The sequence below is a fragment of the Apteryx rowi genome, unplaced genomic scaffold (assembly GCF_003343035.1).
Source record: "Apteryx rowi isolate R43461 unplaced genomic scaffold, aptRow1 scaffold_632, whole genome shotgun sequence".
Lineage (NCBI taxonomy): Eukaryota > Metazoa > Chordata > Aves > Apterygiformes > Apterygidae > Apteryx > Apteryx rowi.
This window is the reverse complement of record NW_020450908.1, coordinates 325543-395589: the sequence shown is the minus strand read 5'-3', so window position 1 is coordinate 395589 and position 70047 is coordinate 325543. Positions and strand designations below refer to the sequence as shown.

Sequence of the window (70047 nt, the reverse complement as noted above, 5' to 3'; positions counted from 1 at the left end):
TGGCCGCGCTGCGCCTGCGGCTCGCCCTCTCGGTGCTGTGGCAGCTGGCGGCGGCGGGCCGCGGCCTGGAGATCGGCGCCTACGACGCGGAGCGCGGCCGGGCGGCGCGGTGCCAGCCCATCGACATCCCCATGTGCCAGGGCATCGGCTACAACCTCACCCGCATGCCCAACTTCATGGGCCACGAGAACCAGCGCGAGGCCGCCCTCAAGCTGCACGAGTTCGCCCCGCTGGTGGAGTACGGCTGCCACGTCCACCTGCGCTTCTTCCTCTGCTCCCTCTACGCGCCCATGTGCACCGACCAGGTGAGCACCAGCATCCCCGCCTGCCGCCCCATGTGCGAGCAGGCCCGCCACAAGTGCGTCCCCATTATGGAGCAGTTCAACTTCGGCTGGCCGGAGTCACTCGACTGCAGCAAGCTGCCCACCAAGAATGACCCCAACGCTCTGTGCATGGAGGCCCCTGAGAATGCCTCTGCCAGCGAGCCCCACAAGGGCCAGGGCATGCTGCCCGTGGCCCCCCGGCCCTGGCCGGCGGGCACTGCTGAGGGTCGGGGACCCAATGGCCTGGGGGCCTGCGACAACCCCGAGAAGTTTCAGTACGTGGAGAAGAGCCTCTCCTGTGCCCCCAAGTGCTCCCCTGGGGTGGACGTCTACTGGTCCCGGGAAGACAAAGACTTTGCCTTCATCTGGATGGCTGTGTGGTCGACCCTGTGCTTCGTTTCCACCGCCTTCACGGTGCTCACCTTCCTGCTCGACCCGCATCGCTTCCAGTACCCTGAGAGACCCATCATTTTCCTCTCCATGTGCTACAACGTATACTCTGTGGCCTTCATCATCCGCTCGGTAGCAGGGGCCGAGAACATTGCCTGTGACCGGGAGAACGGGGAGTTGTATATCATCCAGGAGGGGCTGGAGAGCACGGGCTGCACCATCGTGTTCCTCATCCTCTACTACTTTGGCATGGCCAGCTCGCTCTGGTGGGTTATCCTGACTCTCACTTGGTTCCTAGCTGCTGGGAAGAAGTGGGGACATGAGGCTATTGAAGCCCACAGCAGCTACTTCCACATGGCTGCCTGGGGCATCCCAGCCATGAAAACCATTGTTATCCTCACCATGAGGAAGGTGGCAGGGGACGAGCTCACGGGGCTGTGCTATGTGGGGAGCATGGATGTCAGTGCCCTGACTGGCTTCGTCCTCATCCCGCTCTCCTGCTACCTGGTCATCGGCACCTCCTTCATCCTTACGGGCTTTGTTGCCCTCTTCCACATCCGGAAGATCATGAAGACAGGAGGCACCAATACAGAGAAGCTGGAGAAGCTGATGGTGAAGATCGGGGTCTTCTCTATTCTCTACACTGTCCCAGCTACCTGTGTGATTGTCTGCTACTTCTACGAGCGGCTGAACATGGATTACTGGAACCTCAGGGCCCTGGAGCGTGGCTGTGTGCCCCTACCTGGCAGGCGCGCCACCAACTGCTCCTTGGAGGCCTCAGTGCCCACTGTGGCTGTCTTTATGCTAAAGATTTTCATGTCCCTGGTGGTGGGTATCACCAGCGGAGTGTGGGTATGGAGCTCCAAGACGCTGCAGACCTGGCAGAGCTTGTGCAACAGAAAGCTGGGCATGAGGACTAGGGGGAAGCCGTGCAGTGGGGTCAGCTGCAGCGGGGTGCACTGTCACTACAAAGCCCCGACGGTCATGCTGCATATGACCAAAACAGACCCTTATCTGGACAACCCAACGCACGTCTAGAGTGGGGTCTGCCTCTCCCTGGGGACGACGCACCAGGAGAGCAAGTGTCACGGGTAAGGGACTGGGAGAGCATGGCGAGAGCCTCCTGGGACTGGAGCAACCCCAGCGACTGGGGTCTGCTCTGGAGCAGGGCTGGCCCGTGGCAAGGGGCTGCCGCGAGGTGCAGGGAAGGGGCAAGAGCAGAGACTGACCGGCAGGAGGGTGAATGCACACTGGTTTGGGGGTTACGAGCCCTGCGGGACCCGAAGGGAACTCCCCCGGCACCGCTCGACCCTGACAAGTAGCTGCTTTTTCCTAGAGATTGTTTTGTTGTTGTTGCTGTTGCCAAATTCAGTGACTGTTCTAATGCTTTTTTTTGGGGATGGTGGGGGGGATGGAGGGGGATGGGGCAGGAAGGGGAATAAGCCAGTTCGTGTTTATTTAATTCTGTAATTTATTTTAGATTTTTTTTTTAATCATTAGCTGCAAGGAATGGAAAAAACAATAAACCCTGGATGTGTTATTTCAACTGAGCCTCGTGCTGTTTGGAGGAATTTGAGGGGGTTGAGAGCAGCCGTGCAGGTGCCCCCCCAACTCAAAGGGTGCTGCACTGGGGGGAGCAAGGCAGATGGGTTCGGGACTGTGCCAGCCGTGGTCTCTAGGAAGGGCGGCAGTAAGGGGCACGCACCAGTCAGTCTCTTCCCCGTTTGGGGTGTTTTCATGCCAGTGCAGAACGCAGAGGGGGCCGGGGGAGTGTGTCCCCTCTGCTGGGTGTCGGGACTGGCTGTGCTGTGCTGTCCTCCTCTTCCAGGGTCTCCGGTTTGTGCTCTGCACCCTAAGCAGAGCTGAGCCAGCAGAGGAAAAACCTGGGGGATTCCCTTTGCCCCACATCTTGTGTGCCCAGAGTGGTTTTCCCCTCGCGCCCAGCTGTGAGCAGGCTGGGGCCCTTCCCTAGAAGCGCTGCTGGCTTCTTGCAGCGGGCGCTGGTGCCAGTGGCACGTGCTCCCAGGAGGGTTCCTGCAGCTGCCGGCCGACATGGGCCCCGGGGCCGTGTAGCTGCTGGGGCCTGCCAACTCAAGCGCTCGTCCGCGAGGCGCTTGGTGCCCAGGAGCCAGCCTCAGCCCTGGGCTCCCTGGGTGCTCCCTCCCCATCAGCTTGGCCCATTCAGCTCTGTGGCTTCCCCAGTGCTAGTTTTGGCACCTGGCTCACCACCCCGCCTCCCCCAGCCGCAGGAGGCAGGTTTTTCATGCTGAGTGTCAAGCTAATGAATAATCTTTTCCACTCTGCTCTCTGTAGGTGATTTGTGTTGCTACCTTGTGTTGCTGGGGCCTTGGTGCCCCCCGCCAGACGGGAGAGATCGGCACTCGGACACCAAACGGGGAGTGAATAGGATGGTCCCAGTGGGGCCATGGGCCGGGGGGGCAGTGTCCAGGGAGCATGCCACAGGCCAGGAGCTGGGGTGACGGGCTGAACGGTGCTGGACCTTGACAGAGAGAGAGGGCTCGGCTCTCGGCTTTGATGTCTCAAACAGAGGCCTGAGGTGCCGGTAATGGAAACTTTTGGGCAGCTTTATTTATCCCCTGCTCCGGTTACAATCCCATCTCGCCTTCCCCATTGTCCAGAGGGAAACTCAAGCCTCAGCTGGTGCTTCCTGGGGGCTGGCAGGGAGGGAGCCGGGGCCGTCCTTGCTGCAGGCAGGGCACGCGGGCCAAGGGTGCGGTGTGTGGTCCCCAGGGCTTCTGCGTGCCCTCAGGCTGGCACTGCCAGTGCACCCAGCGAGCACATCACTGCCTGCACTCTCTGGGTGCTGCCGCCCATCTAGGGGCTCTCCTGGTGTCCTTGCGTGGCTGCTCTGCAGGGAGTTCAGTGACACCAGCCACTGCCCCCAATCTTAGCCAAAAAACTGGGGGGAGAAAGCTTGTCTCTGCAAAGGGTATAGCGTTGTTCCAGGTCTGCTTTGCTGTTTTGTCTGGTCTTCCCTTGGGAGCTGTCTGTAATGGGCTTCCCGGTGCTGGTGGGGAGAATGGGTCCTGGGCCCCGTGTTGGGCCAGGGGCTGTGGCCGGGCGAGCTGGCAGGCCTGGGCCCCTGCAGGCAAGGGCAAGGCCCGCGTAGGTCCAAGAGCTGCCAGCAGGCTCTGGGGTCTGGCTTTGTGACTCTGTCTGGAGCTGAGGCCCTGGCATGGAAGGGTCCAAACTGATGGGGTCGGTGGCCTGCAGTGCTGGAGCAGGCATGGCAGACAAATATCCAGGCGTGTCCATCATCTTAATTGCCTGTTAATTAGCCAGTGTGTGGGCTGGGGTGGTGCTGGTCCCCCAGCCAGGGCGGCTGGGGCCTCCTGTCCCTTGCCCCTGGGAAGAGGCAGGGGAGTAATAAGCCACTGAGAGACCCTTGTTACACCACCTGAATTAGCAGCCTCTGTCAATCTACACCAGACAAACCTGCTGTTAGCATCAGCCGCTGGTGAAGTCCTCCCTGAGCAGACACCAGATGGCTGTGGGCACAGAGTGACCGCAGCCTCCTTTCGGGGCCATGGGGATGGGCGCCATAGGCATGGCACAGCTCAGGGCTCGCTTGTGTGGCCAGCTGTGTCCCCTCCAAACTCAGAGCCCCCTGTCTGGGGGTGGTGCCCTCCACCCCAGACATGGCCCCCCCAAGTGCAGGGCAGGGCATGCCTGTCCCATGCCGCCCTGTGGCTGCTGCTTCTGGCCTTGCCCGCAGGAAAGCTGAGGGTTCGGTTTGCATGGCAGCCAGGTTTGTATGCACCTTCAGCTTCAACCTGGCCCTCGTACCCTTGAATCAGTCGCTTGTGCTGCATGAACTGGCCCAGTTTGAAGTGGAAGGTCTAACTGGCCCCCTGCTCCCTCAGCCCACCAGCCTCTGAGCACCCTTGGGCACAATGGCAGTGGCCGAGGCAGGCTCCAGGGCATGCTGATCTATCCATCCCTGCTCGCTGCCATCCAGTAGCCTTGTGGCTAGCAACCGCAGGGCTGGAGAGCTGCTGGACCTTCCTCAGCTTGGCCGATGGAGCTGAGAGCGCCATTGAGTCGTGACTCCTGCTGGTATCCTGGGACAGGCAAGTGCCGTGGGGCCCACGGTGTGGTGCAGATTGCCGGCTGCCACCCCCAGCCCCACTGAGCTCCCTGGCCACCTGTGACCTGGCCTGGTGCCAGCATGGAGTCTACTGGGGACATGGCAGGCAGGAAGGGCTGAAGGAGCGAGGCTGTGGCAGGGGAAGGGTTAAGCTGCCTTGCGCGGGCCGCAGAGCTGAGCACGGCTTTGTGCACCAGCTTCGCTCTGCTGTGATTGATGTTGCAAAGTGCCTTTAATCCGCCCCCCCCCCCGCCGCCCTCGGGGGTGCTGGGACGCTGGGAAAAGTTGAGTGACTGATCTGAGAAAACATCCGCCTCCCCTGGGAGTCCGCGCTTTCAAACCGAGCGGGAGCTGCACTCTGCAGAGAGCTGGTCTCGCGACACTAACCTGGCTGCCACCCGCCGGGGCCCCATGCTCAAGGGCCCAGAAATGGGGGGGCCGTGCACAGCGAGGCGTTCGAGCCTGTGAGCCTCACTCTGCCAGCTGGGAGGGGGCACCTGCATGGGTGCGTGTTGGTGCGTGAGCCCAGGTGGTGCTTGGATATCTGGTGGTATCGGCTGGTGGGGACAGCAAGGCGAGCGTACCAGGGCAGGCACGGGGGACCGTGCATTTGCTGGGCCAGCGATGCTGCCCCCAGTGCTAGGCTGGTCCCCACGTGCGGGATATGACCCCCTCAGCCTTTGCCAAAACCCAATGTGCTCACAGTGTCCTCTGCAGAGAGGACAAATGGTGCTGGGCATTTACCTTGCCCTGGCGGGGTGTATGGCAAGGGTATCAGCACCCTCTGGCCCCTCGGGGGCTGGGAAAGGCACTGCCCAGGGCCTGCAGGTGGACACCCAGCTACCTGTCCCCGTGACTGAGAGTGGCGGGTGCCAGGGCAGGGACCCACCTGGCAGGTGGCTCTTGTAGCCAGTGCCACCCTCCTGCCAAGCAGCACCCACTTGCCCAATGTCTCGCACGCCACTGGCGATATCTGGGCACTGCCTGAGCATGGCTCTGCTCGAGGGCCAGCCCCAGTGACACTGTCTGGGGACTGGCCAGGTTGGGTGGCCAGGTGGCTTTGTCCTTGTTGGCTGAGCATGAGGGTCCCCCTGCTCCGGTGCTGGGGGTTGTAGGGAGTCCTTCACAGGCTCCTCCTGGCCTGCCATGGGGAGGTTTATTTGGGAAGATAAAAGGGGCACGACCTGGGGCAGGAGAGTCAATATTGGCTCCGGGGACAGGCTCCAAAGTTCAGTGCGTGTGGACAGGTTGTCCCGGGGAACTCTGCGTGGCACAAGGCAGGGGGACATGGTGGGGAGGGGACGGAGTGGAAGGCACCCTGTAATCATGTTTATAATGCCATAATACTGCTCTCGTGCATTGCCCGAGAGTCAGGGTGCTGCATATTGGCCTTCTTCTGGGTTCCCCGCATGGCTGGCTCCCACCTCTGCCAGGCAGGGCCCACCCTGTGCCCACGGGCCCAGATCGCACAGCGCCGCTGACACAGGAGGGACAGGGCACTGCTGGGGCCAGCCCAGCAGCAAGGATAGTAGAGGCAGTGCTGTGCCAGGCATGCACCCTGTGAACTGGCCACCTTGTGCCCCATGGGCCCTGCCAGGCCCCCCCACCCAGGGCTGCTCGGGGCCTGGTACTGGGGAACCATGTGGTGCTAAGCCCTGAGGTAACTCGGTGTGCCTTTGCCCTCCCTCCACCCCCTGGAATGAAGGTGATGCTGGGGGAGCCCAGGGTGGGGGTGGCGGTGGCCAGTTGTCTTGGCTCCCCAGGCGGCTGGTGGAGTCCAACAGGGACGGCCTGCCCTTGAGCACCCCTTGCATGTGCCAAGTAACTTGCTGCCTCTCAAGCATTCACCCAGATAAGCGGGTCCCGCTGGGCCCCAGCTATCGGGCAGCGCTGGGGCCCACTGGCGTCCTACCACCTTGCACTATCAGCCCCGGCAGCCCTGCTGGCTCCGCTGGAGGAAGCCAGCTCTCACAGCCCTGCAATGCCGGGCCATGGAGGGCCCAGAGGGACTTGGGGCAGGCAGCCCCGCTGTGAACACAGAGCCTTTCAGCAAAGCCATCCCCAGACCGGAGGTGCCCCTCTGTCCTGCCCTGTGCCAAGGGCACCTCCTGTCCCAGCATCACAGCAGCTTTCAGCACTTCATGGGCCACTCCAGTTGGTACTGCCCCTCTCAAAGTGCCAGCAGGTTCTGCCACATCTGTACCCCTGGAGCCCAGCATGCCCTGGGGAGGGCCAGCCTTTCTCTGCTACACTCGTGCCACCGAGCTCGTCCCAGACCCTGCATAACATCCCCCCTCCATCCTACTTGGAGCAATCCTCAAATACGCAGCCAAAATCCAGCAGCTGATACTGCTGGCCTGGCTGCTGCAGCGCAGACCACCCATGCATGGCACACGCAGCCACTGCCAGTCCCCAGAGCCCTGGCTGCTCTGAGCAGCCCTCCTGCAGGGCTTGCCCTAGCTTGCCCCCACCAAGGCCAGGAGAAGCACTCTGCCCAGGCAGAATTTGGGCCCAGTGACCCAGAGGCCTGTTTTTAAAGGGAGAACAGGCTAGCTGAGCAGGCCTTGACACAGCCGTGCTGCTGCCGAGGTGGCCTTCCTGGGTGGTCACAGCCTCCGTGGACACCCATCCCCAGTGCAATAAAACCAATGACAAGGAGGCCAGAACGTTAACGTTATTCATTAAGCCGTGAGGAAGCCGGGGGGGGGGGGGGTACCCAGCCACAGAAGCAGTGGTTCCTGGTGTCTGGTCCCTGGCAGTCTTATTGCCCTCCTCCTCAGATCAGATTGGAGGGCCAGAAAATAGTGGGATCCAGCTGCACTTGCCACTTTGGCGGGGCTGACATATGACAAACCCATGCTGGGAGCACCTCTATCACCTGCTGGCCTGCAGTGCCAACAGTCTGGGCTTGCAAGCAGCAAGGCCACTGCTGCCAGCCAGCCCTGCGTACTTGCCTGCAAGAAGTGGGGATAGCTATTTATAGCCCTTGCACAGGACACCAATGCCAGGCAGGGGCTGCTATAAAAAGCAAGTCTCAGAAAAGGTCTTGTAGCAGATGCTGGTGTGAGGGCTCCACACTGAAGGCTGGAAACATCCCAGCTTGAGTCACGCTCTGATTCACCCAGGTCCTATTGCATGCCCAGCAAGCAAAAACTCAGTTGTGGCAAGAGGATGAGGCTACTCTGGGAGAAGGAGTGTTTGTCCATGGTGTTTCAGGGGCTGTGACACCAACACAGGGCTGACACCATGCATGCCAGGCATCCCGGGAGACTGAGACCAGCAAACACTCTGGAACCATCCTCCCACTTTGTAGGCAGTTAAGCTTTGCCCTGCTATACAGAGATTTTCATCACAGGATGCAAATGCAGTCAGAGGTTGGTAGGAACTGTTAGACCCACAGGAACACATGCACCTTGGGCCAGCTCCAGGAGCACTGCCTAGCTTGGTTTCTGCACCAGGACTATAAAGACACCTGGGTAAGTATCACAGTCCTGGCAATGTTAAAAATGCAGACATTAAACTTTGGCCAATACATTAGTTCCATCAGTGACTGGTTGCACATCACTATCAGTCTGTCCCTCCCAAATCAGTACTGCCTTGGTCTGGCTCTGGAGCTTGGTGTGCTAGTGTCCCTGTTACACTGTTGGAGACCAGCACAGTTTGGGAGTTGCGCTCTTTGGAGACACAGTGCGACCATTCCTCGCTGCTCTCTGAACTGAAGCAAACAAGTCTGCGATTGCAAAATACACATTGACAAAACTAGGGTGGAAGTTTTGATGCTCATCCAGCCAAGCGACACTGAGGTGAAAGAGCAAAGATGTTTCAACTGCCCCCATCACTCCTTCATATTCCCATCAGGAGAGCAACCCATGGCACCACCCTGCAGTTGAGAAGTGGTACATGTTGTGGCAGGAGGACAAGTGTCACGCTGGGAGTCCAAGGGAGGCAAGGGATCAAGAAGGGTGGCCAGCTCAAGGGTTGCTCCCTCACGCTGGTCAACTTCTGCTGTCCAGGAGCAGGAAGAGCAGAGCCCTTTTGCCTCTTGGGGAAATAATCCACAGGGCCAGCTTGGAGCACAGAACACGCATGCCCATGTCAGCAGTCACCTTCCACCCAATAAGGTTTGGGAGAGGTGTTGTGTGAAAGCAGCCTTGCTGCAGAGCTAATTACAGCAGCGCAACCCAGCTGCCCAAGCATGCTCAGTGAGTAGGCCGTGCTACCTGGCACCATGAGCAGCATGCCCCAGGGGCTGGTATAACCAGCCTAGAGCAGAGTTTGGCTTAGAAGAGGGTTCTTCACAGAGCTGTAAAATGACTGAACCCAGACTCACTGTTCCTTTGATCCCTTGCTTTGTGGCCCCGTTTTTCCTCAAGAAATCAGGCAGTGACATCACTGACAGAGGGTCTGAGGAAGGGAGAGCTCTGCAAGTGGCAAGGTATCCCAGACAGTCCTGCACAAACAGAGCGCACTGCAAAGGATTTGCTGTAAGCTAATTTTACAAACACAGGTACATAATGTTTATTTTTAAGTTTCCAATTTATTACAAGTACAGCCCTTAGCAGAAACCCCCTCCCCCCACAAATGACATTTATTTTTAAAAAATGTACAGTTCCAAAGGTTTCACCATGTAGGACCTGCAGAAAATGTTCTATATTAACGGGACAAAACAAAGCCTCTGAAGGGGACGTGCGAAATACAAACGTCAGTGCTATTTTGTGGGGCAGGGTGTTGGGGCTGGGGAGAGAAGGAGGAAATGGCTGGAAACCTGTCATAGTCTTTGCAGCCACCGACAGTCCAGAACTGAAACAAATGCCTGGAATCGTTAAACAATTAAAAAGTCCACAAAACTATGCTGCAATTTAATTGATGATTTTTTTATTCTTAAATCACAGGAGCTGCAACAGCGGTTTTTGTATTTTCTGTTAAAAAAAGAATCGGTATGGAACAGCCTTGTTATCCTTTTGTTCCAAATTAAGGATCTATATAATAAAAAGTTCAAACCCTGATTGTATGATCAAAACCTGTCATGACAGAGGGAGAAGTGATTAAAAAACATCCTTTTCTTAGAGAAAAGTCAGTATCTCGAGTGGCAGAACCCACTTCTGGGGCCACAACAGAGCAGCTTCATACTCTTCCCAGCAAGATCGGGCTTCTCTGCTGGTTGGCCAGTGTGAGATGGTCCTTGCTGTGCTGAAGGAGGGCGAGGGAGGTGAGTTAGGGAAGGTAAGTTAGGGAAGGTATTACTATAAAAGGAGATAAGAGCATGGCTAGAGAGGGACTGGGAGACCCCCACCAAATCCCCCTGTGTAACTCCAGCTACTGAGAGGAAAATGAGTGTTTGAGAGGGGGAAAATATAAAGCAAACACGATTTCATATAAACTGTACATGTGCCAAAGCAAGACAATGGTATCTTACAGGTGTTCTTTATACAGGATCACTGCTAGAAACAAGCCACTTTCAATAACTAGAAAATTAATTTAAAAAGTTACACAGAGCATGTTTCTGCTGCTCCCTTTGCCCTGGACTTCCCTACAGGGCGTGCAGAAAACCATGCCTTCAATATGCCTCTGGCACTTGGTTCATCCACTCAAAGGGCTACATGATCATGTGCTGTTAAAGGTGAGCAGTAAAACCAACTGTCTGCTCTTTGCCATGTACACGTGAAGTGCTGAGCTCAGAAGAACTCTCTCTTCAGAGCACAACCTCCAGAGATCGCTCCCCCAGAAGAGAGAGAGGGAAAAAGCAAGAGCACCTTGAAGCCAATTGTATTATGATGCTGGTGAAAGCTTTATCTCCATAAATGTAAGTGCTTGCTCGCCCTACGCAGCCCCTCATTGGGGGCTCAAAATTAACACCATATAAATATATACATACAAGAACTAGCAGCCCATTGGCCTGATCACACCCAGTCCTTCTGTGAAGCAATATGATCCCTCCCCACGCCAGCTCAAGGCTGGTTTCACATCACAGGCAGCAGACAGCAGAGGTCCCACCATGCTCCAGCGCTGGCTGTTCACAGAGACGGGAGGAAGCGGCTCGTTTCGAGGAAGCCAACAGTGCCCAAACTGGAGTAGGCTTCATGCTCCCTGCCCAGCCAGGCTTTGGCCAGGCCTTCCCCTTGCCCTCCCACCTTCTCCTCCTAGCAGGACAGTCTCATAAGAGCTTTGTCTATTTTGCAGGAAGCAGCAAGTCATCTCTGCTCACTCAATGGATGTCCAAATACTTCAGGAAATTGCAGAAAAATTAGAACTAGGATGGGCCAAAGGAAAGGCTGGATTAATAGAGAAGTGCCTGCTGCTTCCTAACTCCCTCCAGACAGCCCATCCTGCTGCCCAGCAGCACCAGAAGACCTGCTCCAGCTCTGACTCTCCCCCTAACCTCCCCATCCCTCATTTCTTCCTCTTCCGCCCCCGGGAATGTTCAAGGGACTCTGGCTCACTGTCCCCTTCCTGTTCCTCCAGTCCCTGGCACCTGGCAGAGAGCTTCTTGCGTTTCCTGCGTGCATATGTGTGGCCAGGCAGATGTTTGTGCACCATGTCAATCAAACACTGTTCTGTCTTCTCAAGGCAGGACAGTACGTGACTCCCGTTCTGGTTGTAGCGCTCAGCATTGGAGAACACCTGTTTGATGTCAGAGAGGAACTCTTGCACTGAGCGGTAATTGCCACAAGAGCACTTGCTCTGCATAGTCTGGAAGTCCATAGGGTTGCTGATGACCTCAAAGTAATCTTCGGCTTCCTCCGTGGTCACTGGCTCCCTGCCGAAGGAAGGGCCACAAAGATAGGAAGAAAATGACAGTCAGGACCTGCCAACTACACAGTTCAGAGCTGTAGAGAAGTGTGAATCACATGCCCCTCCGCACCGTCCCTTTGCACAAGCAGTAGCCCTAGCCTGCTCATCCCAGCAGTGCTGTAATAAAATCAAGTATCCTGACAATGCATAAGATGGGTTAAGCCCAGAGGTGGCCAGCAGCACCGATGGCAGGAAGGCCAGCACCCTGTCCTTCTGCCCAGAAAGGTGGTATGAGGACAAGGACTGGCACCAGCAGGTCAGAGCTATGTTCTTTCAGTCATGCAGCCCGGAGAGCATTCTGCACACGCTGAAGGCTGCAGAAAGCACTGATCCCATCCTCCTCTCTTCAGCCCACGGCCCACCACCCTTGCTGTTACGCTACCTCAAAAGAGCCCCACTTCCTATGCTCAGCAGAGAACTGAGAGCATGGTGGTTTCTATTGAACCAGATTTGCTCCCTTCCTTCCCTTCTGTAACTTGCTTTTGAAGCCCAGGTCCCACAGCCAGCAAGTGGATCCAGCGGGCCCACAGCATGGCCAGTCCACCTCCACCCACAGTCTGGGGACAGCCCAGCACACACAGAGAAGGAGGCTGATCTGCCCTCACCTGAAGGGCCAGCTAAAGCGATACTTGATCAATTTGCTGAGGATTTCCTCACATTTCTGCAATTCGAGGCTTTGGCGACGTGCCGTCTTCTTCGTTTGAAGGACCTGGCCACACAAAGGAGAGATGCTGTTAAAAGGAGGGGAACCACTATAGGGCTTAGTGTTCAGCAAACAGTTTCTAGGCCAAAGAAGCTGGTTCCTAGCAGAGTTTTCTTTTTCAATCCTCTCACTTACAAGCTAGTGTCTCAAGGGGTGGGGAGAAGTAGTACTGCTGCAAAAACAAAGTTTAAGTCTTTCAAATGCAGCCCTCCCTCCCCGTAATCAAGAGGCAAACTGCTGCGGGACCTTTGATGGTAACAGCCAAGGCATGCCGTGGCAGCTTGAGTTACAGAATGGGAACCCCATTCAGAAGCTCTGACGGGAATAGTTTACATGCAGCCTGTCTTTTCTCTAGGGGCAGCAAGCTTTTTCAAGATAGGTTCAAAGGCAACACGGTCAAAACAAGCAGCCAAAGAATAAATGACAGCAAATGGAGTGTGTAAATTCCCTCTCCCTTCTCTGAGCCCCTGGCGGACAGCATGCGAGAGGCAGAGGGAGAAAGCACTTGTGTTGCTGTATTAACAGGCCCACTGCAGAGACTACCATGCCTTTTTAAATACCAAACAGCTGCTGATGCCTTGAGTGCTGCTGTCCTGAAGAAGTACAAAAGCAGAACACAAGGTCAGCCACTTGCCTAGGGATCTGCCTAGGGTCAGCCCCCACTAGAGGGGCATCTATCCCAGCTCTGACCACACAGCTTGAGAGGTATCGCTGCTTATGATACGTCAGATGACAGCAAGGCTCCACAACACAGGGCACTTACTCCTGAGCCAGCTGTTTTTTCCCAGAACAAAGAGTAAGTGGAAGAGCTCTAGCAGAGCCCTCTTTCCCATGTCAGTGTTTTGTCAAAGGTCCTGAGCCAGCTGCTCCAGGAAGACTGTTCCCACTTGAATATCCCTCTAAGTTGGCTGTGGCAGCCCATGCTGGACTTGCTCATTTGGTTGGCCTCCAATATGTAACACAGACCAGCTAAAAGAACACTGCAGAACCACTAACCAGCCCACATACCCTACACAAGAAGCAAAGACTGTGATCAAGGGCAACCAAGAAAAGTGACAGGATACACCAGCAGCACTATTAGTGCTGACCAGCAGACACATGGCACATCTAGCAGAAGCTTGTGACGTCACCCATGGGGCTAGAGTATCCTCACGTATCCCCTGTGGTGTGTCCCTCTCCAGGACAAATAGCACAGAATGCTGCAGCTCCACCCCGCCTAGCACGCACGCACAAGATTGCTCTGTTCATGAGCATAAGGTTTTATTCTTTAAATATCAAGTGAAACCTAAACCAGCTGAATTATGTCCTGGAGGTTGGAGAGTGAGTGTACGGACAACTGTCAGAAAATGGCCAAGGCTGGGGAGCAATGGTCCTGCATCGCTGGCATTCTCTGACTGTCCAGGACCCCGTCAGCCCCCCCCCTCTCTGCAGAGACATATGGATACTATTTAAAACCCTTTAACAAGCTGCAGGCTGCCTGCTAATCAAGCAGGACAATGTGTGAAAGCGGCTGGGGAAAGATGCCTAGCATATCTGTGCTCCATTTGTGCTGGGCCCTTAAGGATATGCCTCCTTTGTTAACCCGACCTCAGCCCAGCATGGGTTTCACAATACAATTCAGGGTATTTCTCTGCGAAGGGGAGGGAGGAAGTGTGACACCTGTTTCGTTTATAACTCATGATGTGAGCAGCCTCCTGGGAGCAATTTGGCTCTTACCAGCTCATCAATGTCTGCTCCGTTGACAGGTGCAGCCCGCTGCCGGGGTCCCCTGGTGGAGTGCAGTGACTGCTTCTTCCTTTGGTGCCTTCCCTGCCTCAAGGAGTACATGGTTGTGCTCTGCTTGCCCCGGGCTGGCTTTCTGGGTCTCACTGAAACATATAAGCCATGGGCTTAGAGGAATGGGTTAACTTGGAAGGGAAGTGGAGGCACATTTCTCAACTGCACAAATCAAATCAAAGACAGAGCAAGTAGGTAGTATTAACTTCACCTCTTCTCACCTGGTTGTGGGAAGCTGACTCAAGCAACGCTACCTCTCTGAGGCAGGGAGCACTGTCTGCGCGCACACACACACACACACAAACAGACCCACGTTCAAAGAGTCAAATACAAAGCACAGCCATTCTAGATCCAATACGTGAAGCAGAGATCACCAGTCCTTTGCCCAGCCATGCACACCAGACTCTCACTCACAGCACAGAAGAGCTAGTAAACCCGAAGATGACTGGAATGACCCAGCTTCTTGTCAGTCCCTCCTCACTCAGCACATGCTCATGTCAGCTGTGCTCTTGATACTCTCTCCAGATGAGATACGTGGGTAAACACCTCCTGTCCAAAAAAAGGCCATTGCTGTCTGGCAACAGCCTTCTGTTCAAGAGTGATCACACATACCAGCCTACAGTGCTTGCAGATCCTCTAGTTTTGGAGAGATCTGGGGGCTTTTGGCTACTCTGCCACAGTTAAGGCTTGCTTGCTCTCTCAGTGTTATAATAGAAAGCCCCTCAGCCTGCAGAATAAAGTGCTGAAATCCAGACACATCAAGACTTGAGGGAGGGTGGGGAAAGTAATGTGGGGACATAATCAAGTCTTGAACATAACTGCAACATCCTTTCTGAAAGCACTGGAAGCAGCAACCTGCACAAGTACTCTTGTTTCCTGCTGTCCACTTGCTCCTCACCAGTTCATGGATGGGTGCTCTTCCAAGCGTTTACAAGTGGCCCACACAGTGGGATAAGCCAGTTGTTAAGCCCCCCTGAAAAGCAAACTGTGTGCAGAGGGAGTGTCGAGTTACTGCAGCAGGGAGCTGCTCCATGTGCTGCAAGTGGAAAACAATGGAATTTTATTTGCCAGGACTGGGGCTGCTGCATTATGTTCTGCAGAAATGCTTTTGCCCGTTTGTCAGTATCCTGTCAGGCTTTTAAACTGATGGAAATGCAAGTATGCTGATGAACTCTCTTGTCTTACGTTTCTCCCATGACCCCTCTGTACTGGGAGAATGCACTGGTCTTCTGCCCCAGCCAAGCTCCTTCCACCTGGTCACAAGCACTTAAGCAAGCCGCATCCAGCGAGCTGTAGCACTTTCATTTGTGGCCTCTAATCCAGCCCTGTCCAATAAATCATCTTGCCAGGCCCCCCTGCAGGAGGAGCGTGTCAGGGCAGTGCGACGTCTGTCTGCTGTCACTCCTGCTTGTGTGTCAAGCGGGTGGCATGTGTTGAATGTTTGACAATCCAACATTCTAGGTTATATCCCTCAGGATAAACGCCACAAGGATTAATGGGACTTCTCTACTAAAACAAAAGTTTTCCACAATGACCTTTCCACACTAATGCTCTTTAAAACCAGGGGTTGCATTTAGTGCTTTATTTTTAGTGACTGCAACCCTCTTTTGCTATTGTTTGGAAACCTTGGCTTTGCTCCTGACTTGGCCACACAATATGGGCTGAACACACTCCAAGTGTGGACATGGATACGCTGCAGAACAACAAGCAGCATATATAGCCAGGGTATCAGTGAACATCCCTGAAACTAGAAAAAAGTAGGGGAATCGAGACTGACAGACCTGGATGGAAACCCTTGAAAGAACACGGGGAAAAACCTTTGGGTCTCAGTCTCTGAATTCCACCATCTGCCCTGGTAAAGACAGTCTAGAGCTAATTTAATGTCAATCAAGGACATTTTGACAGAAAGCAAATGCTGCCTGTGTGCAATTTCAAGATTGATCTTTTCAGTGCATTAAGCTACCCCAAATGAGACAGTCAAATTCCCCTAAAAAAAGTGGATACACATACCAGAAAGTGATAGGTAGTTATACTCTATCTTGGGGTGGAGAAATATCCATTTTTAGTCTAGAAAATGCTGTTTTATTCCATTCAGCTGCCCAGGAATGAGTCAGCTATGTATTCCGAGTGGTCTCTGTATGCAGACAAAGGGTGCTGGCAGTCCAGGTCACGTTACACCTTGAGTACTGTGCCTTCTCACAGAAATGGAAAGAGGAAGTCCTAGTTCTACTAATTGCAAATGCCACTTTGCCAAATCACTAGAAACCCTCCATTTAAGAGGTTATGAGCTGGTGGGTAGGGAAAGAGTGAGGAGAGGGGGTAGTGGTTAAAGCTTCAGAAGGATCTATTAACAGTGCCCAGTTTACCAACAAACTCTGAAGGCACAGAGACTACCAATACCAATAACTAGTAATGCTGTTCCCTAACCCCTCCTTGCTGCAGCCTCTGCTGACTGCCTGGCAGCAGTCTTAATGGTCTCAGCAGCAGCCCAAGGGTAGTGACTGGTCAGTGAGCAGGAGCTGACTGCAGTTTCAATCTTTACTAGTGCTGTCTCAGTCACAGAAGAAAGATATGAAGACAATTCATTCCAGCTACCCAGATATGTATCACGCGGCCACAGCATTCCCTTGTGAAATCTCCCACTGATTCAAAGTAAGAACCTGTTCTGTGTGAGGAAAAGCACAAGCCTGAAATTGGATCAGTACTTTGGACAGTGAAGGCAGAGCCTTTATATTTTCTATTACTTTTCTGCATGGTCAAAGGCTTACATTTCAGTCCAGCAACTTCATAATCTTCCTCCTCCTCTTCTTCCTCCTCAGCATCTTGTTCATCAGAAGCTTCCTCACCTTCTTCAGCTTCATCTTCAGCAGAATCCTCTGTATAGTTCCTAGAGCAAGGCATGTAAACACATATGCTGTACCAGAGCCTGGGTGTCAGAGGCCCTGGGAGTTTCTCTGTTCTGTTTGTTCACAGAGACTTGCTGACCACCTCACTGTAAAATAAACATCGAGTTTCAAACTGAAGCAATCTAATGTATTCCAGAGAGTATCATGTTGTGGCTATGTCTAAAAGGGCACTTCCCACACTATCATCTGGAATATCTGGGTTGAAATTCCCGACAGCTGAACTTGTGCAATAGAAGAGCATTTTTTGCTGCTCTAGATGCCCAGGCCATGTGATAATGGTGACTGCTGTGCAATAATTCCTCACTGAAAGGAGGGGCTGTTGTTTTAGCTAGGTCTAAAGGCCTGGCCCAAGGAGTTTCAGAAGAGGGACTTCTCTGTTTCTGCTGAAATGCTTCCCCATTCATCCCCTTCCACTGTCATGCCACTTGTGTGTGTGCTGTAGGAAACAGAGCTCATTTAGTGTTGTTCGAAACTAAGCTTCTACTTATTACTGAGCAGAGCATCACTTCAGGCTTCTTATGTACAGATGTCAGAAACCCCAAAGATTGCCAGCCCAGGACAGTTCCAATTTTCTGCATGTGTCTGTTAAAGTATTCAAAATATAACAGAAACAGGAAAATAAAGTAGCATGTATAGGCAGAAGGGGACAAAGGCAAAGTTGTTGTGGCTATCCCAATCCTCTGCCCTGGAGAAAGACAATCTTGAGCACTAAATGGAATAAGCACAGCACAGAGGGCAAAAGAGTTCCAAGACCAACACCTTTTTCCTGCCTCAGCTAGGAAGACAAGAGCACAAGGCAGATAACAAGACAGGTGTTACCCCACCTGATGGCTCTCATCCAGGAGCCAAGCAGCTTGCAGGTGACTCTGCCACATCAAAGCAACTATGATCTCAGGCTAGAACAGCTGCGTTAAAGCCCTGTCATTTTTGTACAAGCCTCATGAACTCTTTTAGACAGTGCCCAGTGAGTAACTAATACTTTTAAGGCCACACACCACCTGCATATTACAAGCCAGTATACCTCTTATTGTGCTGCCACTCTAGAAGGGAGGATCTGTTGACTGCTTATGCTTCAGATGCCATTTGATAGCCTCACCTTGCTGACAAGCAGGTAGATGCAGCACTGAGTTGCAATTAGCAGAGGACATACATTACCCATTGTGAGCAGAAAAATATATTTTGTATACATTTAACTTCCATCCTGCAGTTCACAATGCAGCTCAACCCTCTTGCTGTCAGAATGCAAATACTGAATTCGACTGAATTCTGCTGCAACTTTCATTCCTCCTCAAATCATGTTCTCTCTGTGTCTTTATAAAGGTTGCTGCCTTGTTAAGGTGCCAATGCCTATCAGGTCCGGACAACTGCCAGAGTGGCATTTCATAGCCTGCTTTTTTGTAGCAGAGCTGGGACTAAGCAACAGCCTGGAGTAATATCTGCTTTAGCCTGACAAGGACACAACAGTAACTTAACTCAGTGGAATACAGCAAGAGCTGCAGTGCTACCAACTACATTCCTATGAAAAAGCAACCCAACTCACTGCTCAGTCAAACAAAACAGCAGCCCTTAGCACACAGGACTTCGGTTGATGTTTTGTGTGTGTTTTCACTGCTGCACTGAAGTTATTTATTAAAGCCCCTGAAGTTGTCATGGGTCAGTACAACACAGGTGTGTTAAACTTACAGCCTGAAAAAATTGCTTTTCTATTGTTCAGGTGCCATTGAGTTAACTTGGCTATTTCAATTCTGTAAAAGCGGCTCTATTTAAGGTTTTTTTGTCTCATTGTGAAAGTATGGCTAGAACTCTGCATCTGCAATAGCTCAAAAGGAACGGAGGGTCACTCACCTGCCCCGTGAGCTGCGTCTGGCAGTAGAAGGCTGACAAGCTGGGCACTGCCATTCACCATCTGGTATCTCATAGAGCGCTGGTCTCAGACAAAACAGGTGGAAGGCTTTGTTACACTCGTCACACAGGATCAGCTTGTCATCCTCACCTAAGAGAGGGCAACTTATTTGTAACTGAGTGTCTCAGCCTTGCTCAATCTGAGAAGCAGAAGCTGCCGCAGCACTGGAGGTCAGGACAAAGGAAGAAAATGGTGCAAAGTGCCCTCTGATAGCAGGGACTCTTCCTTCTCAGTCCTACTACTGCAGTGGAAACCAGCAGCATTTTAAAACCCCACACAGCAAAATGCCCAATCCCCAAAGCAAAGCGAAGTCCACAGCCCTGCAGGGATTTCCTTTGAGACAGAAACCTGTGAAATTGGTTTCACTCAGGCTAAATCCCAAACGACACACAGGACAAGAGATGTTTGCTGCAGAGATGCCCAGGAGCCTAGCAAGAAGTTACAAATGTAGCTGTTCTGATTCTAGCCTCAAGTTGGTCAATCTGCACAGCATCCCCCTTCTACTCAAAGTAGCAAGCCCACAGAAAACCAGTATGCAGCAGAGCTAGTCTCTCTATGCTCTTCACTGATGAAGGGGAAAAAGGAAATAGTTCTGAGCCAGCTATTTCATCTATTAAAATAAAGTGCAGAGAGTTTCCCAGCATGTCTCTTTCTTTGACATCCCAGTTTGCTAGTTCTGTGAAACTACAATCCATTAGTCGCAGGTGAACCCCCTCTTACATTTCCCTGGATTACCCTCTTGACAGCATACAAGGAAGTTTTTGCACTGCTTTGGAAGATCTCTGAGGCTCTACAGTGAAGAAAGATGTTGCACCAATTCAGCCCTCATTTCTTTAAAGAAGTGAACAGCATAGCCTTTCCGTAAACAGAAGTGGCCCAGCATTTCCCCGGAGGTCTGTCTGTCCTCACTTCCCACTAGTGTTTCCACAAATGGAAAATGAGACAAAAAACACATGATGAGGAAGTTCGTGCTACCAAGCTCTCCTCTCCGTGCTTTCATCCGGAGGGAGATGTTATGATAGAACAATTACTAGAAATCTATTACTGGTTGCTTCTACTTCCCCCTCCACCTAAAAGCCTTCATCATATAGTGCATACAAGTGCAGAAGAATTTGCTTCTTCCAGCTCATCAAGCAGTTCTGCTCCCACTCTTGCCTCAAACTGGCATCATCCCACCTTGCTCTCTCCCCTTCAGTCACAGAGTATTAACCTCTCCCAACTCTTCTTGTTCGTTCCTTTTGTAAGAGATGGGCTCTCTGAGCCTTGTGAATTAATCCTAAGACAATTCCAACTCAAAAATGCAACCAGGAAGGGGATAGTGGCACAAATGTTTCCAGAAGGATTTGAAGATGACTTGTGTCCAAGTACTCTAAATATTCAGGGAACAGCAGCTCTGCAATGTTCTGCAAGACTGTGAACTGGTTTCTTAAGAATGGTTCACTGCAGTCAGGGCCAAATGCTTCTGTGAGATCAGTGCTTCTGACTGTGTAAATCCTGATGCTCAAACCTCAAAATATAGTCAAAGACAGAGTGACAGACTACAAGGGCATGTTGCCTAAGCAGGGCATGGAGAGGTGACAGTGTCCGACTGTTACGTAGGCTTGGGGCAGGAATGCATACCTTTCTTGCGACACACTTTGCATCTTGCATTCTCTGCCGACATATCCCACTTGATACAGGCATCCAGCATCCCGAGCAGCACATGCATACGGGAGAAGGTCTGGGCCTCACGGATTGCTGTCTTCCACTTCTCCATGGCTGAAGCAACCTGCAGACAGACCTAACAGCTTACAACGAAGCATACAGACACAGCTCGCCACAGTCTGAAGATGTTTTTATACCATTTAACTGGGCCCTTAATGACCAAAATTCAACTGCTGTACTTCTTTCCTTCTATATAGCCTCAGTCTTATTTGTGGTTTACCCTATAATCAGCCTCACCGGTCCAGACAGCTTGTTCATAACACTACAGCTCTTTTGCACTTCATGGCCCGGCTGAAACAACCTATGAGAACTCCACTACATTCTTTACTCGGAAAGTCTAACCCAAATAGTTGTCAGTCTAAGAAAATAAAAGGCAGAAATTTAGCACCGTAAAATGTAAGATGAAAGTTAGGAGACAGCTGGCAACACCATTTGACTGTGGTTGGTTAAAGCAGCCTGTACTGCCCTCCAGTGGGTACTGGAAACACACTCAAGTCCATCAGCAAGATCTGCCACACACTTGGTCCTCCAAGCTGTTCAGCTGGCAAAGGGGGTTGTGACTAGATTTGACAAGCAAAGCATTCTGAGCCCCAAATATGAAATTAGCCCCCTTCCTGAGACATGATGACCTCAACGCATGTGAAATCCCAAAATTAGCTGTAAGTGAGGATGAAAAGCATTAAACCTGAGATTTGCACGAAGGCAACTGCTGGAGTCTGCACATATTAAGCTACACGTGAAATCTCCAGCTCAGCTCTGGAGGTGTAGAAACAAAGTTATGGGAAATCGGAAATGCACCAGAACAGAGAAGTAATCCAGGGCCACTGCATGTTCAATGAAAACATTAATCCTTTGCTTTACAACAATGAGGTGATGGCCTAGACATGACAGGGACATAATAGGACTCAAGTCAATGTTCTTCTACCCCAGGAGAGTGAAAAAACAAACAGTGAAGTGTCAGATGGGAAAAACTAAACTCTGCAGCTGACAGCAATTTGGGAGCCAGACAAAACCCAGGATTTTTGCAGAGTTGCACATTCCCCTCCCACTGAATTTGAGGAATCACAGTGTATATTAGATGCTTGGAAAAACACACAAAGTGTTCTATATCCTTGCTATCAATATCCTTGCTGTCATTGCTAGTGTGGAACCTGGAGCTGGAGACATCCAAGACAAATGGAAACCTGCACAGCATGTTGTGGTAGATTACATGGCGCTGTGCTATTTTTTTGCAGAACATTGTTGAGGTGCTTCACATACTGTGTAATTGATTTTCCAAGTAACTGTTCCATGGTTTTTGCTGTTAACATACTGGATAACTGCTGGGCCAAGATAAATCTGCAAAAGCTGTTGGCAAGTTTTGCTTAGATTTTTCTCCCCAAGTCTGTGGAATTTAACAGATTTTTAGCCTTGCTTCTCAAGCATCCTGAGACTATGGCATTTTAGCAATACCATTATCAAGGGAGTTCAGATTGCCAACCAGGCAAAACAGGAGATTGAAAAAGCTACTTGAATACTCTCCTGACTGGAGAGGAGCAATCTAGCAGGGAAAACAAAACAAAGAAACAAAAACATACCAAAGGTGGAAGTCCCAGTCACATTACATCTCCAATGTGACAGAAAATGCCTGCTTTGGTAAGGAGGGACAAAACTCGAGCTAGGAAGCCTCTCATCTGGTATCCTAAGACTACAGAAATTGCTCTGAACCACTGAAACTCTAAACGCTTGGCTGTGAAACTGTGCTTTGAAACGTTGTCTGCAATCAGGGACTGGTGCAGTCCAGTGCTAGAAGTGAAAACTGGGCCCTCAGCCTTTTCCCTTGCAAACACCTCTGACCAGCAACAGGGATGAACAACCTGCCCACGCTCTCTCACTGTGCTCAGGCAGTTGCGCTACATATCACACTGCAGAGGGCATATAGCTAATTCCCCGTCCTGTTCTGGGATATTCCAGAGTTTTAATACCACAAGGAAACATTTTCATAAAAACAGAGGCAAAAGAATGGTTTTCAGAAACAGCCATACACCAGGTCTGCAACACAATCTTTTGCCACTCAGCAGTGTGATCTCCAACTATGTAGCTGAGCCAGCAGAAACCCTTAGTATAGACAATTATGTCAGCATATGGGTGCCTACTAAGCCATAACTTGTTTCTCCCCAGGAGAATGAGACAACCATACTGCAAGACTGCAGTTTTGCTGGTATAGTCTGCAAGCACACTTAGTGTGTTTTTCCAATATGGCTATGCTATATTTTATCTGCTATGCACTCTCAGTGCACGTCTGTCTCTAAAAGACTTCATAATTCTTGGCCTATGCAGATTTGTTTTTAAAAGCCGAACAGTCAGGTTTTCTCATCAGATAAATATATCTAAGATTTGGGCTGCTCTTTCAAGGTCATCTGAAAAGATTTCCCCCTTTGGCAAAAAGAAAGCATATTCTAGATAAACTTAGGTTAAAAAAAATATATGTGAATTTAAACACTCCTTGTACTACCATGTATGTCTAGGAAACTCTGAGCCAGATAAAGAAGGCACTGCACTGCATTAAAAAATGCTCCAGAGACACAAAAGCCATCGCTCTGTAAGAAGATCTGCAACACCACATAGTCAATGCCGTGCTCTGTCAATGCTGAAATCTATGTCCATATCCCTATAAGCCTGAGTTGTATATCAAAGTTTTCTAATATTACCTAGTTTGTCTAATGTGACTACAAAGAATTTCAAAAACACTTATGATTACATGTCCAGCAACATTCAGAAACCCTACTGCCCCAGCTGATTTTCAGAGGAAGAAAGTACAAATTAAGATGATCCAGTCACAACGAACACTTTCAACTACATTAACCTGGTTTGAAAACAGGATGTCCAAATCTCTCATTTCCAGTTCTGATGAGATCAGGGTCAGCCAAGTTCAACACATGCTGGAGTGAAGTGTGTTAGACAAACCTGGCTTTGCTATAATGAATTATGCTCTGTAACCATGCCCCTCTGTAGGAGGGCAATGCTCTAAGGTGGAATGGAGAAACTAATCAAACACTCATGATCAAAAGTGGCTCACATTTCAGGCAGATAAAAGCTTAGTTCTGAAATCTGAGATAGCTTTAGCATTAGTAGGGAAGTAACTAGTGCTCAAATACAGAGTTTGTATTGCTAAATTGCTATCCATTTAGTTATTGTAGTAAAGCCGATATTACTTTCAAGTGTGAACAGTTATACCCATAAGACATACTTTTGAAAGCAAGGTAAGATCTGGTGTTGCTGTAGATATATGAAATGTAATGATCCAGAGAAATGTGATTCTGTCCCAGACAAAACTGATTTTTATAGTTTTATTTTCTGCTGATAACTCTTAGGATAAGGTAGCTTCCCATTCCCACTGGGCTATGGACTGGAAGATTCAACACCTATTTTTAAAAGAGCTCATACAATTAAGTACAGCAGGACAAATGGGGAATGTGAAAATTTCAAGTGCCTCTAATTATCCTGCTAACATGGGAATGTCACAACCTAACAAAGAGTTGATGCTCAAATGACAAGGGTCCAGCATATGCTGACAAGAGCCTAACACCCGCCCCCCCTAAGTCCCCTAAACAAAAAAACCCAAACCCACATCAATCAAGCATCTACTCTTTCTTTTCAAAGTTGGGACTTGCAAATGCATCTGTTGATCCAATTCTGGTCTTGCTACTTTTACTGAAGTCAGTGGTCAATCAGGGCAGGGCACTTTGAAGGAGAAGGAAAAAAAAAGAATCATATCATGGGTCACTAACATCCTATTCAACTTGGTACATAGAAACTACCCTAAGCATCAGTGTTCCTCTTGGGATGAAATAGTGGTGCAACTCAACGGCCTGCAGGACCCTACCAAAACCTCTGCAGCTCTTCTCCATGCCTTCTGAGCTTTGATTTGGGAGGCTATGTCTGTATCCCCACAACAAAGCTTTTCTACTGCAGGAACATACAGCTCAGATGTCCAGACTAGCTGTATGCAACCCACAGCTTAGCATCCTCTGTGGGTGTCACTATCCAGATGATTTGTGTCCTCTTGCACATCACCTGTCTTTATCTGAACCTTACTCCCTCGCAGTCCCCCAAACCTCTACATGTCTCTCTTCTTCTTTATGGATAAAAGGCATTAAGAATAATTTGTCACTGATTTTACTAGTCAGTCCTCTCTCATGGATACAATTTCTTCTGTTAAGTTCTCTAAAAATATTTCCTATGAAAAGCTTTTATTCAAGTATCCAACTTGTGTAAGGAACTGCACAAAATGAAATACACCACCTCATTTCCTGTGTATAGAAAGAAAATTAACCATAACTCCACAGCATGATTTTTATTTTGATACTATCTTTCCTCTTCAAAATAACTGGGGAACATCCGGCCCCATATCTCCAAATCGATTGCATTCAAAACCTGGAATGGGGAGAAGCTATGTAGGATTTAGTACTAGATGAAATGTACTATCCCTGCCCAAATAAGAGTTATATTATAGGACTAAAATGGAGCCCTGAAGACCAATACCTTAGCTTCTTCTGCCATTTTCTTTTCTTCATCTATCTCCTCAGCCTTGGCAATGCAGTCTTCTCCTTGATGTTTCCTTCTCTTCTGCTTGGGGGCCATGAAGCCTTGCAGAAACTTCTTAATAACACCAGCCTGGAGTGCAACCACACACTCTCCAAAATCCTTCAAGCTCTCCAGTGAGTATATCTGTTAGGAAGAGCATATGACCATGTAACAATTGAACATTACCTTCCACTCTGTTTTTAGGTAAGTCTGTCCTGCAAATGGATACATCTGATGCTTAATGCATTATTGCTATCCACCATATTCCACATATAGTTACGGATTCAGCGTATTGCTGCTGTTTCTGCTAGAGCTAATACACTGCTGATGATCATGCATAGCACTTTAATGTTAATGTCAGTTCAGAAAAAAAAACATGATGCGTTAAAAAAAGAAATCCATGATGACCAAGCAGTAAGCAATTGTTCCTTTAATCACTTCACTTTTCCTCTCCTTCTCTTAAAACTTATGGTCTCATCTACATGGGGAAGTCACCGCAGTGACTGAGATGGAGATTAACAGAACATGAACCACTCCAAACCAGAAAACGTGGCTCTTTGGTAAGAGGAGCATACACTAAACAAAGGAGTGTACGCTCTACCTGTACCCTGTAGGTTTATCCCCTCTTAAAGGATTCAGTGCACCAGGACTGTTCAGGTGAATTAGGCTGAAGTAGCTAGAACACTGAAAATTCATACTGTAGTTCACTGCACAACAGCTTCCTTGGGCTGACAAAACCATGAACAGAACACCCTTTAGCTCCTGGAAGTGGAGCACAATCATTACCCCAAGCCTAAAGTGGTTTGAATTTATTGAAACCCTCAAAATGGAAAACTGCTGTCTCATTACAAAACATGCTGGCTCTGACACAGAAGCTAAAAGTCAGCTACAAAGAGCTCTGCTAAAGCACATTGAAGAAGTCTGCCATCAGATGTGGGAAACAGGACGTGCAGGACACCTAGCTTCAAAGTTATGACCCACCGATACCAAAAGGATCTTAAGCCAGCAGCTACGTAATCTTGAAATACCAGTTTGGAAAGAGGACATGCACAGGAAAACTCTACTGATTTTCCCGATCCTCTCATTTGAGGAGAACCAAAGACTCAAGAGCTTCCACAAAAGGTATCAACTCATGTTTTGTCTTTCTTGGTACTACTTTGCCTCTTCACTCACTCTGGCTTCAAATTCTGGTGTCACATCAACATATCCCAGCCCTCCTTTCTGCAGCCGGGTTGCAACCTCAATTAGATCACTTCGGAGGTAGTTCAGCAGTTCCTGGTTACCATCACAGGATTTAAGGCCCAGGTTCTGTTTCCGAGCCAAATGGATAGAATGTGTGATGTCCTGATACCTGCAAAATCAAGAACAACCTTTGAACACGTGCAGGCCAGTGCCTTGTGTGTTGTGAGGGCACTGGGGCAACGACAGCATCCTGTGTGATCTGCATGCTCCACTAGGGCAGAATATTCTTTGAAAACACTCAAGAAAGTACATGGTAGTCCTGCCTCTGTGGATGAAACAACATTGCCTTTGCTTCCAGTTGCAAGGAGCAATTAAAAAACTGACAGAACCTCTTCACAGTTTAGACCATTACCGATCAAAAACTTGCAGTTATTGTCTAAAAAGAGTAATTTCTCATTCTAAATAGCCTCTCCTCTCCAGCACATGCACAAAGCAAAGCATGGAACATGTGCCCCAGGAATGGAAAGGCTTGCTATGAAGTGGATATATTTTGACTTTGAGAAAGCACATAGAAAAAAAACCCCAGCAGGCTCACTTCTTCTGCAGACGCTCCTTTAGCTGACTCTCTCTTACTCCTTGTGGGTGCAGGCAATCCAGCAGCTCATCCAACTCCTTCTGACTGTCACAGAGAAACCTGAAAGATATAACATGCACCAACATCAGCTCAAGTATATCTGTGGCAGGACAGATTTTTCTCTTAAATAGTTCACAAATACTGGTAGGCAGGGATGACAACTAACCATTATCCCAACCCCATGGAGCAAGGTGAAACACTTCCAGTTATGCTGGTAAAAGAATTTTGACTAAGATTGGCCTCATTTAAAGGTCCCCAAATTCAGCCAAATTCAGGGTAGGAAAAACAGAAGCAAAAGAAACACAGAACTGATTTACGGATTTCCCCCCATTAAGTTTATTAAAACATTGGCATTTGAATTTTGTCATCTACTCTAGGGATTAGATTTATTAAATTGCAGTCATCTTAAGTAATCTGAATATAATTTTTAACACACTAGAAAAAGATTAGCATGTTATGTACTGCATAGCATGGCAATTTCATCATTCTTTCTGCAGAGCCTTCAGCTTATTTCATTAACCCAAGAAGTCCCTAGATTAAAAACGGGTATGTCCTATACCATATTTATACCATAATTGCTGAAGTTGTAGATTTGTGACTGTGAAGGCTATGACCTCTGTCAGTGCAGAAGTTCTCATTTGTAAGAAGCTAGCATTAACTTGAAGCTCAAATACAATATGTGAAAACCATATTCATTAGCTTTAAACCTTTTTCCTCAGAAAGCCTTTAAGGAGAGCAATGGTAGTCTGCCCTTAGTTGAATCTAAAAGGGCAGAACTTTTGAAGACTTCTCTACACAAGGCACTACAAGCAATTCCAGAGTACAATTCAATGCAATCTACCTATTGGCTTTAATGCTGGCCTGCAGATTTAAAATAGCTTTAAGACAGTCTCAAATTCTGCACTTTTCCTACCACTGTTTTCTATAATGCCATGGAGCTTCGTCACCTGGGAGGGAGGAAGGTGGAATTCAGCTTGAGCTTCAGAGTTCATTTACATAAACTGATGCTGATGATACAACTTCTAGAAGAGAATTGCTCCTTAAAAAGGGAAGCGTGGGAATGGCAAAACTGACCTTAAATGGGAACAGCTGCAAGGGTCACTATGTGATCCTTACTGGCCAAAGTGAAGACTCCAGATCTAATTTTAATTCTTGGGCACAAGCTTAGAAGAGACAAGCAAAAGCTAAAGAAAGATGCTGTCCTAGCTCCTCTTGGAATAAGAGTATTTGCAATATTTTCTTTTTCCAGCAGAAATACTTACTGAATAACATATCTAAAAAGTAACTGTTTCAGAGGTCTGATGTGCTCAAATTAGAGAAATGGGCTGACTTACTTGGCATTTATTTAGTAAATTAATTACAATAATAAAACATAGGATTGATTGTTTAAAAACTAAGAATTAAAGGAAGAAGAATCATTGCTTGCCAGTCACCTGCTTCAGCACACTTCAACACTGCAGAGCACCCTCACTTTGCACACAGATTTCTAATCTTTTGGCCATCCCTATCCTCTGCACACCTTCCCTGGGACAAATAGGAGAGAGCAGCCCCAAACATCTTTCACTCACTAGAGCCTAGCATAGGCACTTCAAAAGTGGCAGTGATTGAGGACTGGTCATGGGACCCAACAGACATTCACACAAACCCAAGTCAAGTAGCAATACAGCTTGTGTCTTTTTCTTACAGATGCTACTTATGGTGACTAACTAGCATTCCTACATTCACTGAAAGGTCTACACACAGACTACTGCAAGGTCTAGCATTTCTAAGTCTACTAGACTTCTTCTAAATAAAAAGAAATTTCTCCAGAATATTTGGTATCAAATTAGCCTCCAAAACCTTGGGACAAACCTTGGTATTGATCCTAAACCATTATTTCAAGTATGAAGAATCTGTCACAATATGGGAATGGCATAAACCAAACCTCAAAACAGTTGCCCTGCAGATACCCAGTAGAGGACTACACAGACATGTTGAGAAGGTTGTCTAGGTCAGGATGAAAGCATTAATCACTGCTGATGGTACACCAAGGAATCCAGTTGGAAAATAGCTGAGAAGACATTGCCCGAGTTTTCTCAGCTTTCCCCACAGCTGCAAATGTAAAAATGGAATTCCCTGCACCGTTTTGCCCTATTGTAAAAACGAAAAGCCACTGGAAACAGTTAAGGTATGGTGCTTGGATTCACCAATGTTATGTGGTTTGGGGAAGACAACACAGGCTGCTGGCCAGATTTAGAGTGAGAAAGCAGGTATCATCCTTGAAAGAAAGCTAGAGGGAAGTCCTAGCACAAATAGGTTCCCACTGAAAAGGAAATGGGACACGGATGGGAGAGCATCTATAACCGGCACCTGGGTCTTGCCAACTCTCCCTGGGAGCAAGAACTGGGACTTGAGGGAGTGAGAACTGTCTACATCAGCCTGAACTCAAGTGTGTGACATTAGTTTGACTGGCAGCACCTTGCTGCTCTGTGCAGCCACAGCTCCTGGTTCTCAATCCAGTCCCATGTGCTACTAGCTGAAGGAACCACCTGTGCTTCCAACTAGGGTCTCAACCAGCATGAGGCTGGGAGCATGGATGTGATAAAACAGTGCTGGCATTTTAATGGGGGGAGGCAATAGGGTCATTAGTTTGTGGGGCTTGGTAAGAGGGAGGGGAAAAATAATTGATGCCATTCATGTGGCCTGACACAGAGCTTATGCACAATAAAATAATCCAAAATGATGGGGAAAGAAACCTGTGGGAGAGTTGAGACCTTATTGTCACGCCCAGATGGAGGACTTCAAATTGATCTTATAGTGGGAATGTCTGTATCCCTAAATAACAACCAAGATTTTTTTTCTCACAATTCTGGCAGCACAAGCCAGCAGACTGGTCAGCAATCATTACAGATGGGACAACTGACACAAGCATTGAGTCAAAAGGAGCTATCAGCATTCACTCATGTTGAATATTCCTTCCTGTTCTCAGGCTACAGACTGTGAGGGACAGAAAGAAAGGTATAAAACCTGGACTGCAGACTAGGGAATGAAGAAATCAAGAGGACAACATCTAGAGGAGCCCAGGATCAGTACCTGCTCTGGAGGGTTGGTGGCAAACAGGGCAACTCCATCTGTAGAATATAGGCGTGAGAATGGAGTCTTTCAGCACTCACTCATGGTTAACTCAAATTGTCTGCTGAGGGGACCCGCCATATCATGGTGTATTCCTAATAGATGAAGAACAACGGGAGTTACTCTGTAGAGATGCCACTATTTCCAAAATTCAACTGCTTTCTGGCCAGGATGAGTGAGAAGTCTCCTGCATACTACAAAGGTTTTGGTTAACCTGTGGTTCTTGCAGGAAAGACAAGTATGTACATAGCTTATAAAGCGCTACACTGTGGACAAAAGATTTTTTTCAGGGACCATGTGCCCGGAAGGTTTTAATGGGGAGCTTTTTTAATAAGCATCAACACTGGCGAAAGTGGTAAACAATGTTAGAAACGGGACTGGCCCATCTGTCTGGAGAAGACAGGAGCTAGAACAAATAACCAGGCATTTATCATTCTGATAAATAGAACACCTAGCCCTCTTCTTTTTGGGGGCAAAGCACTGAAAGCAGAACCACTTCCATGATATACAGCTTCTGTGGCTCTTGGCAGAAGAATGGAATCTTTCTCCCCTTATCTTTGTCCTGTGAGCTCCCATCCTCATGGAGAAAAGGGGCAGGACTGTGAAATACAACTATTCACGGAGTTAACTTGGTAGTCACTTCCAAGACTCATTGATCTTGGGTAAAGCATAAAAACAGGGTTAAGCCAAAGAAGTTCTACTGTCACTGTGAGGCTACTCTTAATCTCACCTTAAATGTACAACTAGGAAAAAGAAACAGACGGTAGAAGTTAAAGCAGAACACAAAGAAATGAAATTTCCTATGCATCACGTGCTAGCACTCTGAGTTATAGCTGAACCAGCTCTGGTATCCAAACAATAGGGGTGTAGATATCCAATGACTTCAGTGTGATCTTAGAGCTACTCAGTGTGTGCAAGGACAATGTGCAAAAAGCAGCCAGAGGAGACTCTTCTGTAACTATCTATTGCTCATGGGAGTCCTTGAGACTGGAAACAGATCAATGGCAACAGCCACAGAGTAAAGTATTATAATAGGAACACAGATTTCCTCAAATGGAAGTTCTAGTTACTGGCTATCCTCTGAAATAACATATCTCAGTTTGTCCCTTTTTCTTTTCTTTTCTTTTCTTTTTTTCCTTGGTGGAAGCTTACCTGTGAATGGTGATAGTTGTCAGACAAGTATTTAGCAAACAGGCTCTTTGCAGTTCTAAAGCTTTAAAAAAAAAGTCTTTCAGCTGAAGAAGCTTACTGCTTATCTGTAGGAATGGCTTTAGGAGGCCCTGTCAGTTTGGAGAAAGTCATGCAGACAGTACAGAAGAAGGCTAAGTTAGAAGTGGCTATCCTTGACAAATGGCCATTGTGCCCCCTGCTCACTTTAAGAGCATGAAGGCCCAAGTTTGGCTCAGATCCTCCATTTGTATTGCTTTACCTTGACATCCTAACATGGCCAATTTCCTTGGGAGAACAATGCACATGGGCATGATATTCTCTTCCAGTAAAAATCAGCAAATGCTGTGATTGTTAGCAGTCCTTCCTAGCACGTCCCAAAATGGAAAGAAATCAAAGATCATGTGGCATAAGAGCCAGGCCAAAACAAACAAACAAACAAAAAAACCCTACACTGTCCAGTGTCTTATTTTTGAATGGCAGAAGGGCAGAGCAGGCACGTAGTGACATTTCCTCAGCCTGCCCCTGCAGATTTCAGCATCTACTGCTTGAGAACTTTGTGTCGCGACTAGAATCTTTGTGCTTAACACTTCATAAACTTTTTTCAGTGATTTGTCCAACTGGTGTTTTGAATCTGTACAGATTTGAAGATCCACAGCAGCTGGTAGCAGTGAGCTGCACATACCAACTGCACAATGTGAAGTAGTACTTTCCTTTTTCTCCTAAAACTGCCATTTGCTAGTTTAATTTGCTGACCCCTTGTTTTTGTATCAAGAGAAAATACTCTTTCTTTAGGAGACTTCTCCCTTCCTCTCTAGCTTAACAGACCTCCCATTGAGCACAAAAATGACTCATTACTTCTGTAATTTATTTCCTATTTCTTAATCAATTATTCACTTGTGAGATCTTCCCTCTTATCCAGAGCAGTTTAGCTTCTCTCAGGCCCTGTAGCAACAGATCTAATAAAACAGATCGTTCCTCAAGGAAAAAAGATTGTTTTGCCTTCATTTTGTACTTCGGTTTATGTTCTTTTTTATCTCCTTCATTTAGGTTTGTTAAAAAACAATCATGGTTTTTAAGTAGGTCTTCTTTCTTTTAACAACTCCTTTACCCTGACATGAACCATACTGACACTGTTTTTGTTGTTTTTTTATTTCCAAGTTTCCTCAAATCTTCTCAAATGTAAGAGGCACTTGCTTTGAACAACTAGTATGGAAACTTCAAGACAATCTCTCTGAAAGCACTGTAGGTCTTTGGCTGCAATTTCCAGAGTTTCCCTCCCCCCACACTTCTTTTTAGAAATCATCTTAATTTTTTATGTAGTTCTCATTTTTAAAATAAGCATGACTGTAGCAAATCTGTTGTCTCTTGTGAGAATACTGGATCTAAGCACATTATGGTCACTTCTTACAAAGCAGCTCTTCAATAATATAATATAATTCAGTCCTGAGAGTGTACTGGACCTGGTTCAAAGAGCTGCTTCTCCTCTTCTGGGTTCTGTGACTAGTTACTCTATAAAGCACTCCTACCTTTTTAACCTCTCTGATCTCTCTCAGTCTGTCATTGAGAGTTGCCAACTTGATCAAGCTATTCAAATATGATATTCTTCCATCTTAGGCCTGGAATTTCAAATCACAGGGACTGTGTTGCTTGTTAACTCATCTGATTTGACTTTGCGCTGTTCTCAATTTATAGCATCCTCCACCATTAATATAAGCTACCGTTTTCCTTATATAATTTGTCCTTCTGGTGCACATCTTGCCATCTCTGCTAAATGAAGACCTAGTATTAGAAGAGGCAGTTAGGGAGAACAGAGAGGACTTTCCTGTGGATCTTACTGTTCTCTTCCTCTAAGATCTCCTGTTTAACATTCACTCCTTTAGAATACTCAATTACTTGAATTTTGGCCATGTGACAAGATGTGCAAAGGACTAGACTGAGGAAGGGGCTGAGGTTTGGCATGGCAATATTAGACAGGGTGAGGGCATGCAGAGGAAACTGCTGTCTCCCAAGACTTGCTGGCAGTGAAAAAGTATGGGTAGAGCAATCCAAAGAATCAGCACTCAATGCTGATCACTTAGATGAGTCAAAAGGTACACAAATTTCAGTCTCTGACATTTCCTGCTTGCAGGAGCAGGAACATTTTTAGTAAAGTAGTTCTGACTTATTGTGGCAGCAGTGGAACTATGCTTTGGAGCTAAGCTTACAACTGGTGATATTTAGCAAAGATGCTGTAATATCACTTTATCAGTAGTGGAAAACTCTGTGGAAGAGCCAGTGCTAACAGGAGCTGCAGGAACAAATACTTTGTGACAGTTACTTTTCAGAATTATCTAAATGTGGAGTCCCTCATAGGCAGTTTAGTAAGTAAAGCTACAGCCAACTTTTCTGGCATGGGGACATTGTTGATCACTCCTTACCATGTACGGCAATGGTCAACATAGGGAATTTTCTTTAAAGAGAAGAGACACTGGCAGGGTCAATCACTGGAGTGAGTCATAACCAGATTTGCTTGAAGGTACAGAATTTAGATTTGATTCATTTAGTTAAAAGACATTTTGCTGGCTACTGCTTGGCATAAGGGAGGAATTACAGACATAACAGGCTGTCTACACAGAAGAATAATTTTGCTAAGCTATAATAATTATCAGTAGCTACAGAAATCGATTCCATGGTGTGATGCTACAGGAGAACAAATGGACAACACCACAGTCCATTTTGAAACCTAGGAAGAAAGAAGACACTGAGGAAGAGTGGGAGGATGGCCCTGCATGTCTCACATACCACAAGGACATGCAGGGCATAGGCCTGGCTCCAAAGATCTCAATGAAGACTTCAATTTCATGTGCTCAAGGATCACATGTGCCACAACTCAGATCTGCTGAGATGAGCCATGAAAAAAACTAGGCATTGTTAGCTAGGTCACAGCTTTTTGTTGTTGTTGTTTTGTTTACCAGTATGTAAAAAAAGTCCACAGCAACTACAAAAGAATTAACATTTCTTTCGAGTATAAAAAACAATATACCAAAGCAGTTTTCCTAGGTTAATTTACATTGGCTTTAAGTCAGATTAATTAGGCTGACTAGAATGGTTCTACTGACTCTTGGATCAGCTGCCCTATTACCCATTCACTACTAGTAATGATATCAATAATAGAGGCCTGGCAGGCTGCTAAATGAAGTACTGAAAGAGTAATAGGATCCAAGATGACCATCGGCTATCAGGAGGAAGAGAAAGTACATGTTCAAGAGATATTACTGATTATTCTGTATTGTATCAAATGAAATCTCTATATAGTTTCCTTGACCTCTATGCTTTGAGTATTTCACAGCTATAAAAGCATGTATTACCACAAGTTCTGTCCCTGTTTAGGTGTAGTGGTCTCTGCAGGAATGTCTGCAACATGCACAGACCTATGAAGTATGCTCACTCTGCCATCCGTGGCTGTGCTCTTCCGCTTATCTGTAAAAGAAAAGCACAAGCTCAAACGTATTCTCACTCACATTTCTCCTCAATCAGCAATTTTATTTTGCAAAACTAAACTGTCTCCAGTTAAAGTGTTTATATTCAGCATGTAGTTCAGCAGTCTGTCAGAGAAAACTAATCTAGCTTTACTTTGCTAAACTCAACATGGTATATCCATTTATAGAAACACCAAAATGATAGCCAATCTTTAAAGAAAATATTACTGCATTATAAAAGTACATACACAAAATAAAAGAAGAATTGTTACTATATCAAATATGTACAACTAATTTCATTCTTTAGCTATATACTGACAAAGTACTCTTAGAATTGTATGTGTTATAAATAGAATGAATTTGTATTTCTGAGCATCTTCCCCCAACAAAAAACTTGAATACCAGTAAATTATTAGTGGATATTTTAATACAGTGCCTATTATGCCAAATGTGTATTCCTACACTACAGAAAATCCATGCAACAGTTCCTGCTGGTCACGCAGTTAAAGATTCATATATGAAATTAACTGTTTAAAGAAAGCCATCTCCCTCCTCCTCCACTTCTTAAATGTCTTTCATGTTATAGGATTTCCAGCTGTCATATCCCTTACTCTGGAACACTGGTTAGTCTTAGAGCAATCATTCGGAAGAAAGTAACTGGAAGCTGTGTTTTGTTGTTTTTTTTAAATAAATAATGCACTATATATACATGTTTGCATGAGTGCATGTGTATGCGTGTGCACATGTGCACACGTGCATACATCATTGTGGGGAGGGGGTAAATCAATTAAAAGTGGAGGAAAAGAAGGTGATCAGGAGTAGTCAGCATGGCTTCACCAAGGGGAAATCATGCCTAACCAATCTGATAGCCTTCTATGATGGAATGACTGGCTGGGTAGATGAGGGGAGAGCWGTGGATGTTGTCTACCTTGACTTCAGCAAGGCTTTTGACACTGTCTCCCATAGCATCCTCATAGACAAGCTCAGGAAGTGTGGTTTAGATGAGGGGACAGTGAGGTGGATTGAGAACTTGCTGAATGGCAGAGCTCAGAGAGTTGTGATCAGCGGCAGAGTCTAGTTGGAGGCCTGTAGCTAGCGGTGTCCCCCAGGGGTCAGTACTGGGTCCAGTCTTGTTCAACTTCTTCATCAATGACCTGGATGAAGGCACAGAGTGCACCCTCAGCAAGTTTGCTGACGATACAAAACTGGGAGGAGTGGCCGATACGCCAGAGGGCTGTGCTGCCATTCAGAGAGACTTGGACAGGCTGGAGAGGTGGGCAGAGAGGAACCTCCTGAAGTTCAACAAAGGGAAGTGCAGGGTCCTGCACCTGGGGAGGAATAATGCCATGCACCAGTACAGGTTGGGGGTTGACCTGCTGGAAAGCAGCTCTGTGGAGAAGGACCTGGGAGTGCTGGTGGACACCAAGTTAAGCATGAGGCAGCAATGTGCCCTTGTGGCCAAGAAGGCCAATGGTATCCTGGGGTGCATCAGGAAGAGTGCTGCCAGCAGGTCGAGGGAGGTGATTCTCCCCCTCTACTCAGCCCTGGTGAGGCCACATCTGGAGTACTGCGTCCAGTTCTGGGCTCCCCAGTACAAGAGGGATGTGGCACTACTGGAGCAAGTCCAGCGAAGGGCCACAAAGATGATTAGGGGACTGGAGCATCTCTCTTATGAGGAAAGGCTGAGAGAGCTTGGCCTGTTTAGCTTGGAGAAGAGAAGGCTGAGAGGAGATCTTATCAATGTGTACAAGTATCTGAAGGGAGGGTGTCGAGAGGATGGGACCAGACTCTTTTCAGTGGTGCCGARCGACAGGACGCGAGGCAAYGGGCACAAACTGAAACACAGACACTTCCATCTKAACATGAGGAAAAACTTTTTCACTGTGAGGGTGACAGAGCACTGGAACGGGTTGCCCCGAGAGGTGGTGGAGTCTCCTTCTCTGGAGATATTCAAAACGTGCCTGGATGCAATCCTGTGCAATGTGCTCTAGGTGACCCTGCTTGAGCAGGGGGGTTGGACTAGATGATCTCCAGAGGTCCCTTCCAACCTCAGCGATTCTGTGATTCTGTGAAAAGCAAGTAGAGGGCCATGGTGCACCCTAAGAAAAAAAATCTAACACTACAATCATGTAAGAACTTCTTTGATGACAACTGCATTTTTGCAGTTCTGACCAGAGAAAAGGTAACCGAATATTCTTAGTGGAAGAGAAGTAAACTAGAGGTAGCTAACAGGGTCTCCTGTCAACAGCTAAAGAAAACCTGTAAGCATTGTGAAAGGGACACTTATGCCAAGAAAAGCATTTCCTCTACAGAGAGTTAAAATTATTTAAGTCCAGAAAGCATGAGAGAGGTGGGTGAATGAAATTCATTTCAGCTTCTCCAGCACTGCAATAGACATACATTCTCTCTGAAGGCAAATGGCAGCAATTCTCTCTCCGTACCTTGCGGTCATAATAAGGCTCCTTCAAATACCCTGCCTTTCAACAGTCCAGCTTTGGCTATCTTAAAGAGTAATAGCTGTAATAGTACAAACTGTTGCCAGAAAGAGCAGAGAGAACGTAGACTATTCTCTTTAAAATGACATGAAAGTGCTTTGAATTTTACTTCAGTTCAGAGTCCAAAAAAAAGAAAAAAAACAACCCCCCCCACAACTGCAGATCACTTCATTAGAACCACAGATGACCTAAGGGTAACCTCTCATTTTGTTCTGAACTGTGGCTTGGGCAGCACAGGTTTGCCTTTTTCTTTTTTGCCAGGGAAAGCCTACACATAGATCACCACCTGGTAACTGCAGCTGGCAAAGGCAGGCAGTCACGCAAACGGGCATGTCCCCTATGAAGTAAACCTGCCTCTCCTCAAGCCCAATGTGTTCAGCACTCTGAAAAGCAGATGTGGAGGTTGGCCCACAATACTGGCACCTTCATCTTGAAGGGCAGGTAAATCGCCTATTATCATTTGCTTATTCAAGTATGTGTCAAAGTGAACTCACTGCAGGCGACTGGCAAGCAGGCTCTGCTCTGAGGTGCTGGATAGAAGGAACACCAGCTGCACTGATTGCATGATATAGGTAACAGATCTAAAGCTTGCCTAAAGCTTGGCATCAAATCTAGCTACCATATTGAGGACACAGCATTTAACAAAATCAGCAGCTTGTGCTACACTGCTGCCTTTAGATCTCACATGCTGTGTCAAACACTTTGGAGAATAAAATTGTCTCAAAAAATGAATATTGATCTAGGAAAAAAGTAGAGCAATTCAGTGCATGAGGCAGACTTCTAAACTTAAACAGGAATAAAATCCATGGCAGATACAGGGTAAGGAACAATACTTCACTGGAAGTGCTGTTCAAATGGCAGCTGGGTGTTCCAGTACATCAAATAGTGAAAATCAGTCACGTTGGTTAAAAGATGCTGCCACCACACTGATGTAATGCAAGCAGAAATATATAATTTATGGAGACATGAAACAGTCTTGCTCCACTCTACTTGTTATTGAAGCCTTGACTTCCACGTGCAGTTTTGAAAACTCCATTTCAGTCAAGATAATGGATCAGCTGGAGAGAGTTTAACTTGACCAGACGGGTCTTAAAAACTGTAAGCTATGGAAAACAATTAGGGAGGTTGGCATAAAATAGAGGGACTTTAGACTTGGGGGAGGGGGAGTAGGGAAATGAGGGTGGATATAACTACTCATAAGTATGTAGGAGGTTGATGGCAGAGAAAGAACAAATCGTTTTTCCCAGGTCTGCTAGGAAAAAGTTCAGACAGTTGAATGCAGCAGGTGACCACTTAGGCTAGACATTAAGGAAGATCAGAACAGACAAATACGAGACTGACTGCTTAGCAGGGATGCACTCTCCACTGTTGAAGAATTTCAACCTTAGGTTGCTCAAAAGCCTGCCAAGGATGTTTATACCTAGAGTTCAGATTGCTTTGGACAGAAAGGATTCTTTCGGTCCTGCTTTCTAGGATGCTAGGCTCCTAACGCAGGCTCAAGTGCTGTGTGCTCTACCGATGCATGTTTTGAAAGAAGCTTACCAGCCTGTTACAGAGAATCTCCCTGCAGTTGCTCAAGGAGACAGCTTTGCTTGTCAATACAGTGAATACAGCCACAAGGCAATCCAAAATAGCGTAATTCTGTTAACAAACTAGCATCACACAAAATATATGCATCACCTCACCTGTCATCACAATCGGCTATGGGAAAGACTGGAAAGTTTATTAACTTATAAAACCTCTAGCTACACCTTTGAGTGAGGTCTCAGTCACACTGTGCATGTAACTCTACCTGGAGTTCATTAATCTGTGAAAAGGAAGCTGCAGTCCAGCACACACATACACACAGGCACTCACCCCAGTCTGCACAATGTACACACACAGGTATACACAATTAGAAGGTGACAGATCCAACAGTCTGACATAAATTTAAAAAAAGGCTCATGAAATTTCAAAAGGAAAGTGCTGAAATCTTGCATAGTAGCTAGGTAAATACTTAGGCAGCACTTGAAGAATTAATACTTGCTGGAAGCAAGTTGATATATAGCAACATGACTGGTCAATATTTGAACAAATTCACACACACAAAAAAAAGTCCATTGAGGGCTGCTGAATACCACCTCTAGTTCAACAAGTCCACAAGACGCAGGTGGCTGGAAAGATACACACTGGAAGAAGTATCACTGTATGTTTGCTGTGGTCTATTCTTCCACAGATGTCTATTCTGACTGCTGCCTAAGACAGAATACCAAGTGAGGGCCCTCTGATTTAACTCAGTACAACCTCTTTCGTGCAGTATTGCTGTAGGTGGACTCAATATGAACCTATGATGTTTCAAAAGCAGCAAATGAACAGTACTGAAATTGCAACTTTAATCAGATTACAGCATGGTCTTCTGTAACACAGAAACATTAAGTTTGCCTCCCTGCAGAAGGATTTTTGTATATGTCCGTGTTCTGCTTGCAACGCTTGACCACCCAACCTCCAAGTCACCAAGGCAAACCTATAGAGGAGGCACTAGACCTCCAGCTAGTCATCGCACCTCATCTGCACATTCAGTAAAAGGTGAAGAGCAGGCTGAAAGGACACGTGCAAGAGGATGTCTGACAAAATGGCCTCAACCAACAAAGGTATAGACATCTAGAAGACTGCCCTGCTTGACACAATTTCATGCTGGGGACTATGGGAAGGGGCTGAACAGGCCTTGAGATCTCTACAGTATGAAAGCATCTGGTGAGCAGCTCAGCTCATTGCACCTCCAGAGCAAAAGCAGCATACTTGTCTTCTGTGGCAAGCAGATTAATCTGGAAGTCCCCCCACTGATAGAGCATTAGCATTATGATGGATATCCTCACTCACTGCAGTAGACAACTGATCACTTGTCTAAGAAGTCTGGCACATTGTAACCCAGAAGGTATATAGTAAATAGTATGGTGACCCCACAGCTGACATCACCTTGACTGCTTTTAAGTGAGGGGATGATCTTATCCCATGTCCCTTATGTGTGTCTCAGGATCTGCAGAAGCAGCAAGATCATCATGAATGTCAAACTTTTCTGTGCGCAGGTTTCCTGAGTTTACAGCAGACTCAGATTGGAGGACCCACAGTAAGACATTCAGACTAACCAGTTCTCTCTCACATTCATGAATCCATTCTAACAGTCAGATAGCAAAGGAAGTACACAAATAAGCTAGCTGATCATACCTACTGGGCTGTAGTCCTTTTTCACATCCTCCTTTTTCTGATGGGGAAGGATGAATCTGTAGTCTATACTGTCATGTACCCAGCCTTTTTCAATGAACAAGCCCGGAACCTCATCTGAAAACAGCCAATACCTGTAAAGAACACATATAAATGAACAGCTATCTGTCTCCACTTCTGACTACAGTCACACACCATCCATCTTTATTTGCATAAGGTGTGTCTGTGGGGAGAAGAACCTGTGTGCTTGACTCAATAAAAAACGAGTTTATATCATTAGTACAGCCACAATTCAGAAACAAGAAAAGTTTTCATTATAATCCATTCTAAGAGCACTCCTATGCAACAAACATGAAAAGGAGAAGACAGTAAGTAGATTCCTGAGTACCGATGCAAGCACTTGAAGCTCCACTGGCTAGCAGATACTGACCTCCATGAGAAGGCCAGAAAAACCTGGTCTGTAAAATAGTGAAGGGTTATTATACTCTATATAAATGAAAAACTCACTTCTGCTCTCCTCCACAGTTGAAAGCTGACACGGAGTATTCTAAATAACCTCATTATAAATACTTCTTGGGGGTGATATCTGCGAAAGGCCCATACCAGAAGGGAGATCGTGGGGCAGGGGATGATTGCCTTTCCTACCTGTTATGATTACGATCAGTGCCAATTGGGGTCCTGCGCATCACCAGCTTTGCTTTGGCAATTCCATCCTGGAAAGTTTTCTCAGCTGCAGCTTTATGCTTCCGGATTCTTTCTTCCTCTGCCTCTTTCTCCATCTTTACTGTTGGAATTAGCACAGAGAAGTGTTAGTCTTTTACTGCATCTAGAGATCAATATTCTCTTTTATTTTACTAGATTGTTGGGGGGGGGGGAATGGAATAATTTATTCATGAATATGGTTAATATTCTTTTAGCACAGCCATCCACCCTTTATCTCATCTTCCACCCACCATTCTAGAAAAAAACTCACCAAAAATGAGGGAAAAAAAGTCAAGGCATAAGGTTGAACTGGGCTGGGAATAGGGGAAAGTTTGGATGACAGTGGACTGGAGAAGTTATTCCTCATTATAAACCAATGAAGTAGTATCCATCATTTTTCAACTCCATATAGTAAAGAGCCAAAGGTCTTTCTTGAACTACAGCACAATGTACCACAAGGACAGTTCAAACTTTGGGAGCAGTCCAGATATGACAGCATGGAAGTCAGCATGGATAATCGATACCTGCATTTCCATGACTGCAGCTGTTGGGAATGCTCTCCCCAGAAGCTTACCTACTAAATGAACAGATCTGTGGCACACTGGTCAACTGTGCCAGCTTCCAGGCATGAGCATCTCGCACTAGTGACAAGAAGTCACATATCCTATCTCCTCATGGATTCCCAGACATGCTATCATGTGGGACAACCCTAGGAGTGAGGTGGGACAGGGCACGTAAAAGCTAGAGTATAAAGGTCACATGCTGGCTACTGTCTGAAGGAGAAAGCTAACTTCTTGCTAGGACTTTTCCCAGGGCTACTATCTACTCTTTCTCTTGCAGCCATCTTCTGTATCAAGATAGGTTTGATAACAATTGACTAGTAAATACCTGGTAAGTCTCTGAAGTCCTGTCAATGTAATCAATCCTGACTGATTAGAAGAGAAATGCTGAAAAACAGACCCTTGCATTTGTTACACCAACTTTATATACCAACTTTTATGTAATAATATACCAACAATATAACAACTTAATTAAGTGCAGCATGGGAGAATTGTTCTGTTAAACCATAGCTGAAGGCCTTCCGTAAGAAGCTGCAAAAGCTGTATGTTTGTAATTGCCAGCTCTTCCCTAAACTTATCCCTCTGTTAAGGTACTGAAATTAGAACAAGTAGCAACAACCATTCTCATGGGGCTGAATGTCTTCTATCACCGACATCTGAGCACTGCAAACTGCAACAGGAGACCCATACTACAGGAAGTACTGTTCTCCCCTTTTATGAAAAAGAAAACAGAGAGATGAAGTGATTTCCCCATGATTTCTCTTCTTGGCTCCTTCTCAAGACTTGCTAAGGTCACCCGATTTCCCCACTCATACTGCCTTCCTTTTTTTTTTTTTTTTTTTGCTGGTATTTTAATTTGTTGCTGGTTTCAGCCAAAATATATTTAAATGTTCTTAAATGAATTGCTCACTTTAGCAATCTGATCTTTGGAATTTCATTAATCCTTAGGTTGTACAGCAGAATGGATAAGGGGAAGATAAAGGACAGAAATGCACTGGAGCAGTACACCTCTACCAAAAACAAGAAAAATGAAAAACAATCCTCTTTTAAGCTGACAAAAAGAGATCCCCTCTTCCATAGGGAGCCAAATGACATAATGAGGACCACCTGGCTGACGGCTCACTGATAACAGCTTGAACCTCAAAAAGATCATGCATGAAGAGAAAGCAAGGAGTTGGTTTGGAAAAAAAAAAAAAGAAAAAAACCCCAATCATTCAGATGCCTGTTTTTCACCTGCATTAATGCTATGACATTTGTCACAGCTGCTGAAAATTAGTCTCAAGAAGCACAGTCTGGTGCTATCAGAATTGCTATAGAGTTATTATGAACAGTTTGTAAGATGGTGTAAAGTTATGAAAGTTTTACACAGTCACACAGTTAGAGAAAAGAGGATTGAGGCAAAACTGATTTAGTGAACTTCCTCAGCAGAAATTTACCCCCACATCCCTAACAATCTTTTTGCAGACAATTCAAAGCCAGATACACAACAGTCCTTGACTTGCTTTCCTCTAAACACTTAAACCTAACCAGAGCTACAATACAACAGCATCTCTTTACACAGAATGGCAAGGTGGGAGAAATAGCACAAAAAACATACTTTGCAGCTTAATTTGTACCCAGAAGGAACACAGAAACTTCATCTACATGAGTGTCAACGGCCTTGGAGAAAGAATCAGAAATAGTATTCTAGAAGCAGTACTAGTAAGGTGCCCTTGGCTTTCATGGTCAAGAGGTCTTGAAGAAACCCACCATTCTAGCCAGAATATTAAAATAATTCCAATCATATTCTAAATTTGCATTGCTTGTTTTCACGCTTTTCTCTGTAAGATTTTCAATTCTGTAATCAAGTATTCAATTTTTCCAGAATCCACGGCCCCTACATTAAACACGGCTGATGGTAAGAATACTCAGCAATTCTAGCAAGCACAAAGTACATTTTCTTCCTCACCACCCTCCCTTCAAGAGCAAAGAATCCAATCAAAACAAGCCATACTGCCAGCAAACTCTTGAATGCCTACAACATGAGAGACAGGTATTTTTCCTATCCAACTGCAAAGATCAGTTGTAGCAGGTATTATCAAGTGCCAGAATAAGAAACGAAGCAAAGAATAGAAACTTCATTTTTCTCATGTGCCCAAATTGTTCGGTCAAGATGAGAACAACAACGACAACAAAACCTGCCTGTCATTTTCATTTATGACTGCAAGCTAATCTTGGCTGGTACTCTTCTCTCTAGCAGGCCTCTTTTAGGCATACAAACTTCCATTTCTCCATTCTCCTCCAACAGACTTACAGGAAATATCCTATTGCTCTATGGAGTGATAAGGCAAAGAACAATTAGCAAGTGCTAGAATAACATGGAAATAGAAGCGACAAGGCTTTTACTGTCAAGAAAACAGAGATATTAACTTCCTGCATTGATACATGACTAGTATTAACTACAAAAGAAGTCAAGAAAGAACAAAAAATACATTTATGCTTTCTTACACTGGGTTCTTTTCTGAGAATAGCTTGGAAGAATTGGCCATGACCGTTATAGGTTTAACTGAAAAGAGGTTAGTGCTCTAAGTATTACTGATACTACCGAAGTGGTGACAACGGCATCCTCTGACTGTGAGATAGATGGATAGATAGATAGATAGATACATACACACACACACACCCCAGCTAAACCACTGCACAATCAGTGTTTTGTCAGCAGCTTTTACTCCCCCAGAGATATTAACGTTATCCAAAGCAAATGCAACTGAAATGGCCTGAAAGCCTGCATACTGAAAAGGAGCGACAAAAAGCCCTGTCATAGTAGTAGCATACGAGACAGTTCTAATTGTGGTTTTCTGTTTTTCTGAACTGTTTTTCAGTTTCTAAGATACTGAAACCACATCAGTCCCCAAGCCTGAAGTCCTGAACAGACTAGTTCAGAGCTGCTAACTCTGCAGCCCTAAATACTGCACTCATTGACATCCACCAAGATCTGCGAGTATATTTATGCCTTGGTACCAGCTGCTTAACAGATAAAAGGAGGCTTGGGTGGCTGAAATGTTAGGGTTTGCTATGTGGAAAGGAAGCAATACAAGTTCAAACCTTAACGAAAGGCTGAATCCTTTCTTTACTGCCAGACACCCCTCTTTTTCCTTGTGGAGTCACCCCAAATTGCATTTCCCGAGCACCCAAAACAAATGATTTTTAATCATCTCTGTCAACTCAATGTTTCTCTCCTTCCTATTTGAACTTGCCATCAAACAACTGGAAAACTACAAGAATCAGGGCCCAGAGACAATCCAGCTACAGCACATTAGATACTTGGTACTTTGTTTTTCTGGAGAGGTATTAGAGCACACCAGATCTTCAGCTACTCCAGGGTGGAAGGGGAACAAGGACAGCACCAAAAGGAAATCAGTCAGTGAGAAGCCAGTTGTATAAAATGCAACCAGAAAACTCAGGAATAGTAAGAATTTCCTCTTTGCTTTAGTTTGGGTGTGGTAAATACAGCTTACAGCACAGGACAGCAAGGAACCAGCTCACAGAAAAAAAGAAGGTTCAGATCTGGGTAAAAGGAAATAGGTCAGACACTAGTAAAAATCAAGATTCTTGCATCATAGTATTAATAAGGGGCTCCTGGACAGACAGAAACTAATCTGTGGTGGGAACAGTGCAAGATATAGCACAAACAAACAAGTCTCTACTGAATACCCTTTAGATGAGAATCAAGTGAACAAAGTTTTATCTGTTTTAGAGATTATTGATACTTCTGAGACTCACAGCTCTTAACATAAGATCTGAAAGGTCTAATTATTTTTAATGTGAGGCATGGCTGTAACCACTCCACTCCCTGAGGAGTCTTAGGGAAGTCCACGTTACTTAGCTATTCTTGGTCTCCTAGAACAAAAACTTCCAGATTCCAGCTAAGGCACAGGAGCCAGGCTCCATGTGGGAAGCTTTTCCCTCAACTGTTTCAGAAGGGAAATGACAACCTAGATGAGTTATACTGTCCACTTCCATATGCCCAGTACCCACATTTGCAATGAAAAAAATTCCCTGTAGTGTGCATCTATCAAAGTGTTTTGTGCTTCATGTTGCATATTCCTTAGCAAAAAGCACCACACAGACAGAGGCACGTACAATTTGGTAATAAAACTAATGACTTGAAGAAGTCTGACTGAACAGTTTATATTTATAAGCTTCCATGACTAGTTCTTTAAAATGAGAATTTAAAAACTGAAATTTATAGCCCAGGCCCTCCTCTGGGAGGAGATCTGCTAGTATCAATCTGACAGTGTGCATGGCAGCAGAGACAGCAGTAGCTGTGGGAATTAACTATTGATCAGGAAGTATCTCCTCTGTACATAAAAGAGGCAAAAGATATTTGGGCATGGACAAACATGATTTTCTGCCCCCAAAACAAAGTTTCTGTACTCCAGCTTTCCTGAGCCTGACAAAATTAGAAAGTTACCATACAAAAGATGCCCACAGATACAAAACAGAAATCAGTTACTGCTTTTTTTCCTAACATTCCAGATTTTGAGCCACCACAGGAACATCTAAAACATCTTTCCCAAGCTGTCATTCATAAAGCCCTACAGCAACTGAACTGTATTTATCCAGCTAGGAAATTCCTTGAACCCAGGTAACACTCCTGGAAATAGACTTGTCAGTTTTCACCATTAGTTCATTTATTCTCACCTACTCCGTGACACACAAATGTTCTACTCCCCTGGTAATTTTCTTACCTCTCATTTGTCTTTCCTGTTGCTCCCTCTCTTTCTTGGCTTGGATGGCCAGAAGGCGTCTGCTCTTCACAGCGCTGATCATATCGTCAGCTTCTATTTCTACCCGGTGCTCTATTTTCACCATCTCATTCTTTTTCTTTTCGTTTCTTCCCATTGTATTCTCATCCTTCCCATTCTCCTTGTTCTTTGCTACCATTTCTTTTCGCTTTTGCTTTTCTGCTCTCTTCTTGTCATTCTCTTCTTTCAGGACAGCAAGGCGCTCCTTCCATAGCTCAGCTGACATCTGCTGCTTGGCCTCCACATGGTCCTGCACTGAATAAGTCATTAGAATCCGGTGGCATAGCGCTGCCAGTATCTGCAGTTTCTCTTCAGGAGTCAGCTCAAAGAACTCCGATGTCTCCAGTTTCTCCAAAAACTCATCCTGTACTTCATTATCCTCAAAAGTCGCTGAATCCTTGCTTTCATCTATATTATCTGAGACCTCACTTTCCTCTTGTACATCTGACTTGCGTAAGCACAGGCGGACCAACTCAGAAGCAGAATGCAAAGTAAGTGGTATTTCGGAAAGCTTCATTCCCAGCTCAGCATAATCTTCAGCAATTTCATCTTGCAGCAGGGTCTGCAGAAGAATGACCAGTACCCGGTTCAAGTAAAGAAAGCCACCCTTCTCTGCACAAAGCGCTTCCATCAGAGAAACTGCTGTAATAGGATATTGAGCATCTGGCATCAATAACCCAGAATAACAGCTCAGGAATTCTACCACCATGGCTACATCCCCAAAGAGAGTATTAGGAAGTCCTTCTGGAGTATCAACCAGTCTAAAACTAGGCAAGGTCTTCCCTTTAATATCTTGGTCCTCATATCTTTTTTGTTTTTCCAGTTTTTCTTTCATCTCCTTCTCCTTCCGCTCCTTCGCTCTTTCCTTCAGTTTCTCTTTCAGCTTCTCCCTTTTCTTCTTCAGATATTCCTTTCGCTGCTCCTCTGTCATGGTGGCCCATTTCTTCCTGTGCTCTAGAAGCTCATAGCGTTTCTGTACTATTCCTCGCAAATCTTCAGGGAGACGGGCACGATCCTCATTTGAGAGTAACCTGGCTGTTTTGGAGATGATGCAGGAAAGGGCACTTTTTTTGTCTTCCCGGTCTTTGTTTTCTTTGTAATAGGCAATAAGATGGAGTGCTGCAGGAGGCAGATGTTTCTGGGGTTTGCTGGAAGACCTAGGGGTGCCTCCTGAATTCCTGGGAGCCCTGGACACCTTAGTGGTACCTTTTGCCATGTCCAGTAGAGTCATTTGTTTCATCTTCATCTTCGGAGTCTTCAAGCCTTTTCTAGGAGACTTTGATTTCCCAGATGATTTCTGCCCATTTAAAACCCTTTTGCCTCTCTGCTTTTTGTCCAAGGATTTGTTGCTGCCCTTTCCCAATCGGCTCCTCTTTGGAATGTGAAAGTTAGAGCCAAGTTTACCAGGCGACACTATTTTCATCACCTCTTCCAACTCCTCTTTGGTACATTTTGAGTTCTTAGAGTTTTTCACTTTCAGTGGAGACCCAATAATAGATTTCTCCAAATGTACGTGACACCACAGAGTAGGGCTCAGTGGCTGACCCAGGGATGATCCATCAGCTTTGGATTTCTTGGCAGGTTTTCTGTCCGGTGATCCAGAGCTCTTCCTCTTGGTTGATGGGTTGAGAGTCATATACTAAGATTAAAGAAAGAATAATTTTATATTAATATTTCAAGGTAAAGAAAGTGATGGATAACGGGAATCTAGCTCTTGCATCAAATTTGAGCAGTCCGGTTTCAGTCCTGATTAGGATTCAATTCTCAAGTAATGTCACTGAATATCTGATTGTTTTTAAATAACCCGCCTGTTAGCCTACTTTCAGCATAAAATAGTTTGACTCGAAGCCAAACAGAGAGACTGACTTCAGAATTATCTCACCACCTCAAATTCAGGTTCAGAGTGCACCCAGAATATTAATTCATTTCAAAAAGTAAAAAATAAAATATAGGACACTTGCAGAAATATAACCCTTAGGTTATGAGTAAAATTACCAGAAATTAGGAGATGAAAAGTTAAGATTACTAGCAAAAAAACCCAACAACAACAAACAAAACTGCAGCAGTAAGCATAGTAAAAAATACAGCCAAAGAAGTACTTACTTACAAACAGATATACACAATGTCATCAAGTTAAGAATGTCATAGAAATATTTATATTTCTGGCTTCTGGATTTTCACTGTTAGAGGTTTTACCCCTGATTTAAAAGTCTCCATTAATCTGATAGAGAAATCTGTACTGAAGATAGCATACTATCTGAATCCACTGTCTGTTTAACTTCACTCTGCAAAAATTCTGTGACGACATTTTTGCTGAAGAGAATTAATTAAGCTGAAAACATTCAGCACTGATATGAATCATAATTACAAATACTAGATCTACAGCTTACACCATATATTAAACTGTCACATGTACAACAAAGTTATTTTGCCAGAACACTAATTCTAGATTACTAAATTCTTCAGCCACTTCTCAGTGTTTAAAATTCAATGCAAATTCAAGTGGGAAATGTGCCATGGAAAGTGCCATCCCTAAACATAAAGCTAAGCTTATAGAACTCACACCTAAAATGTTACAGGTGCATATTTTTTCTTCTACCACAAGCATGCCTCCATCCATCAGTGCTTTGAATAAAAAAATTGAACACCACCACGAAATACCTTCTAGTAAGAGAGTGGGACCCCAAATAGTATAGCAGGGTAAACACAGCTCATGTATGAAGAATTAAGTTTTTACTTTAAGCAAATTTACAAATTTGCAGAAGAGCCCACGGAAGCTATCTTCCCAATGAGAAAAAATGATATACCAGATACTTCTGTTCTAGCTTTACAACAAAATTTGACAAAGGTTGAGTCCACGTGAAAGCGAGTTTACTAAATGGAAAAAAAAAAAAAAGTGCTTTCTACACCCAAAGATGGATTCTAAAACAGCAGAACGGTATGGCATTTACTCCATTAACAGCATATTTGGATGGTCACTACAAAGGGCTGGGGACAAAAACGTCCCAGCTATTTGGAGCATTCAGTACAAAGATTTGCAGCATCTGCCATGTAGTTATCCAAGCAGTTCTGAAATTGATGGCAATCATGCGATGGGATTTACGCAAAGGACAAGATTAAGTTCCTACATACAACATGCACACACACAAAAAAAGTATCTTTTGGGTCCAAGATGTGATCCACAGATGTGTTTCAATTTTTCGTGATCTGATACATAATCCAAAACAAGCGACACCATTTGTTGCAATTTACTTGTGCATATATTCTTATATTTAACCTCATTTGTAGAACATTCAGCCATCTCCCAATCCAGCACCACAGAAGAACCAAGTATCGTAAAGTCAGAGATATCCAGCTCTTCCATTGTGACCATGAAAATGGTCCAATAATTGATATTACCAGCTAAGGACTATAGCTCTTCTATTTGTCTATTTGATTTCATAAGGAAATCCTGACTATTATTTAGAGACAAGTAATGAAATCACTATGGGAAAAGCTAAGAAAACAGAGTCACATTACGTTGCAGCTCATAGTTTCAAAATGGATCACTGTTTCACATATTCAAGTTGTTTAACCTCAAAGAGACACTTTTCAAAAGAGCAGACTTCCCTGCTCTGCATCTTTCTATGTTAATTTAAGCTCAAGGGCACCAAAACCTAACTGGCCCACAGAAGTCTTAGCCAAGACTGCTTTCTCACCTATTCCCCACCACTAAATCCAGAAGATATTTATAGGAATTCTTACCTTATGTGGGTCAAGTAGGAAGTCACTAAATTTACTGGGGAGAGAGTATTTCTTCACTAACTCATCCTCCACTACCCATGGGGCATTCTCGCCAGTGCCAGCCCGTAGCGCATTATGACGGATGAAGTACCTCAGGATCTCCTTGTTGGGAGGACGCTCTGTACGGACTAAGCTATCTGCTGGTACATTACTGATGATCTTGGAGATAATATAAAAAAACAGACTGTTAACATTCAATTTTTAGCGACATTACAGATGCATGTTATATAGCAAAAAGGAGCAAGGACCATTACAATGCTTCAGGTCCGCAAACTCTCTACTCTTTCAAAGCTCTCTTGCAAAAAACGCAAAAACAAAACAAATACAACTTGCAATTGAGACATGTAACAGAGACTGGTAGAAGATTCAGTTAGCCAAAAACATCACCAAAAACATTAATTTATGTTGCAGTTTTCCTGCCAAACTCTGTTGCTTTATTTGGCAACAATAGAAACTTCTGATCTTCCCCTGGCACGTGCTTGCTACTAACTTAAAAACTTTTACATATTAGTGTTTGTTTTGTTTGTTTGTTTGTTTTCCCCAAGACCAGAGGTGTAGCTCTGCAAGCTGTACTCATTAAATTGAGGTCAGCACTGCCTTTCTATCAAATTAGCAAACAGATGACAAAAAGCATGTAGCAGTACTGCAGCCACACAGAGCTTCCTGAAGTGCAATTACTCATGACTCTTAGAGAACCTCAGTTAAAATGAGAGCAGCAGCTCCTGGTCCTAATTATTACTAGTCTACCTCTGACCAACCTTCATTAACTGCCTTACCAGAGATTAGCCAGTTAACAGTGAAAACTCTCAAGCTAACCATATCATTGTGACTCAGCTTCCCTGGGTAGTATCAGGAAATTGTCAGGTATTTCCATGGCACAAAACACAATTACTTGTAGAAATAGCCAAGCTAATCAGCCTAGCAGACAACTGCACAAATGCAGGCAACCCACTTCCAATCCCATGACTCCTTCAGAAAGTCCTGTGTTGTGCTGCGTAGACATACTGATAGTGATTATTTAAATCAAACTTATATGCTCATGTCATACCAGAAAGGACTCAAGCAGTCATCTCACCTTATCTTCATTTTTCAGCTTCACATCATATTTGTGTGGCAGGAATTTAGGTGGAACCCACTTCTTTTCTTCCTTCTTCAAAGAAGTAGGAAGCTTCCGAGGAGACCTACGTGCTCGATCATCTGATAAACCAAGGTAAGACATTAAGTATCTTAGGGTCAAGAGTTACAAAAGTTAAATCCACATCGTGACGGGAACAGAATCTCCCCCAATTGCTATGTATAGAGTATGGTTAAACTAGAACATCAAGAAAGATTCCCAAATTCAGTTTTAGAAACATTCTAAAGACACAGGCTGGGAACAGAGTCCCCACAAAGGTCTGAAATAGAAGGTAACACCAATCTTTAAGGAGTATAAAGGACCAGTTGAACTATTTAAACCCATCTTTTTATGGAAAGAAAGCTGCAACTAGCTATACAAAGGGAGAAAAGTTTTATGAGGTTCATAAAGAGGAAAGAGGTTTTCATCACCTAAATCTCCCTAAGCAGGTTATTGGTTATTTAAACAATCCAGAGTTGCTGCCGAAAGCCCTAGCTGTCTGCCATACCACATCTGAAATAATCCAATTGCAGGAATTACCAATTCTAAATTAAAATAACTTTTCAAATGATTTAACTTCAGTGGCTCTAAAGTGTCATACAATTATTACAAGCACCTTACTATTATTAGCCCCTGTGCACATGAGCTAGTTAAGCTGCAGATTTTAAGCTTACTTAGACAAGCTTGGGTTTTTTATTCTTAAGATAGATGTAACCAAAAGGAGTACAAGGGGATCACCTGGCAACAGATGTTGAGTCTATTATTTCTATATTCAGGCTGCAAATATTAATCACCTATAAAAAACCCCAAGCTTATTGAAGACACTGATCCYCTAAATTTTACGTTTGTGGGTATGACTCAAAGAAAACGCTAAAGCAAGCATGATGGATGGAAATAATTATTTACTAAGTGTACATAGAATGCAAGTCATAAGATGCTAGACCTAAGTCAAACATCATTTAAAAAAACAAAACTATATCTATATCTATCTATCTATATATATATATATCACTGTCACAATTTAAGTCCTACAGCATTTAAGCTTCAGCAGCAGCTCTGGCTTCCTGAATGATGAGAGCAATGGATTTCTTTGATAGAAGTTTTTCTCACATCATTAATATTTGTCAAAATTTTAACACTGGGAACAGCTCCTTAAACAGAAAGGAGAAAAATTGATGTGGTAGCCTGCTAAGCAGGCCACCAAGGAGGAAGTACCTAAGTTAAAAGCATGACAGTGGTCCTTTCCTTTTTAAGGTGGAAGTATCCAGATTTAAAACATGACAGTGGTTCTTTCCTTTTTAAAGCAGAGAAACATATGAATAAGTATTTCAACATATTTCTACCTACAACATAACCAAATCGTAACAAAATTAGTCTTCAATTAAGATCAACACGCTTTATAGCTTAAACAGAGCAAAAGTTCTAACACCCCTCCCTCCCCCAAACCAGCAGTCTCAGGTAAGCAATCACAGATGCCACGGGCTGCATGCACCATACGCATAACTGTGCAGTTAGGTTCCACATTAATGCTATATTCTAGACAATGGGGAAGTCTCTGTTCCAAGCATCACTCTTTATGGAAGTTTTGCTTTGAAGTCAAAGATCCTAAACTTTGTAACAAGAGCTACAGCGCATGTGAGAGGAGACCAACCCTCTCTTTGCAAGACAGGCTGAGAATTAACTTTCGCCTGCTTTTGTTCCACATTTATTTTAAAAATCTTGCTATACTACGTTTTTCTGCTCAACAGCACAAGACACTTCAAGGTCTATAAGAGATCTGCTTTGAGAGACTTGCTTTAATGCCTTTTAAGTGGCTGAGTGTTACCTTTACTGGAGGTGAGTACCTTGCATGGCAGGTTTACATTTAAGAAATAACAACACGTTGCTTAGATTTTAAAGGACTCGAGTTATAAAGCCACCTCTGTGATAGGCTAGTGACCTGTCCTTTAGCAATGATTTACTTTCTAGATTCTAGAAACAGGGATGACTATATTGAATTCCATTAAACAGCAACTGGATATCTGATTAAAACAAAAACAAAAACTATGCATTCTTTTCTGAAATTATTTTTATAAAACATATGCTTCAAGTAAATTTTTGGTTGCATTGTACTATAATAAAACTTACATTAACTACACCACTGGAACCTCATAAAGCATCCAAATGATGTTGCTCCTTCTGTTCACCGATTGTTTTGGATTTTCCAAAGCAGTATTAATTCCAATTACAGCTCAAGCTGTAGAACCTGCCTTCAGTAGCTGACCATCAATGTTCAGGAAAAACTAGCCTTTTCTCTCACTTCTGCAGATTTTCCAGAGTTCACTCCCTAAGCAACTAAAAATACAAAGCCACTTCAGACTGCACATATGATGCAATAACTCTTCTATAAAGCCTTACTCTTAATTTATGAAGCACAGTAGACTATAAACCCAAGAGACTGAAGTTCTTCTCCCTCGCTCTGCCTCTTTCCTCCTCCAAGGAAACCAGCAAGTTTGACCCAAGAATTATTAAAAATGCTAAGGTTAGCTCTGCCCCCTTGTGTGTGCGCAGAAAGATGCAGCTTTTTACATCACACACTTTCATATATAGGGTCTGCTATTACTTTTAAATACTCCTTGTGTACTGACCTCAACCCATATTACAACAGCCAAGTATACAACTTATTAGAAAGAAAAAGTCAAAGAAATAAATGCAACTAGGTGACCTCCAGATACTGCATACAGTCTCCTACAGGCGCATTCAGAGTCTGAACCCACTAAACAAAGCTTTTCTTATGCCATTAAGTCTTTGCTACTTCTTCTGTAGTATGCTGTATAAATATACCAAAAGTTGCATAATTATTTTCATTGACTCTGAAACATAGATAGTACTAGATAATGAATTTTTACATCTATAAACCACATTCTATTATAATCAAGGATATAAAAGCATTAGCAATAAAATATCCTTTGAATGAAGGTATACACACAAGGAAAAGAGCTAAAAATATGAATCCTTACTGCTTTTACTGATGTTATGATTCAGCTGCTAACACCTTTGATTTGAAAAATGTTGAGGTTTATCTTCTAAGGAAAGAGAGAGAACTGAACACAGGACACATAGTCAGCTGAGTCAGAGCCTGAACACTGTGTAGGAATCTCCTCCTCCAAGAAGCTACATTGCTCTTCAGCAGGCCATACTGCAATTTCAGTAAGACTACAGCTGAACACAGCTGGTTAGAAGTCTGTACTACACTGAGCAAAATATTATGGAAGTTTTTCAAAACACCAAAAGCAAAGATGTTGCTGTAAATTTGGCCAATGATCACTTTTAAAATAAAAGTTATTTCCATGCCTTTTAGGAGGTAGTTCAAGAAAACTATCACCCAATAAAAAGATCAGCATGTGTTAGTCCCTATCCAAGCACTACTATTGTTTCAAAGGATGAGTTTAGGGCAGAATGTTTCCTGCAATTCTGTTGTTTTTTTCTTCCCTGGTAATACAGACTACTGCATGATATCAAAACAATTTATAACATTTTTCCAGTACAAATCAAAAAAAGTTGATGATTAAGTTTGGGACTAGAGCTTGGAAGACCTTGTATTCAAGTCCTGACTTTGCTATTAGTTTTCTGGACTGCTTTTTGGGTTTCTTCTTCTCTAATATGGAGGCCACACACACCTTCCTCAGATGTTAGAGTGGCTGTTTACAAATACAAGCACAGCTCATTACATTCATGTGCCTTTAAGTTCAGTTATTCAGATCAGAGCTATGTTGTATTCTTTTTCAAGCACTTTTGAAAAAGTCTCTTTTAAGGAATTTTGCAATTCCCCCCCCCTGTTTTTTTTTAATTGCACAGGACATGAAACTAATCAGTTTTTTCTTTTGACAGTGCCTTCTCTGTCAGAGTCAAAAAAAAAAAGAAAAAAAAAAGCCATGGATGTCCAGTGTTTTGTACTGCAGCAAGGAGGAACAGATATGAAAAAGGGGAACAGTGTTTCAAAGCATGCTTTATTTTGAACCCTTCAAAAATTTTTTAAACACATTTTTCCACATGAATTTTTTCCTTTCAGCATTTAAAAACTGGAAAGGTGGGGGAAACCAAAATAAAAACCTGTTTTCAATGTCATTTGGGGAGATGAAAGAAAATGACAGCTTGTCTCTGACTGCAGAAGCACAAGCTTTGAACTGGGGATGTTTGTTCTGAGGATGAGGTAGGGATATCACAGCAGAACTTAATGATTCCACACAAACTTTTTCTAGTTTTTTTTTCTTTTTCTTTCCTTCCCTCTTCCCTCCCTCACTTTTTTTTTTTTAAATATATGCTCAGTATACCTTTAAAACTTATACATTTCCACAAATAGCTTTCAGTATTATGCTTTAGAACCACAATACATTTTCTGCTTTAAAACAAGCAAGTCAGCAGCACTAATGACACTGAAACTGCACCATTGATAATGAAAATTTCAGGATCATAATTACATATATCCTTTAAATACCACACACAACATTCACAGCCCAGGCCCAAGATGTACATGAATTCAAATACTTATTCACAGTTCCAGCAGTTATCTATTTGGCATGCTGTCTTACTACTTACTCATACTTTCCCTCCTGTTGTCATCCTCCTTCAGGATAGATTCCTTCTGGTTGTCCTGGGCTACCTGGCTGGAGTTCTCTTTGTCACTGGATGGGGAATCACAAGCTCCATCAGATTTCTTTTCAGAGGCCTCTTCATCTACTTTCTCTAGGGGATGTATTTTTAAAACCTTCACAGGCAACATTTTCTCCTTACCAACCTGTGTGAAAAAAATTGATGAAAACTAAACTTGAGCAAGGAACATGAACTAATCAGCTTTAACACTGAGGGGAGGGGGAAAAAAAACAACAAAAACCCCACACAAATTAACTAAAAAGATCCACAAACTGTGGTTTCACAAAACACTTAATTGATGTCCTACCTGAGAGGAACTCACTGTCTCTCTTATCAAAGGATTATAGGATTTCTTTCTACTACTCCTACCTGGAAGTTCTGTACAAATTAAGAAATAGAGAACTGCTCACCTGCAAGTTTTTCAAGTGTTTAATAGTACTTTTTTCTCAGCCTAAAGAAAGTGTGTGTGGGCAAGATGCAAAGTGCTATCTTAGTAGTTCCAGGTTAGAGAATCAGTCCTAAACAGTCTTCCAGCAGAGCACTTTTCATAAAGCTTTCCCTTATTTTTAACAAGCTTGATTTTTCTGCATCAGTTCAAGTTTTGGAGGGATTTTTCTAATCATTAGAGCTTTCCAAGCAGCAGACTTCAAGCTATGTCAGTTTAACACTGCTAATCCTTCTGAGGACATGCTATTTGAGAAGACTACTGCAGAGTAAATACATATATAAAAATATAGTTTTTTATTTTCATTAATTGATTAAAAATTATACACACTGACACACAAACACACACATATTTAAACAGCTCTAACAAATATATCGCCATTTCCCTCCAAGTCAGTCCCTTTACATCAGTACAGGTCATCCACATGCCTTTGCTTATGGAACATTTTTCTATTTAACTACTTGAAAAGCAGGTGCTGTCACTGGCATTCCCCAGAAATTACATTCTCATCATTTTTCAGCTAGTGTAAGTGGCCAACATATCCTTCCCCCCTTCTTTTGCCTTTAGATATCCAAAAGTGGCTTTGTGCAAAAACAAGGGAAATAACGAAAAACAGATCCTTACCTCAAAGTCACACTCTTCACCCACTGCAAATTTGGTCATGATCTCCAGCCAAGCTGCATCCACCAACTTTTCCAAAGATACGGTGTTGTGGTGGACTATCTCCAGTACCAGTTTCTCATACCAGATGGGGAACTCCTCCTTCAAGCTGAGCAAGGACATGAAGAGTTTTCATTATTCAGGAAATAAAAGCCAAAATGCAAAGTAGCCTCCCATTTCACATTTCAAGAACATTAACAGCCAAGACAATGTTTGAGGCAGATGCCACATTAGAATGCCAAGATCTGAAGGCTTTTTGGTGTACCCTCTTCCTCCCCCACCCCAAAGCATTCACTGGCAGGCCAGTACAAACTGACTTGCACTCATCCTTCCCAGAAGGAACAGTGTAAAGCATTCTGGGCAGAGTAGCTTTGTTGGTAAACCCTCTCTTGCTCTTTATTGCCTCCCCATTAGTAGTGAAATATATACTGAGAGGATGTCATTATCATGGGGCTTGTTATTTTAAGATTTTTCCTTTTAATACTAATGCAACGCTGATGAACATTTAGCATTTCTTTCTTCCCAAACTCTGGGCTTACAGACTCCTAACACAGTAGAGTAGGTAGACCCAGGCTTCCATGATCAAACTGTCTTCTACAGAAAAATACTTTGTGTGTTTTACCAGTTGCATAATCTTAAAACTTGTCATTCAAACAAGAGAAAGGACTGTTACAAGTTTACTTGGTTTGTTTCTTTTATGAAAAGATCAGGTCAACTAGCTGGCATGAGGTCTAAGAAATATTGTATTTTTTTCAGCCAAAAAGTGAAATCCATTTCAAGTTACTGAAAGAAGGAACAAAACACTCTACTTTTTCCAAAACTCTTTTAGCTTCCCAAACTAAGGGATTTATCGATGACAGAATCATCAGCTGTATTTGCTATTCTGCAATTGCCATGAACAAATTTATCCCTATAACAAACTGCCTAAATGAACTTTTTTATTCAGATTGTTGACAGGTATTAAAGTGGCCAGTAAACTCCCTAGGAAGTTTATAATCCTGTTTCACAGAGACAAGTCCAAAATTGCATTTCACAGAATCTTTTTTTTACATTTAGAGAGACTATAGCTAAACCGGGTTACTGAGAAATCTTTCATTAATATTCCATTTACATTTCTGAATGTTTTCAGAAGTGGCCAACCAATCCAGCATCACTACCCAAAAGAAAGTGACACTAAACTAGTATACGTGGACTTGGTTACTTCAAGATTACATGCTTGCAGAGCCAGCTAGACACCCTTCCCTCAAACAAGAACATTAGTTAGGAAGGACTGAACACAATAGTACTTCAAGCCTCACAGAAATAAGGACCATTAGGAAATATATTTCTTGTTTGCTTCTTTAAGGATGTAATTAACCCCACATTATGGGGAATTTCTCCTTAAGCTAAGAGCTATTAATTTTCTTGCCAATGAATCAGAAATCTATATTATGCATGAGATAGAGAGACAAGAGAAAATGTAATCTCTTAGATAGTACTTATGACAGTCTTCCCAGTTAATTCAAGGAACAAAAGCCACAGAAATCCATATCACCAATTCATAGAACAGAGAAAAATGTTGTTTGTTTGGCATCAATTCCTAATGCTCAGTAATCGTTAAATAAGGTATACATGTTAGTTCAGCCAAGAACTTGCACCTTTGAAGAAAACTCTTTTTACAGCAGAGAGCAAACTGGATCTCAACCGAGGCTTCAGGCCCTACCCTGTGTGCTAGAGGGGGAGGTCAGGGACACACCAACCATGGAGAAACAGTGGTGGTCTGAACACAGTAATTACTCTTGCCGTTTTCCCTTTGTTCTTTACTGTTTCAAGTGAAGCAGATTCTCAAACTCTTACTCCAAAATACTTGTTGTGTATAGTACAATGACACCACCACAATACCAATGCAGATCTGGGAAAAATATTTACAGCTGTAGACCTCACTGACGTGAAACCCTCCAGTGGCTTGTCCTTGTATTTCTACTTTATTTCCTTCAAGAATTTTTTTCCTCTGAAAAATTCCCATTACTTAGAGAGCTTTAAAATTGGCTAAGTACCATATGCTGAACAATTTCAGTTAAAGAAACACAAAGATACAGAACACTAAATAAGTACATTACTCAACTGTATTAGTGATGGCCTCAAATTTGGACTTAATTTGCTTTCAACTCCAGAATCCCCAGGTCTGCTTACAGCCAGTAAAAAGCTACTTACCTCCTAACTAGCAATCACATGCATCATTCCCAAGTCCACTCTTCTGCCCCAATGCCTAAAGATAGACACATACCAACTTCTTCACTGATACTTACAGCTCAGCAACTTCCTGCTCCTCCTCCCAAGCTTCTTTGTGTGTCAGCTGGCTGCTTCCTGTGCTTTTGCACGTCCATATTCGTTCACTGTATCTCTCTAACCGTGCTTCATACTCTCTGTAGAAGCAGCAGCTCAGGAAAACAGGATTTATGGAGTAGAGAGCATAACCAAAGTAGCACAAGACAATCAAATTCAATTAAACCCTTACTATTTGCATGCACAAAGGCTGAGAAACATTACAGGATGGTTTGACCCTGCATCTACCATGGAGATACTGCATTAAATCCAGTAGGATGCACTGGAACTTTCTGCAGCTGAAGTGCCCATCCTGTTCTGTGCTAGCAGGACAGAAGATGCCTTGCCACTGTCAACTCAGCTAAACTGCACCAGGCAAACACATATGGCTGAAAGTTTCTTGGTTTTGCTGAGCTACTTTTCAGCTTTCCAGAACTGATTCACTGAAAAACAGCACAAACAATATCACAGGCACGAGAAGCAGACAGGGTAAGGACTGCTAAGCATCTCTGTTTCTGAATGCCCAGAAACAACTGTTGGGGAACCCTCTCATGTAATGTGCTACTGCTCTAATACCGTAGGAAGGCATTATAAATACAAAATGCAAAGTCTCAGTCTATCCAATGCCTTTAATCTTTTGAGGGGGGGAAAAAAAATGCCACCACAAAAACCTGAAATTAAAATCACAAGAAAGTATGCCTTTCCTTTATTTTCCATCAAGAGCAGTCTCCTAGGTTGGCATAGAATTAATATCTTTCTGATCAACTACATTACCTACTTCCTATGTCATAACCAGCCTCAAGTTCAAGCTACTCTGGCCATTAATAGCTGCAAAGGCAAGTTACTGTAGCACAGACAGCAGTGCAAATTACAGCATTGGCTGCTCTGCAGTAAGCATCTGTGTCCATGCTCTACTCATTCTACCTGAAAAGTAATTATCTGACAGTGAAAACAGATATAAGGCACCTTATACTTTCTATGGATGGAACATGTACAGGAACAATTATCAGAAAAACTAACACAGTGCAAATCTATCAGTTTATCCCGTGGCAGCCTGCTTAAGCTGCCCTACCCTTACCAGTGGTAATTTAAGTGGAGAAATTACATCAGAGAAGCAAGAAAAGCATCTTTCCCTTTGCCTTCAGTGCATTTTTCAACAGAAAAGAAAGCACAAAGCATACTTATAATAACTACAGAGGCTCAGCCCTCTGCCACAGAAGTACTAATTATGAAAGAGAGCACACTACACGAACAGATCACCCTACACTCCTCTGAAAGAAAAGTTACCAGCCACAGCAAATCACTCATCTTATTCTGAGCATACTTTGTTTTTCAAGAAAATTTTAGTGTGACTGAAATATTTTTCAGATTCTATTAGGAAGCCAAGTCACAGTTCCAACAAATCCAGTCTTCATGGACGTTTCTCCACTAGTCCTTAGCTAACACACAGCTACACTATGAACACTGACAAACAGATGCATCATATCCACAGCAACTGGTGCTATGCAAGAAAATAAACTAGAAATAGGGTAACCTTCAGAGAAATTTGCCATTGCTGATGGCTTAGAATTTCCTCTGCCTGGAACATATTTTAAAACTGAGAAAAAATCTGCGGTTTTACAAGTTCTGACAGCAGGCCTTGTCCTACTCTTAGATTGGGTGATATGTCCATTTGATTGGACAGTCCTCCAATAAGTTTTGAGCCCTCTGGCCAACTTTGAATTCTCAGATTTATGAGGGATAAAAGATTAAGTTATTATTAATTTTTCATATTTTTTTTTGTCAGTCTGCTGCAAGCCTGATAAGACAGTCTCAAATCAAGGCTACCATAAATGAAATGGCAGAACTCAACTGTTCTGCACCCCATTTCTCAACAGCCAGCTGGCCAACCAGGACACTAGTAACTCCTAGCTAGCCCCACTGCTTTTCTTTCCCTCCTAGAGGAGTTACAGAATATGGGCAAGAAGTCTCATCATTGTGGTAGAACAGCATTGAGCATACAGAGTAACTCATTTGTAAAGCACACCACCTTGATCAAAACAGTGATTCTTGATCAAAACGGTGATTGCAAATTCTGTAGTGACACTAACCAGAAAATCAAATACAAGCAGGAGTCCTGATTTCCTATTTACAGCAATTAACAATTTTAATAATGACTAAATTGCAGTCATAACACTCTTCCTTCTTATGCCTTTCCCATAAGAAAAGCAGTTAAAACCAAATTCAGTCATCACAGTAGACAGGAACCTAAACAAAAAAGCAACAGCAGTCACTGAATGAAACTGAAGACCCCATCTTCACATTCTCCTGGGCTTTTCTTCTGCAAGTCCATAGACATCACTTAGATACTAAGGACTCACAGCTGCCATAACACATAAGTGCTAAAGATTGATTTTTTTTTTTAAGGAATCATCATATTTCCATTAAAAAAAAAACAACAAAAAAAATTTAATATTCTAACTACAACTAAATATTTGAGATATGCCAGGGGAAGAAAATTACAGTTTTCTTTCCTACTACATTTACCAGCTCTTTGTTCTCTCTAGTCCTGCAAAGGGACTCCTTTCCTTTCACAAGCAGGAAGGAGAACAAATAAATGCACAGCTCCAGTTGATAAATACATATATTTTTTTCTAACACTGTTTCCCATATAGGCAGGAAGATCCACAACAATTTTCCCAAGACTTCTCCTTGTACATGCATGTGAGAACAAGCTCAATCCCACCATATCACAACTCTATGTTTTTAAGATCAACACCGATTTTAAAAACAGCAGGTATAGCAATTTCCCTTTCCAGCTCAGCTCTGTCTCTCAAATGCAATTTAATTCCACCTACAGCTGGTCAGCTTTCATCTAACAGTGACCCCTGGCCACATTCTTTAACTAGCATTCCAGATTCAGGCCCACCATGTCTACCCTGCCTTTGTGCCCCTGTGGGTCATGCTAGAAAGCCCCCAAACTAGGTTCTGCTTTGAAATTCTGGGGTGAGGACAAAGACAAAAAGCAGGAGAATTTTTCTGCAAGTTTACTATATGTCAAACAATCACTGAACATGTGCTATTTAGTCCTTTTCATTTAAACTGGAAACAAACCCAGTATATTTCAGATGATACAATGGGTCCGATTCAGGACTGCAGGTGAGGTCTTCCTGCTGTGCCATAACCAACCACACTTTCAATGGACAGCACACAGTTGGGGCTCCCACTTCCACAAACTCCCAACACAATAAGAAATAAAAAAATCTGAATATCAGCTACTTGTAAACATCCTCCCAACAGCCATGAATAACATGCATGTTTAATTTAACAGATGACTACTCTCTGTGTAACAGTTAAACAAATGTTATGTATTATATCACACAGAAAATCCCTCAGACTTTGAAAGCCAGAAAACAAAGTTTTTTGTTTTTTTTTTAATTTAAAGGGACCCTTTTAAAGAAAAATGTTTAAAAGTAAACAAGTTAACCACTGCACATGAAGACTATTAAGTGGATACACAACTTACTCATTTCTGGGGCAGCATCAGCATCTTGATAAGTAGTATCAACTCTGAAACATCTTTAAAGTATCTTAATTGTTTCCACTTGTATTAGCTAAGAAGTCAAACTTACCATAAAGTATCTATGTAAAATATTACTTCTTAGAGGGGTGTCAAAGCTTTCAGAGAGTGACATGACCATGTTTCAGTGCTGCCTTGTATAGTCTTTGTAACAGATTTTAATTGGCTGGCATTACACATGAAGATGTGAACTGTAGTCTTTAGCTTATATGCAGAATGCAGCCTGACTTTTCCTCATGTTTTCTGTGCTGTTTTCCATACAAGAACACTAACTATAGTAATCCCACACATTAACAGCAAAGATTATTTGTCCGTAAGAGAACAAATTTTGTATTTTCAATAGACATTAAACTCTCAGTACATGCACCACAGACAGTTCCCTTTCCCACATGCATACACGAAACGATCTGGATAAGCCTGTATCACACATGAAGCAGACAGCATTTACTTTACACCTCACATGACTGCAGGAGTGGATCCTACAGAGCTCCAGCAAAGATGAGTCTATTTCTGACTTTGCCCAGTGATTCATCCATCCCCACACCCACACAATTAACAAGGCTCGTTCCAAGTCAGAGACCAGAAGCCTAAGGCTTCTCTACAACGCAAGGCACTCTACCCAGCATGGGTTCTCTTAAAAGGTTTTTAGGGGTTTTGGCAGTAGAAGGAAGCCATGCAAAGCTACAAACAAACAGAGCCAAATAAACGCCCAAGTTCTGTTGACCAGTCTATCCTTCTGTTCACTGCTTTTAGACAATTTCCAAATACATGCCTACAGGGCAGATGCCTCTCCTCATCTTTATTATACAATACCTCAATTTCCATTTTTTATTCAACCTAATCTACCACTGCAAGTCATTAAAGAAAAGTCTAAAGAACTTTTATATGTCTTTCAAATACCTCATTCATAGCTGCGTGGTATAAGGACCTGCACACCCTTAGAGCAAGGGTTAATCAATAGTTCTTCAATAGGGAAAGAAAAGAAGTTCAAAAGTAGATCATATTCTGCCAGGCCTTGGTGTGAATTAAACCAAAAGCCAATTTGAGTAAAGACTCTGGTACTTCTTTACATGTCCCTCTCTGCACGTTATTTGGATTCACAAATGCCATTTCTTTGCATTATCCAGGATAAACAGAAGTGACCAAAACCCCCCCAAAGCTTCTTTAGGTTACATCTCTCACAGTTGTCTCTCTACAACCTACTGACTCATTTGCAATTTTCTGTTCCAGTTTTTGCCTTGCTTATATTAGGCCAAAAAAAAAAAAAAAAAAATCAAGATAGAAACCCAACATTACTTAGTCTCTCTTTTTAGTTTCGTGATGTATATTTGCGGATATGAGTTTTCTGGAACATGTCAGGCAGTCAGCCTCCCACTACACCCAGTACAATACTTTCTGCAAGAGAAGAACATCTCTCTAGAATCTTTCTTAGTGTTTGCATATGCTTCCTCTTTCATTCTTATTCTGTGTCTAACACCATGCTCTCTTCATGCTGAGTAACCTTTATTTTTTTCCTTACTATTAATATCATCCGGGCATCTGCAGAAACATGTCCTCCATCTACTCATGGATTCACAAGAGTCAAACTAACAGATTAGTGTTCTCAGAAGGTGTCCCTCAACTCCTCTAAGCTGTTCCTAAAAGGCAGACTAATCTTAAAGCCACATCTTTTAGAAAAATAGTAGTTAGAGTTAAACTCATTCTTTTTGACCACTCATCGTTCCTTGCAGAGGAAGAGAACAGATTTCTATCTGGTCAGTTGGATGATGGAGCTACTTTCAGTTTGTGTACATCACAACATCAGGATTTTCAGTCACAAACTGAATTTTCTAATTTGAAATAAATTTAAAAAGTGAATATCTATCTTTAAACGGACACCCTATCCAATCTCATTTTACTGAGCTGAATCCATTAGTAATGCCTATCTGCACTCAAATGCACATTTTCTCTTCAAAAGCTACCTAATCCTTCCTAGGGGCTTTAACTGGCTGTTCTGCATACTGAAGTAACAAGACATTCTCAAATACAAGAGTCTGTATAAGTTCTGGAGTCCCTTTGTTTTGCATGCTGACAAGATCTCTGAGGTATGTTTCTATATTTATGCATTTCCACTACAGTCTCAGTCCTTCCTTTAGTCCTCAGTTTCTCAGATTTTGATTCTTATATTACGGATGACACACCAGGGTCCTGAAGTAATAGTCTGTATGTTACAGTGCAGGATAAGCCCTGCTCCTTCATTCGTACACAGAGAACCTGGATGGTAATTCTGTCTACGTAGCTGCACATCTCCTATAACAGTTATCTGATTTGCCCACGTCCACTTCCTGTCTCTCAAAAACTGTCACATGCTGAATCTCCTGGAATCACAGAAAACATCCTTCATGCAAAAGAAATCCAAAAGAAAATACTCACATTAAGGCTGAAAACCTAGGTCCTCCACAGGCAAGCAGCTTCTATTACCTATTTTATTCTTTTCCTTGTTGTGGGAGTCTCTGATTTCTATATTATCCCTTATGCAAGGAATACATTTCTCACACAAATTTGTGCTTCAGATACTTTCAAGAACTGCTTCTGCTTCAATTATGTTAATAAATCGATATCTACTAACCTTTGCTGAATAAGCAGACAGCTACAGTTGCTTGCAGCATTTAGCTGTTAATTTCTTTTTATGGAAACAACATCTCAAAGCGCTATTGCTCTGTACAGAGTTAAGTGGGGTGTTCCTATTTGCCTTATACTTGCCTTTCATCTGTTGTTTAATCGCATCTTACGTTAGCCTAGAAACCTGTCAGGGAACAACTGTCCTTCCTACACCATCACTGAACGTACAGGAAAAGTCAAAATATGTTTACCTAACGGTCCCTGCGCTAAGGCAGACACACCGGCCGCAGCCGGCCTGCACCCCGGGAACACCAGGGTCCCGCACCCGGGCAACACCGGGCTCCTTCTCTCCGGGAATCTGCGCATTTAACCCCTGGAGGTGCTCACGTTTTCTCCTGCGCACGGTGCAGCCGGAACCCGCCCGAGCGCCCCACTGCCCGGTGGGCCCGGGGCCGCCCCGGGACGGCTTTGTCTGCACAGCCCCGTCCTCGGCCCCAAGCCCACGGGAACCCCGGGCTGCTCTCACTGCCAGCAGCCGCAAGCGGCCGGCACCGCCGCCTCGCCCGGGCGCTCTCCGGGGCAGAAAGGGCCGCTGCGGAGCCCAGGTCCGCGCCAGCCAGCGGTGGGGGCCCGGTTCGTCCGGCGGAGCGCTGACAACGGCGGGAGCTGCCGCCCCGGGGGCCCGTAGGCAGCGCTTGGCCCCGCCGGCCGCTGCGGCGGGTGACAGCGGCACCGCCGGAGCACTCCTCCCGTCGCCCTGTCACGGCGCCCCGGCCGGGGCCGCGGCTCCGACCCCCCCTCCCCCCGCGCGGGTGGCCGGACCCCGCCGCCCCCCAGACCCGCGGGCCGAGCGGATACTCGCGGGTGCGGAAGGCCTCCTGCGTGTGGGGGATGATGAACCGCTCCCCCAGCTCCCCCGGCGGCAGCGGCTTAGCCAGCGGGAAGGGCTTGCGGCCCAGCAGCGGCGCCATGGCGGGACACACAGGGGTCCCGGCCGAAGCCGGTGGATTCTCACAACGACCCCGGCGGCGGCGGCGGAACCCGGGCGGGACGATTGAAAAATGGCGGGAGATTCCCCTCCCCCTCCCGAGCGGGCGGCGGGCCGAGTCTCGCTGCGCGCACCCGAACCTGCCTCCCGCCCCGCAAGGCCCACCCCAGCTGCCTGACTCTGGAAGCCTATTGGAGAGCGGTAGGCGCTGCCAGCGTCTGACTGGCTAAAACGCTCATCAATCGCGCCAGCTTGCCCCGCCCACCGACAGAGCAAGCTCGCTTGCACCGCGCGCAAGGTGAGAGGTCATGTTATGTAAGTGGCAGAGAGCGCGACTCCATTTTGTGTCCCCGTTATATGCCCCGCCCATTTCCCGCGGTAGCCAATCGGGGCGCGCTCCCGCCCCTCACCCTTCGTCCATCCGGGCATCGCGGCAGGGCCGCGCGCTGGGCTTTGTCTTCCGTGGCTCGGCTCGTGTCCCTCTTTCCCCCGCCTCTTAAAAGGGAGCCGCGCCGCGCCGGGCCGCGCCGCACGGCATTGTGGGAGCATGGCGGGCTGGGGAGGGGGAGTTGCACTGTCGTGTGGGGGCTGCCGTGCCTGGGGAGCGCGGCGCGGCGGGAGGTGGGGGTGGCGGCGGCGGCACGTCCACTGCGCGGGCGCGGAAGTGGTCGGGAGGCAGGTGTCCGGCCTAGGCCGCTTCCCGAGCCTCCCCTCAGCGCTGGCCCCGAAGCCCGGCCTGCGGGCGGGAGCCCTGGGGCTGGGGTCTCGCTGCTGGGCTCCGTAGGGAAGCGAGGCGGCGCCTCCGGCGGGCCGGTCCTCCGGGGCGGACGGTGGGGGGCGGCGCGGCCGGTTGTGTCGTGAACGTGTTAACGCTGGACGGCGCACCGGGCTCGTCCGCCTGAAGGGCTCCCGGTGCACCGTCGTGCCTCGCGAGCGGACTCGTCTCTGGGACACGGCCCCGCAGGATGGCTTTAATAGCGGATGAGGAAGGCCCCCTTGCTCCGGGGGAGCCGGTTCATTCTGATGCCTGTAAGCCGAGGTACCAGCTTCCAATATACGCAGCAAACGCCGCGCCGACTGCTGCCATGATCCTGAACATGGTGAAATGAGAGCCCCAGATGTCGCCATGGGGTGCTGCTTCTGTGAAAGGAAAACACGTCAAAAGGTTGAGAGTTCTCTCTCTTTCTCTCCTCTCCACCGAGAAATGGTGTATGCGGAGTATATTTGCTTTCAGTGTTTATTAGGGACCATAGTCATTAATATTTTCTCAAAGGTAACAGCTGACAGGCTGCCTGCCAAAATCTGTCATATCAAAAATATGAGCCTAGGAGTGCTCTTTGTGCTCCCTCTCACTCCTTCTTCAGTGATTAGGAATGCATGTGACTGTTTAAAAAGAGGTGTTTCAATTGAAGTATATTCTAGTGATCTTGGATCTCTGCTGCTTCATGGCATTGAGGAAATGTCTGCTTTGTTTAGCCGTGCTATGGTTACTTTGGGATGAAGAGAAGAAGTCCTGAGTAACTGCTTGGAGCTACACAGGTTAAATTCAGCTGTTCAGACTGCCTGTAAAGTTAGGTGCAGCCATTATACAAGCTGGGGCATCAACACTATTCTTCTGTTATGAATCTCCACTGAGCAACTAGGATTACATAAGCAAAGGAGATATTGGTTTATCACAATAGCTTCATCTAGCAGTGAAGAGAGTGTAATAACAGGAAGGTTCCCCTCATCTCCACCTTGCCAGCCATCAGTGAAAGCATATGGAGATGTAACTGCTCCCTGAGAATACAGTAGCAGCTGAAGCTCTAACCAGGTCCTGAAGTACTGAACCTTTCTACTTCCTATGGCAAACAGTCTCAGTCTTACTGGCTTGGTTTTTGGCAACCTGACTAGTCGAGCCCCAGGGCTTGATAGGGCAAATGCATGAAAAATGAGGTAAAATATGATGCAGGTTCATTAAGAGTTAATTTGATTGTTTTGAAGTTAACTGACTCTCTTAAAGCAGTATATAAGAATTATGACGTAGGTAAGGAACTAAGGTAAGAAGACAATTTACTGGAGGGGGAATATTGGGGTGGAGAAAAGTTCATGAGGTATTTGTGCTAGAACACACTAATTATTTTATTACACTGCAAGGTTGGGAGAGGCTGCCAGGACACAGAAGGATCAGACAATATCAGAGGTACAGGATGATCTGGAGGAGTTTCATTCAAAAGAAATATAACAAAACAGAGTGCAAAGTTGTGAACTGAAAGAATTTCTAAGTGGAAAGTTCATCAGCTGGAAATAACAGGAAGAAGAAAGTCTATATGCCTTTGTGTATCTCAGCATGACTAGGGGCCATTAATATATCTAGCCATTAAAAAGCCAAACATGAGCTTAAGTTGTTCTGGATGAGGTGTTTCCATAAGGCAGCATTTGTGCCACTGTATGTGGTACTGCTGTGCTTTTCTGTGGAGTCCCATTCTCATTGCCAGGTACAAGAATGATGAGCTCAAGCTGGAATCCGTGCAAAGAAGGGTTAGTAGAGGAACAGGGAACCAATTTTACAAGAGGAAACTAAAACAATTGAGCTGGAAGTTTGCCAAATATTGCAGCATTTAGGTATGGTCAGAGACCGTGAAAATTCTTCCTTAACTGACCCCTTTCCTATTCATGTTTAAATTCAGATATTACGCTGTTGAACACCAAGCAGCTCCCTTGTATAATTCTGCCAAAATAATTCAACACCATCTTTCTGAGTATCTATGGAGTTGCTCTTGCTTCAGTCACCTGCTGAGTGCTGCAAGTGAGTGCAGCCTTCAGTAAGGCGTAACATCTCAGCTTCATCCTGTTGTCACCTAGCTTCCTTCCTTTGGCTGTAGCTGTCACAAGGTGGCTGCCTCTGCTGTACCTAATACTCCCTTAGTTGCACAGTGTTCTCATGGGTGTGATGGATTCTGTGTTTTCTCTCAATGACTCAGCCCTGGACTGCAGAAAGGGATGCACTATTTGAAGTGGCCTGCTTGAGGACAGTTCCATGTAGCATGCAAAGTGGTATCATGCCTCTGAGATGATCTGGAGGGAAGCCTGACAGCCCTTCAGGGATTTCTCTGGAAACCAAGCACTTGCTTCCTTACAACACTAATAGCTTTAAAAAGCTGAGGCTGAGCACAAAGAAAAAATAAGTAAATTCCAAGGCCTAACGAGATCCTGTTATTTTCCATTTAGCTGTCTCCTAAATGATCCAGAGAGAGAATCGATATCCATGTGTTTCAGGCCATTAGAGGCATTCCCTTGCATGATTTTCACTTGAATTGACCTTATTTCCAGGGAGGTGACTAGAAAGACAAGTTCTTTCCTCAGCTAGAGTGAGCAGATGTGACTCACACAGGGTAAATACATCACTCAGCTGTGAGCAGATGCTATCTCTCCTGCTGTAAAGGGGGCTGATCTCTCAGCAACAGTGAAAGTCATAGACCAGGCATATGCAGAGCATCTCTACTTGCCA

At 44.9% G+C, this 70047-nt stretch overlaps 2 protein-coding genes across 6 annotated transcripts; one reads left to right on the top strand and one right to left on the bottom strand.

Moving 5' to 3' along the window:
- Positions 1-36: 36 nt before the first annotated feature.
- Positions 37-2111, top strand: FZD9 (frizzled class receptor 9). Its single transcript, XM_026084260.1, has one exon. The coding sequence runs from the start codon at positions 132-134 to the stop codon at positions 1749-1751; it is 1620 nt and encodes a 539-aa protein (XP_025940045.1). The 5' UTR covers positions 37-131; the 3' UTR covers positions 1752-2111.
- A 7563-nt stretch (positions 2112-9674) lies between these two features.
- BAZ1B (bromodomain adjacent to zinc finger domain 1B) lies at positions 9675-66675 on the bottom strand. 5 transcript variants are annotated; one of them, XM_026084275.1, is made up of 19 exons: positions 66428-66674; positions 59394-59510; positions 57070-57214; positions 55947-56145; positions 51330-51451; positions 50216-50413; positions 46415-48110; positions 41068-41206; positions 40426-40556; positions 34616-34727; positions 26949-27047; positions 26345-26522; positions 25130-25315; positions 20522-20669; positions 18844-18991; positions 16861-16979; positions 14033-14205; positions 12219-12322; positions 9675-11578 (listed from the first exon to the last, which is right to left on the bottom strand). In XM_026084275.1, exons 1-19 carry the CDS (start codon positions 66538-66540, stop codon positions 11212-11214), a joined length of 4494 nt encoding a protein of 1497 aa, XP_025940060.1. In that variant the 5' UTR covers positions 66541-66674; the 3' UTR covers positions 9675-11211. The 5 variants fall into 5 exon arrangements, with proteins under 5 accessions (XP_025940060.1, XP_025940061.1, XP_025940064.1 ...); XM_026084276.1 differs by having other exon boundaries at positions 14033-14184; positions 66428-66673; XM_026084279.1 differs by lacking the exons at positions 55947-56145; positions 57070-57214; positions 59394-59510; positions 66428-66674 and adding an exon at positions 53496-53646.
- Positions 66676-70047: the final 3372 nt, after the last annotated feature.

What these genes read in the sequence shown, in the direction of transcription:
- FZD9 (XM_026084260.1), top strand. Translation starts at nt 132, where the DNA reads ATGTGCCAGGGCATCGGCTACAACCTCACCCGCATGCCCAACTTCATG.
- BAZ1B (XM_026084275.1), bottom strand. Translation starts at nt 66,540, where the DNA reads ATGGCGCCGCTGCTGGGCCGCAAGCCCTTCCCGCTGGCTAAGCCGCTG. An exon ending in AAAGGACTACAGCCCAGTAG is followed by an intron (nt 34,728 to 40,425) that starts GTATGATCAGCT and finishes TTTCTTTTACAG; the next exon opens with ATAAGCGGAAGAGCACAGCC. An exon ending in AGACGCAGCTCACGGGGCAG is followed by an intron (nt 16,980 to 18,843) that starts GTGAGTGACCCT and finishes GCCTTGCTCTAG; the next exon opens with GAACTATACAGAGGATTCTG.